Below are 72,089 nucleotides of genomic sequence, written 5' to 3' on the forward strand. Positions count from 1 at the left end.
TCCTTTTCTAAATAAACTATTAACTGAGATTCATGGTGAAAATAATCATCCAAGCTTGATTATATTATAACAAGAGGTGCTGCAGGGCAGCTAGTCCCTGCCCTAAGCTGGAGGAACTCAAACAGGCTGAGGAAGGGTTGAGTTAGCGACTGACGTTACCACTAAAGACCCAATACCCCTAGCAAACATTGACTCAATCACAAATTAGGCCTGCTCATTAGGCCAGTAAAAGAGACCTGGTTCCTGGTCCTGGATAACTAGTGATTCTTTCCAGCCATCGTTAGATTTCTTATTTCCTTGGAGTCAGGGTGACAGAAGACTGAGGCAAGAAGCCTTTGATATATAAGTTTTGACATTGCACTATTTCTGACTTCGACTACCTGCCTAGAAGTTGTTCGGTGCCTCAAACCGGCAGTTCCAATGCCTTTTAAAACCTCTGTCAAGGCCAGTGAAGTTCAGTGGTTCTAGATTCCTGCCTCTCCAGACGGAATGGATTTTTCTGTCCCTAATGTTCCAGATATTTCATGACCTGGACCACACACAGATATGGAAAAACCAGTCTTTGATGTTTTACCACTCTTGCCAGGAAAGGATTCTCTCCGCTGCCACCTGCCACCTCTGAGAGCAAAGAATGGGATGAGGGCAAGACAATAAAAGTGTTGAAGTCTTCAACCTTCCGGAACATAAGACTTCAAAAGCTGCCTTTGAGAGATGCATCTTAAGCAGAATGAATCAAGCCAGCGCCACCTTTGAAAGGAAATCTTCAAATCTGACAATAAAATATAATTAAAATAGTAAAATAATATTACAAGGTTCAATTAGTACCAAAGCACATGAGATATCTGGGATTCAAAACATTTACGTTAAAATCTGTATTTTCTAAGGGAAATTATGTCCATAAATTTTGATGTTTTAAAGATAATATGGACTCGATTTATGCCACTTAAAAGCCCGTGGACAATAACTAACCTGAGTTAACATGGGTTCATCTCGTAAATGGATTATTAGCATCTCGCTTTACGAGACAACGAAATTTAGTCTACTTTAAATAAAATCTTTGATAGGGAACCAAACTATGAACAGGTGTCTCGGAAGACTTTTCATTTTGAAATGCTTTTAAGAGGAATCTTAAAATATTTTTATTACTTCGAATGCTGGACAGTCATAACGGAACCAACCTTATTATAGTCATTATAAAAGTTTGTTAGTATTGGACAACTTATGAGGACCAGCCACTTTCTCTCTCCCTTACCACGGGCATTGCATGCAAGCCATGTGCTTGTGTGTGCCATTATCATACACTCTAGACTCGCCGCATACATTACATGTGTTGGCCTGTGTGAAACATATGTTGGGTAACGTAGGCGTCATAGCGAAACCTGAGATAGCAGATCAATGCTCTGAGGTAGCAGGGAGGTGAGGGACTCATTCTCTGTAGCAGCGAGACTCATTACCTTCAACACTAATAGATCAATGGCACGAGCTTATTTCAGAGGAATCTAGCTTTCCCGAGGGGGACTTGTTGGAGGATCCTGACAAAGAGAGTGAAAGCAAATTAAAAGATGATTCTGGTTATTGCAAGGATGAATCACAAATGTTTTCCATATGGAAGGAGTCACATCTGAGAGCTCTTAAATTTATGGATAAAGAGCTCAAATTGCATCCTGCTTTGGATTTCTTTTGCAGTGCAACAACTGCTATAACCATTGCTAAGCAGGTAAGGCATTATTCAGTTGAATAGTCATCAAACAAAACTTATATTTGTTGCCTTTATGGATTTTGATCTCCAGAAATGATTTTATCATTGATATTGTGTTGTGGCTATCATGACCTTGTCCTTCAAGAGGTTTTCGTTCATTATGTCTTCTAACGACCATCTCAGCAGGATATTCACGAATTCATCGGCCATCGTCTCATAGCCGACACTCTCTTCTCTGTTTTCTTCTATTTTAATGGCTTATGCTCGATACCAATTGTTCTCAGATCATAAAATGTTTATAAAACACCCAACCACTTGCTTGCTTTCAGACAGTTGCCAGCAACAGTAGCAGTAAAACTATAACAAACAACCAAATGACAGTTCAACTAGTGCAACTGAAATAATGAAGCTAGCCTGCGCATAGAATCACTAGTAACAAACAGTGATAAAAATAGTTTACTATGCCACTGGTTCTAGCTTACCTTGCTTACCTTGTCTTCTATGGTGCAGGTGCAGATGAAAGGAGTCACACAACTTCATTCTCCAAAACGTGGTATAGGAACCAGCGCTCTCTCCATTTCTGCCACTCCTCGGTTGCTCCCACTCCTGCCATTGCATGCTTCAGCGAGGTTTTTAGAATGAATTTATCTAGTTTTCTAAAGGTCAGAACTTCAATGCATTAGGACACTTGGAAAAATCCATAGCGGTTGTCGAAGCCATAGCAGTTTTCGACAAAGCCATGGCAGCTGTACATGCAGAGACAGCGGTGATGATTATCTATTATAATATGCTTGTTCTCTATTATACTAAAGAAATGTACAATGATTGACATTTGATTTAATGATAGCATTAGTTGGAAGCTAAATTTTTAAATTTCTAAATGTAAAGAGCAAATATGATATAACCGTATGTTTTTAGCCTCCCCGCCTCGGGAAGAGGCTAAATAAGATGATCAAATGGATTGTTGCTCAAAAAGTTTGGTTATTCGTCATAGTAGCTACTTAATCAGGATGATAAGCTGCTTAATTTAATGCTAAAAACAACATTTCGATTGCTATAGTCCCTGGCCATTGCCAGATAGTAGGGACTAATAAATAAGAGTATGAGAGGTGGGAAATCCTAAGATGGCTTTTCATATCGAGGAAAGATAACATGAATTATGTTTCATGGATTCTAGCATATCCAATTCCCTCACTACCTGATAGGAATGGTGAATGACTTTTCATTAATACTTGTGAAAGTTTATACTCATGATCTTTGGCTATATATTGAGGCTCTCTACAATTTAGTATAGGGTGGATGTGTGAGTGTTAGATGTGAGATGTTAGATGTTAGACGTGAGATGTGTAGGCATTAGATGTGAGATGTGAGATGTGAGATGTTAATTTTGATATGTGAGATATGAGATATTTTTTAAATTTAATGTTTTTATATTGTGATTTTTTTTATTAATAAAATTGCTAACAATTTTTTAGATAAAATATACTATACATATCACATTAAAATATATAACACATAGATAGTACTTGTAAATTAACATCCATTTTACAATATAAATTAAAATAATGATTGCATAAGCATATTTAAATTTAATTAATAAGCTGATAAAAAATTAATATTTACAATATAACAAGATTTTTAATCATGGATATTTACCATGGTTATTATTAACTTCTAAATAGTATTTTTTACAATAGCATGGGCCAATACCCATAAGAGAAAGCTAGAGAGAGGGGGCGAGAGGAGGGAAAAAAAATATAACACCATGGTTTATCAATACGTAGGCCATCTAGGCTTTTGATCATTATGTTATGGATCAAGGCCATTATTTATTTTGTTACAATACCATGGGCCAATAGCATGGCCATTGCCTTATCAATACCACATTTCCAAAAAGCATATAACTTATTTCAAAATAAAAATAATTTACAAATACTTTATTTTAATTTAATTAAATCTAAAAGAAAAAAGGTTATAAATACTTTTGAGGTATATCTAAACCCACCATCCTCAGGACTATTGAAAATATTCCCATAGAGATTAAATCAAGGTATTAATAAATTAAAAATGAGAATAATTTTGTATACAAAAATGTCAAATTTATATAATACAAATAATATTATAAAGAACTAGGATAAATGCATTTTAACCAAAGATCCAAGCAAAGAGAGAAAGAAATGTGACTAAAAATGATAGAGGAAAGAGAGTGCGTGATTATTTTAAGTCTTTTATTATTGTATTTTATTTTACATGATTGATCGAAAATATAGGTTTAATATTTTACAACCAATTATGTTTCTATTATTTTAGATACTTTCTTAAATAAAATATAACGGAGTCATATTCAAGAGAGAGACAGTGAGATGGAGGGGGAAAGAGTCGGCAAGAGAGACATAAAGGTGGGAGAGATATGGAGAGAGAGGAAGGAACAGAGAGAGGAAGGAACAGAGAGAGGAGGGGCTAGAGAGGAGGAGAGAGGGAGGGAGAGAGAGATGACTTTGGAAAGGGGAAGAGAGGGAGGGAAGGAAAAATACATTAAGAGATAGAGGTGGAGAGATAGAGGGAGTGATAAGGGAGAGATGAATATGGAATGAGGGAGAAAGGAGACAAGGGAAGTGAGAAAAAAGGAGAGGATAGATACTGGGAAAGAAGGGGAAGAGAGAGACACGGAGACATAGATATGGAGGGGGGAGAGAGGGGGAGAGCGAGAAGGAGATAGTGATAGAGTTGGAGGGTGGACAGAGAGAGTGTGTGTGATGGGGAGAGATACAAAGGAAGGTGGAAGAGAAAGGGAGATAGAGGAAGGAAAAGAGAGGGGACTTGAGAGAGAGGAGAGAGAGAGGGGGAGAGAGAGATGGAGTTGGAACGGGTAAAGAGAGGGAGGGAAGAGAAAAGACATCAAGAGATAGAGGGGGAGAGAGAGAGGGAGTTACAAGGGAGAGATGAAGATGGAATGAGGAAGAGAGGAGATGAGGGAAGGGAGAAAAAAGGAGAGGATAGATATAGGGAATGAAGGGGAAGAGAGAGACAGGGAGACATAGATATGTAGGGGAGAGAGAGGGGCAAGTGAGAAGGAGAGAGAGAGAGGGAGACATTGACAGAGTTGGAGGGTAGAGAGAGAGTGTGTGTGATTGGGGGAGAGATAGAGGGAGGTGGGAGAGAAAAGGATAGGGAAGAAGGAAGAGAGAGTAGAGAGAGGGGGAGAGAGAGATGGGGTTGGAAGGGGAATAAATACAGAGAGATAGAAAGGTTTAGAGGGAGAGGGAGTGAAAAAGGGAAAATAGAGAGACGGTGAGAGAGAGAGAGAGAGAGAGAGAGAGAGAGAGAGAGTGTATTTTTTGGTGGTGAGAAGGAGAGACAAGGGGAGATAGAGATATATATGGAGAGAGAAGGGGAAGAGAGAGAGAGTGTGTATGCAGGCTTATATAGAGATATAAGGAAGGAAAGATAGAGGGATATAGATAAATATATGGAGGGGGCAAGAGAGAGAGAGAGAGAGAGCGTGACATGTGTTTAGGGGGCTAAGATAGAGAGACAAATAAAGAGAGATGGAGGGATTTATGCATATAGAGAATGAGGGGAGAGGGAATAAGATAAATTTAGAGAAAGGTAGGGAGAGGTGAGGAGAGATAGATGAAGGAGAGGGGGAGAGAGAAGGATAGAGGGAGGGAGATAGACATATAATGGAAGCATAAGAGAGAGGGAAGAAGAAAGAGACACACATGGACAAATACAGACATAGAAGATAGATCTAGAAAGTCATGAATATTTTTGTTTTTCACTAAAATAGATGTATTTATTTCAGTGTAATTATTTATTTCTAATCCTATTTGATCGTTTTCACTAGATGCATTGATTTTAGTGTAAATGTTGATTTTCTAATCCTATTTGATACCTTACACTAGATGCATTGATTTCAATGTATATGTTGGTCTCTACTCCTATTTGATTGTTTACACTAGAGGGATTGGTTTCAGTGTAGATATTGATTTCTAATAGCATTTGATCGCTTACATTAGATGCATTGATTTCAGTGTAGATTTCAATTTCTAATCCTATTTAATACCTTACACTAGATGCATTGATTTCATTGTAGATGTTGATTTCTAGTCCTATTTTATTGCTTGCACTGGATGCAATGGTTTCAGTGTAGATACTGATTTATAATCCTATATGATCACTTGCACAATAAGAATTTATTTCACTGTAGATGTCGATCTCTAGTCCTATTTAATACCTAACACTAAATGTATTGATTTTATTGTAGATGTTGATTTCTACTCCTATTTGATTACTTGCATTGGATATATTGGTTTTAGTGTAGATATTGATTTCTAATCCTATTTAATTGTTTGCAGCAGATGCATTGATTTTATTGTAGATGTTGATTTCTAATCCTATTTGATTTTTTTCATTAGTTGGATTGATTTTAGTGTAGATGTTGATTTCAAATCCTATTTGATTATTTGCACTAGATGCATTGATTTAAGTGTAGATGTTGATTTCTGATTTGATGCAACAAGATATATGATGTGCATTAATTTCAAAGTAATTAGATTAATAGTGTGCATTGGTTTTAGTGTAAGAACGTATCTGCTCCCTCCATATATATCTCTATCTCCCATTGCATTTACTTTATCTCCCTATCTCAACCCCTAAACATACACACTCTCTCTATATCTATCTATCTTTGTCTCTATCCCTCCCTTTTCCGAGAGGCATCAAATCTATCGAGGTGCAAACCTCTTTTTGGAGTGCAAAACTTGAGGAAAGGTTTTCACCTCGAGAGGTTTGATCCCTCTCGACTCTTGATAAATCCACGACTAAGATGGATCTAGGTTGGTTTCAGTCGTGTGTGGTCATACAAAATTTGTTTACAGTTTACAGTTTCAGGAAGAATACATTTTGGGTAAGTAAACATTTTATTTCGAATGAAAATTCAAGTATTTTATTTATGGTTGAATTACTGTAACGCAACAGTCAATTCACATCATGAATAATTCTTATGTGCTTACACTGAGAGAGTGTGTGTATGTTTTGGGGGTGAAATATAGATACAGATGGACAGGGTGGGAGGGAGAGGGAAGAGGAGAGAGGCAAAGATAGGGAAGGAAGAAGAGATATAAATATGGAAAGAGAAGCATTAGAGAGGGAGAGAAGGGGAAGAGAGAGAGGGAGTGGAAAAGGGAGTGGGGGAGAGAGAGAGATAGATATGGAGAGAGAGTGTTTATGTTTGGGTGGTGAGAAAGAGAGATAAAGAAGGAGAGACAATGGGAAATAGAGATATATATAGAGGGGGCAAAGATGTGCATACAATGAAATCAATGCACACTATTAATCTAATTACCTTGAAATTAATGTACATCATATATCTAGTTGCATCAAATAAAAAATCAACATCTACACAGAAATCAATGCATCTAGTGCAAATAATCAAATCGGATTAGAAATAAATATCTACAGTAAAATCAATGTATCTAGTGAAAACAATCAGATAGGATTAGAAATCAACATCTACACTAAAATATATGCATCTACTACAAGTAATCAAATAGGATTAGAAATGAAAATCTACACTGAAACCAATGCATCCAATGAAAGCAATCAAGTAGGAGTAGAAATAAACACGTACACTGAAATCAATGCATCTAGTGTAAGGTATTAAATAGGATTAGAAATTGACAGCTACACTGAAATAAATGCATCTAGTGCAAGTGATCATATAGGATTAGAAATCAATATATACACTGAAACTAATGCATCTAGTGAAAGTAATCAAATAGGAGTAGAAATCAACATCTCCACTAAAATAAATGCATATAGTCTAAGTTATTAAATAGGATTAGAAATCAACATCTAAACTAAAATCAATGCATCTAGTGCAAGCCATAAAATATGATTACAAATCAATATCTTGAGTGAAACCAATGGATCTAGTGCAAGTAACCAAATAGGAGTAGAAATCAACATGTACACTAAAATAAATGCATCTAGTGTAAGGTATTAAATAGGTTTATAAATCGACATCTACACTAAAATCAATGTATCTGGTGCAAGTGATCAAATAGGATTAGAAACCAACAACTACATTGAAATCAATACATCTATTTTAGTGAAAAACTAAAATATTCATGACTTTATAGATCTAACTTTTATGTATGTATTTGTCTCTGTGTCTCTCTTTCTTCTTCCCTCTCTCTTGACCTTCCATTCTGTGTCTATCTCCCTCCTTCTATCCTTCTCTCTCCCCCTCCCTCTCTCCTTCGTCTCTCTCTCCACCTCTCCCTCCCTTTCTCTATATTTCTCTTATTCCCTCTCCCCACTACCATATATATATATATATATAACATAGTTACCAATCAAACGAGAAAATGAATTGGTACCTGTTTTTTGAGGTAGCAAAAAATCACCCGATTTCGAAAAGTGGTGACGCAGAATACACCTTCTTTTTTTTAGCATATTTTTGGTGCTTTAAATTTTCTTATGTATCAAGTATGAACATTTTTTTTAGATGTTAGTGATTTTCATGCTGATTTTGAAAAGTGCCAATGTAACATCAACCGCAATTTTTTAGAGGGTTGATTTTTGACACTTTAAATTTTCTAATGCCTTCTTCTTCCCATAAGATTTTTTTTAAGTGTATCTTTTGTGTTTGTGTGTTTTAATTTTTCTTTTCAATTTTGTTTGTAATGAAATCTTAATTTTTTTCACGTAGTTAAAAAATTTAAAAAAATGGTCAATATTTAAAGTTAGTATTTTCTATATCTTTATGTAATGTTAATTAATATTTCAATGGAAATCAAATAATTGTCACTAAAAGACAATAATTTTAAACATTTGACAAAAAAACACATTTTCTATATAAATATAATGAAAAAATACACATTTTCATATTTTTTGTCAAAAATGACATGTCAAAGAAACGATTTTTATGGGAAAATCGTAACAAAAAAACTTTTAAAAATAGCATTTTTTATGAATTTTGTGTTTAAAAATAATAGTAATCACAGGTTTATAATTAAAAAGAAAATAAAAATAAAAATTATTCACATAAAAAGTAAAGTGAAAATCAGATAATACAAATATTGAACATATAACAACAATAATCAAATGTTCATTCTTCTCATAAAATCTCAAAGTCAAAACATTACAAGTAAAACTAATGAAGATCTCTCAAAATTGAGTTTATTTGAAATCATAACTTAAATGTCATCAAGAATATCATATAATCCATGTTCATCGTCTTCTTCAACTTCATTATTTTCTTCTTCCACAATATTTCTTGCTTGAGTTTCCTTACTTTCCTCTTATAATGGATCTTTGATGTCTGCAAATCTCCCAAAGTGTCATTTTCCAATCATTCCATATAATGGTGGTTGAGGTTCCTTTGCCTTTTTTTCCACACGTGATTCATTAAAATCTCCTTTCCTAAAACCAACTTCTTTCATTGCATTTGAAATAAATTGAAGAACATTAATTCTTTGTTGAATAAAATTGCATTGTAGTGGGTCTCTTTCAATCGCAATGCAATTTCTTCCTTTTTGTAGGCAACATGCTAGCATTGTACCTAATCATCAAGCACCAAAACAATAAGTAAGTAAATTTGTATAAACACATAAAAACAAAAAAATAAAATATTAAAATTCAATTTTATATAATAAAACTTACCTGAACCTAAAAATAAATCCAAAACCCAATATCCTTCATTTGAACATAAATTTATAAGATAGTTAATCAATGTTTGTGTTTTTTAATAAATGTTAACTATCTCTCCTTTTGCATCTTTATCCTCATATGTTAACACTTTTTATGACAACATCATGAACTAGTACTTGGCTACGACCCTTTCCATCTACTTGGTTCAAAAGAATGGACTTATATCTATCATCTTCTGCCCAACATTCAACATGTATGAACTCACAATCACTTGTAATTGGCTGATCTATGGAAGAAATAAGATTTGACTTTTTCCTGTAACACGCCATAGTAAAAGTTCAATCCACTTGTACATCAAAAAAATTACATTAATCAGACATACAATTTCAATGTCTTACCATGTAAGTTGCATCCTTGAGTTTGATTTTCCCTTGAATCTTGTTAATAACATTGAAAATTGTATGTGTGAATGAAATGTTACAAATCTCCAAAGTGGTGATGGTGTGACTTCTTGAAAGCTCGTAACCATTTTATTAAAAGCTTGATAAGTGTAAGGCTCACTATCATATTTAATGTTTGGGAAATTAAAACCATGAGGAATGTTTGCAATAACTAGGGCATATTCCCTTTAGGTATGAGTTTTGCAATGTCTTCACAGTCACCTTGTATTACTTGATATTGGATAGTGTCTAGCCCTTTCCAAATGAAATGAATAAGAGTAGGATCAAGTTCAACATTTCTAAGACGCTGCTTCCTCAGCCTTTCCAACTTAATTTTTTCAACGAAACTTTTGAAAGTATTTGGTACTCCATCCGCATCCTTTTTCAACATATTTAATGAAATAAATATATATAAGTATAAATAATATAATAAAATAAAAAATTATATGAATAAAATGGATGTAAAAATCAACATACCTTTTTGAATGCAAGATAAAAATATTCAAGTGTTGCTATAGAACTTGATTCTGGGTAGTTGAGTACAACATCATTCCAACTCTCTTCATTCAACATTTTAACCATATGTTATTATATTTTCATATAAATCTTATGAATGAATAAATAAAGTAAAAAAAAATTAATATAGTGATATGTATAACAAATAATACCAACAATAATATGTTATATTTAAAAGAAAATTATAATCCAAGAAAAAGTAAAATTAATTCAACAAACTTACTTTTTGAAATTCCGAGCAAATTTCCTCCAATGACAATTCACCTGATTTCACACGACTTAATATTGATTTAACTAGTTTGTCATCTTTCACACCTTGCACTGTTCTCCAAGGTGTGATATTCATATCATCTGGAAGTTGCTTCATTTTAGGACCTGCCTTACCGTTGGTACATATTATGTGTTTAGACCTTTTAACCTTCTGATTTGTTATGGCAATATTCTCCCACATTTTGAAAATGTCATCAATCAATACCCATATCTCCCCTCTTCTAAATGCCAATTGGAAAATGTTATCTATGCCTATTAATAGTTCTGAATTTACTTTTCCACCTTTTTATTTGATTCTATCCTCAATTTGATAACATGTTTCCATACAACATTCCTTTTGAAATCTTAAACTGACCTTTGTCTTATCCCCACCACATTTTTCTAAAAATTCATTATGAATAAATCTGACCCTTTGGATGAAAGTCATAGACATTCTATACTCATTATCTGCATTATGATCCCATGCCAATAACTTTGCCTCTATTTCTATTAAACCAACATAAATGATGCATTTCACTGTTTCAAAAATATAGTTTCCAAGATATTCCTCGATCAATTGTCTTTTGGCCTCTATTGAATGGTTCCCTCCAATTACATAATATCTGTAGTCAAAACATTGTGTCCTATCAAATGCCTCCTTATTGGGAACTTGATTTGGATCAACAAGAACCACATAATCCACCACATGTGCATATGGATTGTACTTGAACAATGTTTTCAAATTATGGACATGTAGGTGATGTGTCTTTCTAATTTGATATTGAGTTTGTCCTTCATCTGAGCTACATAATTGGGTGACATTAAGCTCAAATGTTTTTCCACCATTAATTAATTTATTCTTCCTCAAGTTATTCTGAATGGCATTTTGTTTTGTTTTCATAATGCCATGTTTTAAATTAGCACCTAGTTTTATGATTTCTTTGTTGTCTTTAGAACATTCACTTTGTTCTTCACTTTTGCTTATGATTTTAACATATTCACCAATTCTTTATTTCTTCTTCTTCCTAGTTAACATATCTTCTTCTAGAGAAATAATCTTGTCATCATCAAGTGGAAGAGTGACATCCATGGTCATTTTTATTTTCATTGTTTTATTTATTTTCTCCTTTTCAACAACAGTTCTAACCTCCTCCTCACTAATGGAAACATATTTTTGAGCTTTAGCTTGAGCTACAACTGCCACATCTTCAAAAGAAGGATGTTTACCTTTGTTAGGTTGACCTACCGTATGGATGCTTTGTTGATCCCCTACATGTACCATTGCAGTGTCATGGACTGTTGATTTTTGCTTCATTCTTGTTTCTTGTTCTAACTCCATATGGAAACTGTTGATCACATTCATAATATTTGGTTCCATATAATAAATACCCTCCAACATCATTGAAAGGCTCTCAGCAAAATCCTATCAAAGAAAATACAATATGTCAATGATCAATCATTTATAAAAAAATTAATGATCATTACAATAATACATTACACATAAATATAAATAAGCATACTTACAATGTTATTTGAAATGTTGGATGAGATTTCTTCACACAATGGTGTAGATTCTTCATCTGTGTCATACTTGTTCTTTGAGAGACGATATCTAACATTTTCATGTGACTTGGGCAATTTTGCAAGAACATAAACAGTGTTTGAATTCGACACCAAACATATGTCTCGCTATCATTTCATATAGTTGACCCATGTAAATCATACCACCGTATAGATAGAGATGTGTACTATCATCAGATTCAACATCTTTAACATGCCATGTAAAATTTGTTTTATTTATTTCTCGTGAATTCATCCATTCATAAATAATCTTTGGTGCACTTGAAGGGTGAGTTGATCGACTTTTACGCTATTTCTCAGTTTCGGTATGTTCGGCAGTCTTCAAACGTGTCCACCTGCAACTTTAGATGATGAAATTGTTGTCTTTGTTCCAGACATATTCACAGAGACCTTCCTTGATGCCATCTTCTTAAAAAACACACACACACACACACACACACACACACACACACACACATATATATATATATATATATAATTAAAATATTATATATTAAAGTATTAATTATTAAAATCAGCATATATATTAAATTTTAAATTATTAAAATTAAAAAATTTATATATAAGAAAAAATAAAATTAAATAAATAAATATATATATATATATATATATATATATATATATATATATATATATATCAATTTTAAATTATTAAAATCAATTCAATTAAATTATTAATATATATTATATATATATATATATAAAACAATTAAAAGAATTTTTATATATTTAAAATTTTATATTTTTTTTATTATTTTAAAATTATATATAAAAAAAAAATTATTAAACATATAACAAATAAAATAAATTTATATTAAAAAAAAAAACACAAAATTCTAAATATTTTTTTAAATTAAATTAAAATTATTTTTTTTTTGAATATTTTCAAACATATATATTTTAATTAAAAAAAGGAAATCAATTTAAATTAACAAACGAAATAAGAATAAAAAAAATATTAATAGTGTTTAATAAATATAATTTCAATTAAAAAAACAAAAAATTTAAAAATTACAAATATATAAACAAAAAAATAAATGTATTTTTTTTTCTAATTGAATATTTTTTTTTTCTTCGTGCAATAATTTTAATTCTCCCCAAATGAAATTAAAAAAAAATATATATGTATAGAAAAAAATAACACCCATTTTTCATTTCAAAAGCCTATGAATTAAAAAAAAAATATCTTAATTTTTCTCCTAAAAATCCTACAAATTTGTGTTTTTTTTCCTTTTCATCCCTATAAAAATATTAAAAAAAAGAGTTTTTAATGTTGCTTTTCCAGTAAAAACACAAAATTTCCACAAATTCATCTATAAATAGTCAAGATAGAAATAAAACTAACCTTTAAAATGTGTAAAACTCCCGTTGAATGTGCTATCTATGACAATGCAGCTCCTTCGTGGCTCCTCCGCAAAATTGCTTGAAACTTTTTAACAAGACCCAGAAGACTTGATGTGATGTCATGAATAGAAATGATGAATTTTATCTTATAGCGATGACTGTGGGATTGATTTATCATTTCTTGAATGTGGGATTAAACTTAAAATTAAAAAAAAAAATCATAGTTTTTTTTTGGTCAAGTAAGAGTGGAACCTTCTATTAACCGTTAAAATGAAATACATATGATACACATCTTTCCCATTTGCAAAGACAAGACTGTTACTGGTTTACCACCACAAGACAAGCCCATTGTTGGTTTACCATTAACAGGGTTAACAAAACCTAAGATCAAAAAATATCTCACGAGGGTACATTATCTCACGGGGTTACATCACCCTAATAGTCAAGATACAAGTTCCTTTCTCTTCACCAGTTTCTCAAACAAACTGCGAAGACCATCGGACCTAAAAAAATACCAAAATCGCACCAATAATTCATCTGCAGTCTGCTTCCCAAGCCTGAACCTGAACACACTACCACAACATCGAAAAAAAATTCCCATCCGACGGTCCACAAATCCCACGAGAAAAAGAGTTGCGCGGAGAATAAACACCGTTGAACGAAGACTATTTAATCCAACAATCCATCATGATTTTGACCCGAACACTAGCACACTGTATAACATAAATCCGGACCCGAAAAAGATTAGAGAATCTCAATCTATGAGATTTCGGGTCCGTCCAAGTGGTTAAATCCTGAGCTCTTTCTGGCCTGAAATCCGTTGGATGACTGAGGTCAAAGATCCTGCAAATTGCTTCCATACAACTGGCAAACCAGTTATGCACCGTCTCACGAAACCACCGGACTTCAAAAATAACTAGATTACACTTGAGTAATCTCTGGTCCGCTTCCCCAAGCCCATCCTGAACTCACAATCCCCATCGTTGAAACAAAATTCCCATCCAAAGAGTTGCTCGGAGAACTAGCACCGAGAGATGGTCACCAACTCCTCCGACCCAAAGAGTTGCTCGGAGAACTAGCACCGTCGATCAAAGCCTATTTAATCCAATGGTTAACCATGATTTCGGCCTGAAAACTAGCACAATGGATAGCTAAATTCTGGACCCGAAAAATATTAGAGATCCTAAATCTATAGGAATTTGGGTCTGTCCAAGTGGTTAACACGCGATCTCTTTCCGGCCCGAAATCTATTGGATGACTGAGGCCAAAAGAACCTGCATACCGCGGCCATTCAACTAACAAACATGTTAAGTAGTGTTTAACTCTCGTAGTTCTCTTGAGCACCGTCGGTCCATCCTTTTGATTGCTTGTTCCAGATCTTTCCAGATCATTTCCATTGTTCCTGATTCTCCCATGTTTAGACTAAAATTCGCTATTCATTTTTGAAACCCTCTTGAAGTAGCTCCTCCAGAACAACCCACGACCTCTTTTCTACCAGGAACTGTATAACCACTTCCCTTCTTCAATCTTCTCTTCCTTGAGTTTTGAAGATTTGGAGAGACCGCAGCCCAAGGATTTCCTCTCTTCTCGCCATTCGCTAATCTTCCTCCTTCTCTTTGCTGAAGGTCTGGAAGTGTTCCATATCTTTGGTAGCCTGATAGAGACAATCATCACATAGTTTTCCTGGGGGTATCAACTCCCAAACGTGTCTAATGCCACTTCCATTTCTAATCACTCCTTCATTTGCTAGCCAATCAGCCAACATGTTTGCTTCTCTTTTCACATGGACAAAGTTGACTGTTCTTAAGGTCTGCAGGTGGGTGTGAATGCGGTGAAAGCCCTGCGATAGCCTCCAATGTTTTGACACTTTTTCCGGTTTTGTTTCATTGCACATTTTCTTGGTCGCTTTAATGATCAATTTTGAATCTACTTCAATGATGACATTGTGTGAATTTGAATCCACCAAGATTTCTAGGCATTGCTCTAATGCCATGAGTTCCACCATGTTATTAGTTGCTTTCCCCAAATGACTATAAAAGATCTCCTTTATGCATCCCTACTCATCTCTTGTAACACCCCCAAAACTAGCTAACCCTGGGTTGCCCATGGACGCTCCGTCTATATTGACTTTTAAGAAGCCATGTGGAGGAGGCTTCCAAATGTCCATACTGGCATTTGTTTGGCTCACACCCTTGTTTATACCCTGTGGGACTATTGACTGGAGACCTAACTGTAGTAGTATACAGGCTTCCTGGGGCAGAGGAGGATTCTCTGGAAGTTTCCACAACAAACCTCTGATTGTGTCTTTGAGCTGTCATATAATTTGATCAATTATGTGTTGGGGTGAGCTTGTCTTGCTCTTGAAAATCCTGCCATTGTGATCTTTCCAAACATCCCAGATGACAAAGCCTGGAACTAGAGTTCAAGATTTCTTGACGATCTCGTTGCCTGAGAAGTTTTTCCTCCAATTCTTCAGAGTGTTGGTGATGCTAAGTCTATCCCGATCAGTATGCCCGAAGATTGAGGCCACCCAATCCCATGCGATGGAGGTGAAAGGGCAGAGGTTTAGTAGGTGATTCATCATCTCTTCTTGTAAGCCACATAAAGGGTATTTGGATGGGCCGACAAAACCCATTTTTAGCAGATTCACCCAAGTTAGTATTTTCTTTTTTTGAACAAGCCAAATGAACAACTTTATTTTCATCTAGTGAGGGTTCTGCCAGAGGTTCTTCCATACCTGATCAGGGTTTTGGTCGCTAAACCCTGTGACTATTCTCTTAGCTTCTTTGAGTTTAAAGTTTCCTTCGGTGTTCCTTCCACATCTTAGTTGGTCAGACAAGGAGGACACCAAAATCTTCCTTTGCTCCAAATCCCTAGCAAGAGAATCTGCTTGGGCCTTCAAAGGACTATCTTCATTGTGGCCTAAATCCTTCCAAATTCTCCATTTACCATTGTTGCTTACCTGATCCTAGAAGTCACTTACCATAATTAAACCTTTGTTGTCAATATAATTTTTGAGAGCGGCTAATTCATCTTTGAACAAATTGGGTTCCTGTTGCCAATTATCCTCCCAAAATCATGCCAGGTTTCCAGCTCAGATCTCCCAGAAGCTATGCTGCTAGACAATACCTCTATTCTCTCAAGCCAGATTCCAAATGTGGGAGCCCTTAATGCACCCTGACATTCAAATGTGATCCCTCTCCTGCGATTTTTTTTCACATTTTTGTTTCCAGAGCTTGGCCCATGGGGTTGTCGATTCTTTGAGCCACCTCCACCAAAGTTTCATTCCTGATACTCTGTTGAGGGTTTCAGGGTCATGAAGCCCCAAACCACCATGGGACTTGGGTTTGCATATCTTGTCCCAAGCTACTAGAGCCCATTTCGTTTTCTCTTCCCTTCTCCCCCATAGAAAATCTCTTTGGATGCTTCTGATTTGTTGCAGGAATCCTTTAGGAGTTGGAAGAGCTGAGAACATGAAAAAGGGAATAGCCTGCAAGATAGCTTATGTGAGCACAAGGCGTCCCACCAGATTTCAAGCCCTACATGTCCATTTCCTGATCTTGTCCTAAAGCTTATTCATTATCGGGTCCCACACTCCCTTGCTTAGAGGTTTGTCTGTAAGAGGCATTTCGAGGTACTTGGAAGGTAATTGGTCCCTTTGAAACCCTAGAATTCTTGTGATGTTCCTCTGAATAGCAATGTCAGTGTTAAGGAAGAAAATTTTTGATTTGTTGAGGCTTACCTCTTTGCCAGCCGCCATTGCAAAGTCGTTTAGGATTTGTTTGATCGCTCTGGCTTCCCTGACTATGGGTATAACCTCTAGCATAGGGTTGTCCACAAATTATTGGTGAGTATTTGGCACTCCATCCAGGGTAAGTTTGAGACCCTAGATTCTTCCTTCAACATTTGCTATTTTGATCGCTCTGCCTAGCCCTTCCATCATAAGAACAAAGAGGAAGGGAGAGAGTGGATCCCCTTGTCTGAGACCTCTAGAGGGCATGAAGGTTCCTGAAGGAGCTCCATTAAGCAAGATGGAAAAACTAGCTGTGGATACTAGTGCGAAAACCCATCTTATCTAGTTGTGGTCGAAGCCATAAGCTCTTAGAACTGCCCTTATATAAGACCAACTTAGCTTATCATACGCTTTTGTTAGGTCCAGTTGAATGATCATACCAGCTTGTTTATTACTTTTGAGAGAATGTACCACCTCATGAGCTTAGACGATGTTATTTAGAATCTGTCTTCCTTCCACATAGCCTATTTTCTCCTCTGAGACGAAAGATGGAAGAAGGGGTTTGAGTCTATTGGAGATAACTTTGGAAATAATTTTATACACCACATTACATAAATCTATGGGTCTGAAACCATCTAGAGTCATGGATTTCTCCTATTTTTGGATCAAAGCTATGAAGGAGGCATTAAGAGCCTTCAGAACCAATTTAGATATTCTTGAGTCTTCCACGACCTCAAGGATATCCTATATAATTGTTCTCCAACATGCTTTGAAGAAGTCCACATTGAACCCATTCGGGCGTGGGGCTTTTCCATTTTGCATTTCATTGATCACATCACTAACCTCCACTTTCAACACTGGCCTGTTGAGATTGTGGTTGTCTTCTCTAGTGACCAGTTGAGGGATGTACTTTGTGAAATTACTGATGAACCTAGATCTGTCGACCAGAGGCTCCTCTGCTATGTTTAGGAAGTTTTGAACAAGGTCAGATTCCATTTCTTTGTGAGAGACGAGCTCTATCCCTTGAGAATCCTTGAGTTTTGTGACTCTGTTGTGTACCTTGTGATCTATGGTAGATTTATGAAAGAACTTCGTGTTTCTTTCTCCCTCTCTAATCCATTGCACCCTCAATTTCTGTCTCCAAAAAATCTCCTCTTGCATGCATCTGTCTTCCCATTCTTTCTACAGAGAATCAGTTAGATCTTTTCGCTCCTCAATGAAACCATCTGTGATGATAATCTGATTGATCTCCTGGATTTTTCTCTCAAATTCTTTTTTGGCTTTGAAAATATTACCAAACTCCTTTTTGTTCCAATCTTTAAGCCTGGATTTGATATGTTTAAGTTTTTTCTAGAGCAAGAACATTTTAGTGCCTTCAATGTTTAGATCCTCCCTCCACCATGTGTCAATATTGCTGGTGAATTTAGGGTGAGAGAGCCATGCATTTTCAAAACTAAAAGGTATGTTCCTAGGTGTGCCCATAAAAGTGGCCTCAAGCTGTACAGGCCAATGGTCTGATCCTCCAAAGGGAAGGATAGAAGCTAACATGGCAGGGCCTGACGGAAGAGGTCTTCTGAGATGAGAAATCTATCTAGCTTAGAGGCAACTTGAAAAGCCCCTCTCATCTTATTGTTCCATGTGAAGGTGCCATTTGAAGCTTCAATGTCCATTAACCCCATGTTCATATGATGTTTTGGAAGGCAATGGAATCTCTGCCTAGTTTTCTGATGCCCCCTTTTTTCTCTGTAATGGATCTAATCATATTGGAATCTCCTACAACAATCGAGGGCACATCAGGTTGTTTCACTCTTAGCTCCTCAAGGGAGGTGAGAAACTTGAGCTTGTCTTCTTAATTTTGAGGCCCATAGATGTTTGTGATCATGTAACTCTCCTAATCCCCTATTGGTTGACACACCAGTGAAAGGTAGTTCCTGGATGCTTCAACATCCAGGATTCCAATTTTCTGGGGATCCCAGAGCGTAAGAATCCCTCCCACCAAGTTATTTTATTTGACCTCTAGATACTTGCACTTGATTAACTATTTGTTATGTATTTCTCTGATTTTTTCCATATAACATTTTGTTTCCTTAATAAAAACCATATCCGATTTTTCTTCTTTTATTCTAGTGATGAGATTTATTTGTTTCCTTCTACTTCCTAAACCTCTAATGTTCCAGGTTGTAAGCTTCATTAAGAAATATTTGCAAAGGAATAACTGGTGAGATCTCTCATCTTACCTGAGTTAATCATGAGTTTCGCGCATTCGTTCAGTAGCTCATTCTATCTTTTCCTTCCTGTCTTCCTACCCAGGTTCTTGGGAGATTGTATTTGTGAGTTCTCTACCATTTGACCCCCTTATGCTCCTGGATTTCATGATTTCTTTTGACTCCAGGTCCCTTTTATTGTGATCTCCAGAGGAAGAGTTGTTGAACCCTATTAAAATCCTCCTTTGGCAGGGAATCCACTCCTCTGGTGATACCTTGTTCCAGAAACTTCTCTAGATCTAAATTCTCCCTTTCTAGAATCTTCTGTAGTTCATGATCCTCTGTACCAGCCTAACCTGGGGTCATCTAATGGTCCCTACTAATCTCCATTCTACTTGACAGATCATCTTTTGCTGGTTGTTCTTTGTCATATCTTCCATGATTGCATCCCTTTCCTTCTTAGTGGGAGTGATATTCGATTCCTAGTTTGTTCCTTTGTTTTCAACTTATTCTTCTTCTTCTGGGTTCTTGAAACCATTTGGCTTAGTTGTCGGTCCTCATCAATATTTTTTTGCTACCACTTTCCGCCTTTCCCTTTACCCCTGACCTTGGTGAAACCCTTAGGATTTTTATCTGTGGTGAGTTTATCGTTTCTTTGCATTTTATTTGTTGGGCAGTCTCTGTATAGCTACCCATGTTCATGGAATTTGCAACATCTAAATGGGACATGTTCATAGTCCACCGCCTGCACCCATTCTTCGTCATACACTTCTAAAATGATTGCATCCGACGTGCCCCAGATAAGTCCATTTCCACACATATCCTGGTGAAGGAGGTATATTTTCCTTTTAGAGTCGCATCTAAAATCTTTATAAAATGCCCCAGTTTGTTGCCTATTTTCTTCAGAGACTCCAACAACCAATAATCTAGAGGAAGGAAGTAGAGTCTAATCCATACTGGTATCAATTTGAATGTTAAGCGTTCTGGGACAAAGTTCATCATCCATGGCCGCATGTAGAGGCCTGCGGCAGCGTAGAAATAAGGTCCTCCTTTGAACACTCTATCCTTATCCTCAAGGCTTGTGAATACCACTGTGAAGAAACCCTTGGATCCCAGGTGGAGGGTTATTTCACCCTTGGGTTTCCTGTGGTTCCTTATCCATACATGCAGCGCTTTCTCTGTCGGCCATATCCCCATGAATTTTCATATCACCACATATTCCATCATGTGATCTCTGTGCGCTTGTAGCACTGGGTCACTTAAAATGACCCGAGGAATTATGATTGACTTGGGTTTTCAAACCCCAGTTGTGCTCATGGGAGCAGTTTTCTGATTACTACCCCCTGTCCTCTTCTCCTTACTGGCTTCCTATTGATCCGCTTCCTGTTCATGAGGGCCATTTTTTCCCAACTTTTCTGTGTTAGTAGCCTCTGTTGTCATCTCCATATGTTTCTCAAAATGATGATTTCTCGCATCCTTGCTTCTATCCGCTACTATTTGGCTATAGGAGGGAGTGACACTCCCCCCTACGTGTCTCACTATGGTACACAATGATGCAACCCTAACGCCAACCCTAAATCAGATTGCAGACTGAATCTTTGCTCCACTTGACATAACTACCAATTTCCATAATGAAAAAAAAATCATAGTTAATATTATAGCTTTAGATTAGTTTTCATTCATTATGGGATAAAAAATTTAATAATTATATAATTAATTTACCTACATAGTCAATGCTAAATAATTAAAATAGAAAAATTATTTTGAGTTTCTATCAATATTTTGAATAGAAACTAGGGTGAAATTTTCCAAAACCAAAAGTTTAGTAATATGTTTTCAAGTAAATTATAGATGAAAATTTTGGAGGGAAATATTTAATAACAAATTTTTTTTTTGGGGGGGGGGGAATTTTAGCTAAAGTTTTTGGGGGTAAACTTTGGAGGGAAAATTTACGGCGAAACATTTTGGGGGGGAAACTTTAGAGGGAAATTCTCAATCTCTAAGTTATATATTGTCATTGGGAGAGAGTGCATTTGTATCATTCGATATCTTTTGGTTGAAGGCCATGGATTCTGTTGATAGTGAAGTTTTTCTTTATTTAGCATCGACATCTTTGTCATGCAACAACTCTATTCATTTTGATGAATGTAATAGGAATTCTTTCACTATGAATAGAGAGACAGCTTTTCCTCTTGGTCTTAATCCTAAAGATGATGAGAGCGACATTGATGAAGGGCATAAAAAAGAATTACATGTGAATAGAGAGTCAATTTTCCACTTCCTCTAATCCTAAGGATTATGAGAGCACCACTGATGAAAGGGGGCTGAAGAATTTCTAGAGTCAAATTTTCCACATATTCCTAATCCTAAGGATTTGAGAGTAGAAATGATGAAGGGGGTGTGAAGAATTTCCCGAGTCAAAGTTTCCACTTCCTCATAATCATAAGGATTATGTGAGCACCAATGATGAAGGGTGGGGATAAATAATTTTCAGAGTCAAAGTTTCCACTTCCTCCTAATCCTAAGGATTATGAGAGCACCACTGATGAAGGGGGGGATGAAGAATTTGCAAATTCAAAGTTTCCACATGGTCGTAATCTTAATGATTATAAGAGCATCACTGATAAAGGGGGGAATGAAGAATTTGCAGAGTCAAAGTTTCCACATAATATTAATCCTAAGGATTATGAGAGCAGCACTAATGAAGGGGGTGATGAAGAATTTCCAGAGTCAAAGTTTCCACATATTCCTAATCCTAAGGATTATGAGAGCACCACTGATGAAGGGGAGGGTGAGGATGAAAATTTTCCAGTAAATAGAGATTCAAAGTTTCCACTTAGTCTTAATCCTAAGGATTATGAGAGCACCATTGATGTAGGGGAGTGTTTCCAGGAAAACTAGTGTCTTTTCAATTTGCTAGTCCCACTAGGATTGATAGCTCTCCTAGAAACAAATAATCAAAGCAATTTGTGATTTCCTTTATGTATGATAGATAAGATAGGAGCAAAGGGACCAACCTAGATCTTCTGCTTGACTCCTTGTTTGATTTCTCTCTCCCTTCATAGAGTTTTCACCTCTTCTCCCACTTATCCCACTCAATAAATACCTGTAGAGACAAAGTAACAAAACACCATCAAAGCATCTTGATCTATTATATCATAAACAATGCAGAATCAGAAATACATTGATCATACAATGGCATTCACAAACAACAACATTCACAAATACACGATTGTATGGAGTAGAACCCAAAGAACTTTATTAATAATAGAAGGGAGAATTACAACCCAGCTGTGTGATCCAGCATCATCCTCCTAGCATCAAAGCTCTCTTCACCTCATGAAAAGCAAGATCACCCAACAATACAATGCCTTTTCTCAAAGACAAAATATCAGCACATCCTTACAAATTACAAAATTCCAGCCCCTAGATCTCTTAGATGAGGGATCCATTTATAGATGTTTGCAAGGGTGTGAGCCATCTCTGGGTTCTTGATTAGTGTCATTCCACTTGTTGCTCTTGGTTCCACTTGGATATTTCTTGGATCTCTTACTCACCCCTGGGTGAATTCAGAGAGGCAAGTGTCATAGGCGAAGTTTCTGGAAGATTCCATGAGCATCCACTTAACAAACTATCTCGAACATTTGTCCACCCTCACTCATCACACCCACAGAAGGCCTCTTTAGTATGCATCACACCTAGCTAGTGTGGAAGTCAGTATGCATCACACCCTGACAGTGGAGCCATCAGTATGGTCTGGTTTTGGCTTGTTATGAGTGGATTTTCAAGTGGAACTTTTTGGAAATGATGTAATCAGTTGACCATGATCCTTTAGGGTATGAAACAACACTTTTAGGGGTTAAAAAGCCCTTGGTTTATCGACATATAAGATTGGGGTTGCAGTGCCCAAATACGTTTATAACTGTTGCCCCCTAAAGTGTGTAGTCGTAAATCTTTTGATGTCAAGTGAAATGCTTTATCATGAGGATCCGAGGTATTCTAACTGAAAGGTGACCTATATATGATACAATACAATACATCATCATTATATTATTTTCATGATCTAGCTAAGGCGGGCATTCCCATGCTCATCTTTATAAATTCATTTTCATGTACATCAGATAGATAATCGTCTCCAGTTGTAGACTGGTGATTCTTCATATGAAGAGTCATCTTCCCTGGCTTAGATGACTATCTGTGCGGCTTCTGTATACATTTGATGTCTTTATATTCTTGAATATATCATAGCCCAGATGGATGAAACTAGATCCGAGGTCTTCAAGACTCGTTCAATATTCGCTTGATGTACAAGTCGATCCATGTGAAAAGATGTCCTGAAGTCGAACATGGAAAGACATCACCTGATTACCAGCCAATAATCTAAGCTATTAACAAGCGTGAGAGGAATCATCGATAATGATAATGACCCTCAAGGTACTACAGTACAATTCACATGGTGTGAATATATGATTCGATGTCGAACACCACGCAAAATATTTCGATTGAAGGCCATTGATGTAAACTTGTCGCTGGAAGTGAGAAACTTGCCATTGAGGCATGCAAGCTTCAAAGTACTGAAAGGGTTGTTTCTAAGTCAACTTCTTGGATAACGAGTTAATGTCGACAAGAAGTGACCTGTCATAGGAGGGCCTTAATGTATCCCACATCTATGACATGAAACGAATCGAATGATTTTCTGGAGGTGAAAATGATCGACGATACAAGGTTCAGGAATGGTGGTCATGAAAAATGGAGGTTGAAGGTATTGCAATGGATGAGGCATTGACTAGATGGTGAATTCTCTGAATGACTTCTCTTGAACATATCGCCGACATTGAGATGGATTGGTAGCGTTAACACCAAAACATGGATGGTATGGAGGACCAATGGTGATATGGCCGGTGAATGGAATAACCCAACCCGACTCAATCATGGTGATGGAGGGAAAGTGTCATGTTCAAGAGTGACCTTCTACCATAAAATTATTCAAGTTTTCTTCCCTTTTTCCCCAGTCATTGTTGACCAATACCTCTTTATTTTTGTCAAGCTTGAGGAGGATAACATATCCTTGTTCTATAATTTTCCCTTCAGGCAAACCTGTCACTATGTTTTAGCGAGTCTAACGACAATGAAACTCATTCTTATCTGGGTGGACAAGTTTGTCGCTATTGTTTTAACGAGTTTAACGACAAAGATAACTTGGTCCTTTTCATGTTTAGAGAGTTTGGAAAAGGACGAAAAGAAAACTCCAGTAGTTATTTTTCGTATCATAATCCCTTAAGTTCAAAATATATTAGAATAATACAAAAGGGATGACTTTTCCGATCACTTTAGCAAGCCGAAAAGACAAGTGCTCGAACGTTTTCATGAGATAATCCCTCAGGTCTGAAAATTTTAAAATACACAGGAGGGATGGCACTTCCAATCACTTTAGTGAGCTAGAGAGGCTAATTTCTTGGCAATCTTTTCATACTTAGTGAGTCTGAAAAGGGTTTAAAGTGGACTCGTTTTTTGAGGAACGAGTGGTCTCCAAGGTAGCAATTGGTTCCAAGTAATCTTGGAACTTCTCAAAACATGGTGATGTGAAGAGGGTGGCTAACAAGGCCACTTGTCACAGCTATTCCTAGTAATGGTAAACAATCAAGTGGAAGCGTATGATCGGCCAAACGAATGGAGGTGATGGAGGGAACACAACCAAGGTTCAAAAGGGTAATATAATTGCGATCACAAGGGTTATTTACTGAAGGTGGGTTCATTATTTAATGAGCTTGAAATCTGGGGGAACATATGCTTATTGGTAGGTTTATTTTTTAACGAGCTTGAACCATACGATAACATTGCTCATTGCCTTTTTATGTAGGCTAGAAACGACCAAACTACAAAGCTAAAAAAAACATTAAAAAGCTAAGGAACTACTGAGGTTAGGTAGGATGGTTTCATCAGCAGCTTAGATAAAATCCTTCCTTTGCCTTGTCCGCAGCGCAGACAATGGTGAATGGTGGATTAGACCAATCACCTAACCTAAGAAGTTAAAAAACTAAAAAGCTAAAAATGCTAAAAAGCTAAAAAAATGAAATTGGTCATTTTGTGCTTGCATAAAAAGGTTTTCATGCCCCCAGGCATCAAAAAAGAGAGTCTCCAGGTAACCATATGGAAACTTACTGTGGTTAAGTAGGATGATTTTCTGTCAGTGTTTAGAAAAAACACTTCATGCACTTTGTCCACAGAATAGATGAAGGTGAAAGGTGTCAGAGACCAATCACATAACTCACAGGGAAACTTATTTTTTTGGCTGGGTTTGTCCGCCAAATAGACAAGGGTGCATGCCCCCTAAGCTTTATTTCATTCACCAGACTACTCGCAGTAATTAGGTGGATGAAATGAAGGTTGAAGAGACATTCTTGACGTAAAAGGACCATTTAGAGATGATGTTTGACTTGAAGTTGTGTTTGAACCGGGAAATGAAAGCTGGTCAACAGTGACAATTTTGCCTTCATGCGGGAAAAACATCACTCGAAAGAGTGTTGAAACAATATCTTCCATGTTGTAAACATAGTCACGTCTGAGGAGTAGATTGTAATCTAACGGTCCCTGGACTACCATCACGTTCAAGTGAACGGTTTTCCTTCTCAAAGTTATCGGCAACTTAGGAAGGAGCCCTAACAGTCGAGTGATTCCTTTATTAAAGCCTAAAAAATTTTGTGTAACAGGCATAAGCGATGGAGAACCAAGCACTTTCCAAGTAGTTGAGGAAAGGATACTCACTGAAGCCCCTTCATCTATGATAGTGCCAGACACGACCATTTTGTAAACTTGTACTATGATCTAGAATGGTACATTATAAGGAAGGTGAGATCTTACTATTCGATTCCAATCAAAGGAAGCGATTAGACTGCTTGGAGGGTGTACCGAATAAACGGGTGAAATAACCCCTTAAGTAGTGGGAACTGGGGGATTCTCTTCCTATTGTGAAGGAACAGGTGGATTGCCCCCAAGTTCATCGGACTCTGAAGTGACAAAAAGAATTTGAACAGTATCGTTCTCACTCTCTTTGGGAATGATATCACCTAAAGGTGGACCTTCTAAAGGAAAAAATGGGTCGACTGCCATTTCAACTGTTGACTTTGGTTTGATGTGGACTCAGAAGGTTCACTTTCAATGATAGGTGTTTCGACCAACGGTTCAGTTAAGTCAATCGGATTTTCAGCTAGTAAAGGAATAGAAGAGAGTTTCTTGCATCCAAGTGGAAGTCGTTGCGGTGAATTAGGATGGTTATGCAAGACTCTTCTGGCCTCACCCAAAAAAGGACAACGGGGAAGTATATGGTTCCATTCACATAACACAGATGGAACTTTGAGTTTCCTTTCCTGTCAATGGATTTCACTATCACTAGTTGATGGTGTATTATCAACATGATCAACAGAGGTTGATGACATTGGTCGGTGCGAATGGGAGGGCCATTCTCTCAAGATCGGGGGAATGCATGGAAAATCTCGATGAAAATGGTTTCCTTTGCAAATTACACAAGGATATTGAGGAGATTTAGGTTGTGGATTTTCACCAGATGATTCATGGTTTCCCCTTGCTTAACTGACTTCTTCCTCTTTTCCTTCCCTTTCTTCTTCTTCTCAGTCACCCGATTACTAGCATCACTACTTTCACCAAGCGAAGAGGAAGAAGGGGAGGGAGAAACATACGGGGATGAAGGCAAGGGGTCAATTTTAACATCAACTAGATGCTGATTCGACTGTTGAGGAATCACGTTATTTTGAACCATGGAGGTTGAGAATAGCCATACTGGCAAGCCAATAGTAAGTCTTGAAAGAGACAAAGTGGCCATATGAGGTGCACCAATATTTCCCCAAGATGTAAAAGGGCTAGGAATCTCCTCCAAAGGGATTCCTTGATTGGTGGACTCCATTATCTCAACCTAAGAATAACGAAGGAACAAGGATGTTATTCCAAATTTAAATAAATTTTAATGACGCTTTGACACAACTTTTGCTTTTTCAATTTTTAAGGGTCGAGAAAAAGCTAAAGATGACTCTAGTCCCCTTCGATTTTTAATGAGCTTGAAGTGACAAGTGCTCAGATGGACCTTTTCTTTTAAGAAGTTGAAAATGAACAAAAGTGACTACTTTGGAGATCTAGACAGAGGGATTACCAAACCAATCGTAAAACTGCAAAATACACCTTGGTGATAAATTAAAGAGAAATTACCAATGACTTATGTATGGCAGTCAATCTTCCCGAATGTTGTGTTCAATGCATTGTGATCGATAGGACGGCAGACATGACTTCCTATGGATAAAGTATATAAGCCTATTATGGTCTCCCAATATATACTCGATGGTATGGGGAGCACAAGTCCGTGCTAGCACTTGTCGTATCAAAGAGGAGGAATCACCCAACCTTCGATGAAAACGGTAGTTACTAGATTTTACGATGCCAGAACATGTCTCTAGCCTAGACCTCTAGATATGTTCCGTTAGGTTCCAAAGCGTTGTTAAGTTCATTGAAATTTATTTTAGAGTTAATCTTGTTTAGAAGTTTTCCTTTCAAGGTTCATCGCATGATGTAGATGTAAAATTCCTGAATATGCAATCTAAAATGATAAACAATTGTTTTCTATCTTTTAGCAATTAAAATCCTAGCTACTAAGGAAAGAAGATTACGATTCTTTCAAATATAGAGCAAACAGCACACACTAAATGCACTTTTCCTAAATCATTTTCCACACACAGTCTAAATGAAAATGCAAATGCATGTATTTGTTTTTCGTTCCCTTAATGTGAGAAATGCCAACAAGGGAAAACTAAGTATAGATCTGAAATATTTTCTTCAAAGCGACATTTCGATAATTTCTTTTTCAAAATGAAAGGAAGACCCAAATGACGCTTTTCAATTTCAAATAAAAAATGCTTTCGAAACATAAAATGTTAATAAATTAAATAAAATACACAACAAAACATCTAATCAACTATCCAAGGAAGATACAACGACACTTCTCTTTTTGATACAAAACGACAATTACGACACTTTTTGCACCAAAATGACATATCAATTTACACAAATTTTCGACAAAGGATTGCAAATGATGGACAAATACATAAAAACATTTACTAATCCCAATCGATGGAGGCTGTTCTATGCAATGCAAGGAGGCTTCAGTAATGAGATATTGTGCATAAGCATAAGTAGCGAAACAACTAAAGAGAGCTGAAAACAAGGACAAAAAGCCCAAATTTCAAGGAAAGAAATAGGACTACTCAGTCATCACACCTGTGCTTCACAATAACAGGGATGCATCTCACCTGTTATAGTCAAGAAGTGCAATGCATACTGGCTTCCAGTGACAGACAGTGCGATGGGACAGGGAGTGCAACTAAGGTGGGTTTTGGCTCAAATTTGCAGCTGATTTCAATGAGTTAAGCTGAGATATTATGGATAGTAAGGAACAAAGTACAGGGGTATGACCTTGGGAGGTTATTGAGCTACCAAAAGGGCATTTATAATGCTTGTAAGTCAGATTTTCAAATCATTAACTAAATCGGAGATTGACTGAAGTAGCATTCATCTACTTTGCAATTGCAGAGCAAGAGCAGTTCGAAGGCTATCTGGCTAACTTCAAGCTCCATTTATAGTTTATAAAACAAACAATTAGCAACAAACAAACAAACTATTCGCTCCCTAGCGGACTCGCCATTTTGTTTCCGGGAAAACTAGTGTCTTTTCAATCTGCTAGTCCCACTAGGATTGGCAGCTATCCTAGAAACAAAAAATAAAAGCAATTTCCGATTTCCTTTATGTATGATAGATAAGAGAGGAGCAAAGGGATCAACCTAGATCCTCTGCTTGACTCCTTTCTTGATTTCTCTCTCCCTTGATAGAGTTTGCACCTCTTCTCCTACTTATCCAGCTCAATGAATACCTATAGAGACAAAGTAACAAAACACCATCAAAGCATCTTGATCTATTATATCATAAACAATGCAGAATCAAAAATACATCGATCATACAATGGCATTCACAAACAACAAAATTCACAAATACACGATTGTATGGAGGAAAACCCAAAGAACTTTATTAATAATAGAAGGGAGAATTACAACCCAGCTGTGTGATCCAGCATCATCCTCCCAACATCAAAGCCCTCTTCACCTCATGAAAAGAAAGATCACGCAACAATACAATGACTTTTCTCAAAGACAAACTATCAGCACTTCCTTACAAATTACAAATTCTAGCCCCTAGATCTCTTAGATGAGGGATCCATTTATAGATGTCTGAAAGGGTGTGAGTCATCTCTGGGTTTTTGATTAGTGTTATTCCACTTGTTGTTCTTGGTTCCAGTTGGAGATTTCTTGGATCTCTTACTCATCCCTACGCGAATTCAGAGAGGCAAATGTCCAAGACATTTTTCTAAGTGGATTCTCATGGAATCTTCCAGAAACTTCCAGGAAAGCTAGTGTCTTTTCGATCTGCTAGTTCCACTAGGATTTGCAGTTATCCTAGAAACAAACAATCAAAGCAATTTGTGATTTCTTTTATGTATGATAGATAATAGAGGAGAGAAGGGACCAACCTGGATCTTCTGATTGACTCCTTGCTTGATTTCTCTCTCCCTTGATAGAGTTTGCACCTCTTCTCCTACTTATCCCACTCAATGAATACCTGTAGAGACAAAGTAACAAAACACCATCAAAGCATCTTGATCTATTATATCATAAACAATGCAGAATCAAAAATACATTGATCATACAATGGCATTCACAAACAACAACAATCACAAATAAACAACTGTATGGAGGAAAACCCAAAGAACTTTATTAATAATAGAAGGGAGAATTACAACTGAGCTGTCTGATCCAGCATCATCCTCCCAGCATCAAATCCCTCTTCACCTCATGAAAAGAAAGATCACCCAACAATACAATGCCTTTTCTCAAAGACAAACTATCAACACTTCCTTACAAATTACAAAATTCCAGCCCCTAGATCTCTCAGATGAGGGATCCATTTATAGATGTCTGCAAGGGTGTGAGTCATCTCTGAGTTTTTGATTAGTGTCATTCCACTTGTTGTTCTTGGTTCCAGTTGGAGATTTCTTGGATCTCTTACTCATCCCTGGGCGAATTCAGAGAGGCAAGTGTCATAGGAGAAATTTCTGGAAGATTCCATGAGCATCCACTTAGCAAACTGTCTCGGAAACTTGTCCATCCTCGCTCATTGCACCCCACAGAGGGCCTCTTCAGTATGCATCGCACCTGGCTAATGTGAAAGTCAGTTTCATCGCACCTTGATAGTGGAGTAGTTAGTATGGTCCAGTTTGGCTAGTTTTGAGTGGTTTTTCAAGAGGAACTTTTGGGGAATGATGTAATCAGTTGACCATGATCCTTTAGGGTATGAAACAACACTTTTAGGGATTAAAAATCCCTTGGTTTATCGACATATAAGATTGGGGTTGCAGTGCCCAAATATTTCTATAATAGGGAGGATGAAGAATTTCCATTAAATAGAAATTCGAAGTTTCCACTTGTTCCTAATCCCAAGGATTATGAAGCCACCACTGATGAAGGGGAGGGTGAAGAATTTCGTGCAAATTATAATTCGACTATGAATAGAGAGTCATATTTTCCACTTAGTCATAATCCTAAGGATTATGCGAGCATTAGTGATGAAGGGGAGGATGAAGAGTTTCTTACAAATGATAATTTTAGAGGCACAAATGTCAATAATGCATTTTCTCTAAGTGAGTGTTTCAAAGGTAGTTGTGGTGATGATGAATTGAGTCCTCTTAGGGAGGGTTTCAAAATCAAGGATGAAGATGGTGAATAATTTCATCCGAGTCAGGATTTTAAAAGTGCAGATGTTGGTAGTGAAGAATTTTCTTCATGTGAGGATGGTAATGAATATTTTCCAAACAATGATGGTGATGAATTTTCTAACTATCTTTGTCAGTATAATATTCCTCCTACTAATTATGAAAATGCTTCTACAGATGATAATGAAATGAGGGAGACGTTGCAAGCAAATATTGTATCTAGGAGTAGGAGTAGGCCTTTTCATATCAATCCAAAATATTCCAATTATACAAGGGTTAGGACAAAATATCTCACAAGTATAATTTATGTCGGTGATTTGATTTCAATTGAATGTTGTCGAAAGGATTGCTTGAAACATATGGATTTCATGTTTTCTTTGGAGCAAAGGAAGAAATATTTGTCAATGAATAAAAGCATGAAAATTTCATTTTTAGTGGGTTGGATGCAATCTACACTGGAAAGTTATGATTATCATATTGAGAATGTATTGATCTATAGAAAGGCTTTCAAAATGTTGCATTCAGTTGGTAATTTTCATTTGTCAAGAATCCAAGAAAGACTGGAAAAAGACCCTACATATTATTCAGAACTACATTATAAAAGAGAGGTTGGACCATTAGCAATTACTGCAATGTCATGGATGAAAGACTTCTTTTCAAAGCATGTAGAGTGTATGCCAAATAAAGACACAATACATATTCTATATAATTTCTCAAGACGAGAAATCTACAACTTATACAGAGGATATGTTGAAGGTGCTGAAGGAGTTGGTAATTTTATTACATATTCATATTTTACAAGGATATGGAGGAAAGAATTCAACAATGTTCATATTCCTAAGAAGACAAGGATGGGGATTTGCAGTACATGTGCTTCTCTTAAATAAAAAAAAAAGAGATAAATTTAAAGGGGTAGAAAGAGATATGCATTCATAACATTATTTTTAAAAATTAGATAGTTATCAACTATGAAAATATATTTATTAATAGATTTCTTTTATTTTATGTGCAAAGTCCATTGTCAAAGCACTTGAAGAGCATCACAATCAGCAAACAAGTGAAAGACAAAAATTGTATAGACATAGAAAAAAGTGTTATGATAATCCAAATAAATATTTGGGTTTGATAATTGATGGTATGAAACAAAAGAAAACACTTCTGCCACATTTTGTCCGCACACCAAAAATTTTACAAGAAGAAAATTTTATTCAGCTTCACTTGGTTGGCTGTATGGTCCTTAATGGGAAGATGTTGCCAAGGGTTTACTTCACAGCTCCAAATATTCATAATGATGAAAATATTACCATAACTATAATCCATGATGTACTTTCTCATTGTTCTGGTATTCTTCCTAAAGTTTTGTATTTGCAATTGGACAACACAAGCCGTGAAAATAAAAATCAAGTTCTTTTTGGATATCTAAACATGCTTGTTCAATTGGGAATTTTTAAAAAGGTAAAGGTTGGTTTCCTTCTTGTTGGGCACACTCATGACCATATTGATCATATGTTTAGTCATTTTTCAGTAACATTGAGGAGGAAGAATGTTGGGAGCCTTCCGTCACTAATTGAATGTATTAAGAAAGCATATATTCCAGAGCCTGTTTTTGATGTCCTAGAAGAAACTATTGACATGCGAAGGTTTATTTTTGGATCGAATGGTGAGGAGAAGTGCATTGAAAAACTTAATGACATTAGCTTCCAGCATCAATTTCATATCAAAAAATTGATGGCAAAACACTTATATGGCGCAAGAAGTATTCAACTATTGCAAAATGGGGGTCATCATCAAGTTTAGCATTTTTGAAGTTCATTCCAGATCATCCAATATTTGCATCAAAGATAATATTATTACAATCAATTTCTGAACTCAATAACGGATTAAGGCATAACAGAGAGATAAATTATTCTAAATGTATGGAAGAAATAAAAAAATGTATTAGAGATACATATGACTACTTTGATGTTGTTGATTCAGTTTGGTGGGAGCCTTTTTTCAATGATCAAAGTGATATCAACTCAATATCAGGAAATGATTATACACTTTTTAAGACTCCATTTATTTGGCCTCAAAATATGCCCAATGAACAGGAGGAAAGACACATTGTTGAACAAAAAAATCTCAAGGCATTATTAAATCTCAATAGGAAAAGGAAAGAGAAATCTATATTGGTTCTAGAAGATCATGTGCACAACGTGAAGCCATGGAATACCTTTACAAGGGTTTTGTGCAGGATGTTAAGGAGGTTTGCACGATAGTAGTATTAGCCGATGGAGATCCACTTGGCTATCCATTTTGGGTTGCGAAGGTTATAAAAGTCATTAAAGAAAATGAAGATATTACAGTTGTTGAGGTACATTGGTATGCCACAAATACCCACCCATTCAATGGTGTGTACAAGCCAGAGATGGTAGTTGATAAACAAATTCATAGAAAGAGAAAAAGAAAGGGTACAAATATAAATCATCGCCTCACAAACCTATTGAAATTGAAGGATGTTGACATACTTGTTTATAAATTCAATTTAACAAAGAGAGGAAATCTCCGCTTCAAGACCATATATCTTTTGAAGCAGTTGATTCCAGAAGGAACAATGTTGAGGTGAGAGTCTATTGAACCTAGTCGTAGATCTAGAGGATTTTTGAAACCTAAAATGGTGGGCATGCATGTTGACTCATATGGGGCTCTAGTTGATGAAAGAGAAGAATATGGGTCATGTTCATTTGCATCCAGTCATTCATCTAAAGATGTAGATTCTAATGGTGTGCCAGATCCTATGAATGATTTTGAATAAATGTCTAAGACATTTTATGTAAATGAAGTTTACATGGTAACTTGAAATAAATATTTTGACTTCCATATAATCTTACACGAAGTTATGAGCCATTTCTATGTTTGTTGGATTTAATGTTTTAATTAAAAGAAATTCATGTCTTTAGAGATGTTTGCATGGTAACTTGAAATGCATATTTTTGACTTCCATAGGATCTTACATGAATTTATGCGTCATTTCTACGTTTTTTGGATTATATGCTTTAATATATGTGCTATTCAATCTACAAAAGTTAATATTTTCATTAAAAGTAGATAAATATTAGAAATTAATGTTGATTTCTAAAATTATATAGTGATATTGCGAGTATATTATTTATTGTTATCATTTGGTATAAGGTAGTTTTAAAATTCTTGAAATTTTAATTCCTCATTAAAAAGAACACTTCATTTTGATGGTTGACTTTTAGGTTTTTCTTACAATAGGATAAGTTGTCTTAGGCTAAAATTTGAAAAGAGATATAGCTTTAGCCATTGAAATACAAATTACTCTTGGAATAATGAATCTTTCATTTACTTGTTCATTTCTAAAAATTGTTTTAGTCATATAATTTGTCCATAATTTCATGGTTGAAATGTGTTACACACTGAAGGTTTTTAAATACAAGGTTGAAAATTTGTCAAAATGTTAAGGTGTTTCTAAATTATGATATTTTATCTTTAATGCTATGGTTGAAAAAAGTTACAATTTCAAGGTTTTTTAGAGTCAAGATATTTTATCTTTACCAACATGGACGGAAATAGTTGGAATTATCAGGATTTGAGACATGTTATTTTATCTTTAACATCATGTCCGAGAATTGTTGGAATTTTACAAATTTTAAAAGTATGGATATTTTATCTTTAACGCCGTTGCTAAAAAGTACTCTTGGAATAATGAATATTTCATCTACTTGTTCATTTTTAAAAATTGTTTTAGTCATATAATTTGTCCATAATTTCATGGTTGAAATGTGTTACAAACTAAAGGTTTTTAATTACAAGGTTGAAAATTTGTCAAACTGTTAAGGTGTTTCTGAATTATGATATTTTATCTTTAATGCTATGGCTGAAAATAATTACAATTTCAAGGTTTTTTAGAATCAAGATATTTTATCTTTAACAACATGGATGGAAATAGTTGCAATTATCAAGATTTGAGACATGATATTTTATCTTTAACATCATGTCTGAGAATTGTTGGAATTTTACAGCTTTTCAAAGTGAGATATTTTATCTTTAACTCCATTGCTAAAAAATGTCAAAATTGTAACCCAATTTTTTTTGTTATTCCAGAATAAACACTTTTTTTAAGGGTGTTTTTTTCATGAATTTTTCAAAACAAAAATGGTTTTTACTTTCATTTTAAAAAAAATGTTGAAAATTTACCCTAAAAAAACATCGTTCTCGCATAAACAATTTTCATTTTTGGGTTGTTGTTTCATGTTTTTTTGGGGTTTTTGGGCTCGAGTACCCATTTTGAGGTAATAGTTCCCTTTTGATCAGTAACTATATATATATATATATATATATATATATATATATATATATATATATATATATATATATATATATATATTCCTCCCTCCATATCTTCTTATTTCTCTCTCTCTCTCTCTCCCCCTCTCTCTCCTCTCTCTCAATTCCCCTCCCTTTTCCTTTCATGATTATTTTAAGTTTTTTATTACTGTATTTTCTTTGATATGATTGATCCAAAATATAAGTTAAATATTTTACAACCAATTATGTTTTTTCTTTAATTATATACTTTCTTAAATAAAATAAAATGGGATCATATTTAAGAGAAAGAGAGAGAGAGAGATGGAGTGGAAATAGAGTGGGGGAGAGAGACACAGAGGGGATAGAGACACGGAGAGAGAGGAAGGAAGATAGAGGGGAGGGGAGATAGAGGAGGAGAGAGGGAGGGAGAGAGATGGATTTGGAGGGAAAGAGAAGGAGGGAAGAACAAAGCCATTGTGAGATAGAGGTGGAGAGAGAGAGCGAGTGATAAGGGAGAGATGAAGATGGAATGAGGAAGAGAGGAGAAGAGGGAAGGGAGAGAAGAGGAGAGGATAGAGATAGGGAAAGAAGGGGAAGAAAGAGACAGTGATACATAGTTATGGAGAGGGGAGAGTGGTAGAGTGAGAAGGAGAGAGAGAGGGAGATAGTGACAGAGTTGGATGGTGGAGAGAGATTGTTTGTGAGATGGGGGGGAGAGAAAAAGGGATGTGGGAGAGAAAGGGAGAGAGACGAAGGAAAATAGAGGGGACTTGAGAGGGAGAAGAGAGAGAGTGGGAGAGAGAGATGGAGTTGGAAGGGGAAAAGAGAGGGAAGGAAGAACAAATACATTGAGAGATAGAGGTGGAGAGAGAGAGCGAGTGATAAGGGAGAGATGAGTATAGAATGAGGAAGAGAGGAGATGAGGGAAGGGAGATAAAAGGAGAGGATATAGATAGGTACAAAAAAGGGGAAGAGAGAGATAGAGAGACATATATATGGTGGGGGGAGAGAGGGGCAGAGAAATAAGGAGATAGAGAAAGGGAGATAGTGACATAGTTGGAGGGTGAGGAGAGAGAGAGAGTGCATGATGGCGAGGAGATGGAGGTGGGAGAGAAAGGGAGAGAGAGGGAGGAAGAGATAGAGGACTTGAGAGGGAGAATATAGAGGAGGGGAGAGAGAGATGGACTTGAAAGGGGAAGAAATACATAGAGAGAGAAAGGTGGATAGGGAGAAGGACTGACATGGGAGAGGTAGAGAGACAGTGAGGTAGAGGGATGGGAGAGAGAGAGAGAGAGAGAGAGAGAGAGAGAGAGAGAGAGAGAGAAGGAAGGAGGGAGGGAGAGGGTGATATATAGATATGGAGAGAGAGTGTGTGTTTTTTGGGGGTGAGAAGAAGAGGCAAGGGGATATTGAGATATAGATGGGGGGGGAGAGAGGGAGGAAGAGAGATAATATGAGAGAGAGAGAGAGAGAGAGAGAGAGAGAGAGAGAGAGAGAGAGTATGTTTGGGAGCTAAGATAGAGATATGGATGGAGAGAGAGAGAGATGGGGGGAGAGAGAGAGAGGGGGGTGGGAGATAAAGAAGGAGACAGAGAGGGAGATAGATATAGAATGGAAGGTTGAGAGAGAGGGAAGAAGAAAGAGACACACAAAGACAATTACATACATATAAGTTAGATCTAGAAAGTCATGAATATTTTGGTTTTACACTCAAATATATGTATTTATTTCAATGTAGTATTTGATTTCTAATAGTATTTGATCGCTTGCACTAGATGCATTGAATTCAATGTAGATATCGATTTCTAATCCTATTTAATACCTTACACTAGATGCATATATTTTAGTGTAGATGTTGATTTCTAGTCCTATTTGATTGCTTGCACTAGATGCATTGGTTTCTGTGTAGATATTGATTTCTAATCTTATTTGATCGCTTGCACTAGATGCATTTATTTTAGTGTACATGTTGATTTATAATCCTATTTAATACGTTACACTATACGCATTTATTTCATTGTAGATGTTGATTTCTACTCCCATTTGATTGCTTCTTCTAGATGCATTGGTTTCATTGAAGATATTGATTTCTAATCCTATATTATCACTTGCACTAGATGCATTTTTTTCAATGTATATTTTGATTTATAATCATATTTAATACCTTACACTAGATGCATTGATTTCATTGTAGATTTTGGTTTCTACCCCTATTTGATTGTTTGCACTGGATGCACTATTTTCCATGTAAATATTGATTTCTAATCCTATTTGATTGCTTGTATTAGATGCATTGATTTTAGTGTAGTTGTTGATTTCTAGTGCTATTTTATTGTTTCCATTATATGCATTTATTTTAATGTAGATGTTTATTTCTAATCCTATTTGATTTTTTGTATTAGAAGCATTGATTTCAGTGTAGATATTGATTTCTAATTTGATGCAACTAGATGTATTATGTACATTAATTTCAAATTAATTAGATTAATAGTGTGAATTTATTTTAGTGTAAGCACATCTCTGCCCCCTCCATCTATATCTCTATCTCCCATTGTCTCTACTTATTTATCTCTCTATCTCACCCGCCCAAACATACACACTCTCTGTCCATATCTATCTATCTATCTCTCTCTCTTCTACCTATCTTTTCCACTCCCTCTCTCTCTTCCCCTTCTCTCTCTCTCTAACACTTCTCTCTCCATATCTATATCTTTTCCTCCCTCCTTATATTTGGTTCTCTCTTCTTCCGTCTCTCCCCCCCTCCATCTATATCTCTATTTCACCCCCAAAACATACACACTCTCTCAGTGTAATCAAACAAACATTATTAATGAGTTGAATTGACTTGTGTTATAGTAATTCAACCATAAATACAATACTTGAATTTCAATTTTAAATAAAATGTTCACCTACCTGAAATGTCCTCTTCCTGAAACTGTAAACTATTTGTAATTGGCTACATTCTTATTATTCCCATTTTCCGTCATTCAACATTGTTATTCACTTTTCATTCAAATGCAATAATAGAAAATAACTAAAAGGTGTGACAATAAGAATAGTAGAAGAAAATAGTTTCAGGTTGATCGCAATGAAAATTGTTTGTAATTGACTATATTCTTATTATTCACATTTTCTATCATTCAACATTGTTACATTTTCACTTTGCACTTAAAATTTTTATTTCATCATTTTTTCATCATTCAAGTTACTAACATTCACTCTCATCTCAAAAAATTTGAGGTAACTAAGCAAAGTTAAAATTAAATTGACCAAAATAATCTTAGACATATTTAGCATATTTAAAATTAACAAAATAATTATATGTTCAACAAATTTTGTAAGATCGCACACGACTGAAACTAGACTAGATCCACCTTAACCCCAGATCTATCACAAGCTGAGAGGGATCAAATCTCTTGAGGCTAAAACCTTTCCTCAAGTTTTGCACTGAAAAAAGAGTTTCTCACCTCGAGATATTTGATCCCTCTCAACGCCTGATAGATCCAGGGTTAAGATGGATCTAGGATGGTCTATTGTAAAATTTGGAGTTCACTCGTTAATCACATATAGACAATGTTGAAACTATTAAAAGATATCAAGTTCTATGAAACAAATCAAAATGTGGTGTTACAAAGAAATAAATTGAATTCCTAGGTTTCATTTTACCATCAAGTCAAAAAGAGTTATTGTCATGACTAATTACTGAAACCTTAAAATCATCACATTATTATGTGGATTATGAATCCATAACCTATGTAGAGATCATTGTTCCACTGATAACCCTATTGAATAAGTGTGCTTAATATGGTATGATGTAGCAAAAGTTTTTTTTCAGAGGATGAAAACCCTGATGATGTCCACTCCTACACTAGCTACCCCAAACTTCACAAAGAAATTTTTTCTTGAATGTGATGCTTCAGCGTCAAGAATAGGAATTGTATTTATGTAGGAGAGTCTTCTCATTACCTTCAAAATTAAAACAAGAAAGCAAATAAAATCAACATATGATAAAGAGAGACTAGAAATCATTCATGCCTTGGAAAAATATAAATAATACCTACTGAGAACTAAATTATTTCACCTAATGGGAACTAAATCCTTTGGATTGAATTGTTTCATCAAGTGATAACCATATTAATGATGAACACACTCATACCATTCATAGAAAATAGAAATACGAAAGTGGTGAGCAAATATTTTGAAAGATATGTAAGGAAAATTGTGAATGACCACCAATTATAGTGGGACAAATGGTCACACATTATAGAATAGTGATACAACACTACCCACCACGTTTTAGCAAAAATGACTTAGTTTAGAACTTTATGATATTGATATTCAACATTATTGATACAAGAGAAATCTATTATCAATTACAAAGAACCTATTTTAAAAAGCTACTTATATACTTTTGATGATATACTTCATATCCTATAGAAACATCTTGAGCAAGAAAGGAATCAAATAAGACAATATGCCAATGTGAAAAGAGTTGATTGTAGGAGATTAGGTGTTTGTTTGACTTCAACGATACAAGAGAAACTTACTTAAAAACTACAAGAAACATAATCTTGTGCTCAAATTTTATGATCGTTAAAAATTAAATGTGAATAGACCAAGTAGTCCCATTAGGGGAATTTTGAAGTAAAAAATGGGCTTCAAAATGAAAAATGTACTAGGAAAATAAACTTTAAAATAACCAATAGGATTCAAGATGATGATGCCATCCCCAAAGGAGAATACTTTTGGAGGGAAAATAAGAAAAAAATTAGTCATATCGTTTACATATCTCCTTGTAGGTTTACTCAAATTTCAAGTGTTTACAATTGTTGGATAAAGATTCAGATTATGCATCTAAGTACCCACTTTGCATACTTTTGAGTAGACAAACACTAAGAAAAATCCAAAATATATGAAAAATGTGTTCAAATAATTTTTTTCATGGATTTTGATTTTTATTGGTGTGGATCTACTCAAAAGTATGCATATGCAGAGCAAGTACTCATTGGATACAAAATTTGATTCCACATATAGTGAGTGTACACACTTGAAATTTGAGTAAACCTATAAGTAAATAAGTCAAATATACAATAAAAAATGTAGGTTTATTTCTTTCATTTTAGAAATTCATAACTTGTATTTTATTATTTTTACTATAATTTTAGTTTTTTCCTTAGGAGGCCCATTTTAGATGTCAAAATTCCTCTAATGACATGATGCATATTCCAAACAAGGGGAAGTTGGAAAACATATTTCACGTTTTCTACCTAAAGGAAAAATTGGGTCCAATAATTCCTATACAAATATAATTATCCCTCTTGGATATAAAAGTGAGATTAGTATTAGAATCAGAAGGAATCTTAGAAGTTAAAGCCCAAAATTTTCATCCACAAGACATTTATGAATACCTTATTAAGTGGACAGACATCAAATGTTGAAACTACCTAAGAGAGTGAAGAAGTCAAATGATGACACTTATCCTTACCCATGCTTTCAGGTCAAAGAATCTTAGGAGGAGATGAATAGTAGCCTACTTGATAACATATATGTTAGTGCATGAGACAAAATATGGGTGTTACACATAATTAATGAACAATTACAAATTACCAACTTTGTATGAAAATATGCACCTCATAATAATATATGTATCAATAATAAATATTGCAACATCTATCTTACCACTTTTGGATTAATCAATATAACTTTTATATAATATTGTATATCTATGGTTGGTTCCTATAAATAATCCCTCAAATCAAACTAGAAAATGCATTGAATTTATTATTATATTAATAATCAATCTCGATATTGAATTTTGGCATTTAATTCAAACATTTTTTATGGGTTGTTTTAGAGGGAAATATGTCAACACTAGAAGTCTCCAACCATTAATTTTTATATAATATATAACAACCTATCTACCATAATCACCTTAGAGGGGGCGTTGCCTATGTAATGCCTTACATTTTATGCTTTTATTATATTGGATTTTGTAAATGATGCAAATATGTGTGCATGGATTTGTAGTGCAAAGCGCAAAGTGAAGGCTCAACTAGTGAATGGATAGACATGTATAATGTAAACATACATATATGGAACCAATCTAGATTAAAAATATGTAAATATTATTACTTAAATATAATATTCAATGTTGCAAGACGATTTTGGAGAGTCAAAGAGGGACCATGAATCCAACTAAGAGGAAGCAAAAAGAGGGCTTATGGGAAAATAAATCCTTTATTTATCGGTTTCAATAGTAAATCCCTTTTTGTTTCCACCATGTTCGTTAAATGAAGTCATATACCTCCTTTGACTTATTTTTGGGTCCTTTGTTTTTGGGAACATAATTTTGAAATATTTTGACTGGGTTTGACTAGAAAGCAGTTGTGTAGAATACCATCGAAGAAAAGGAAAGGAATAACCAAAGAATAGTTAGATGTCGCATATGACGAGAAAGGTGCAAAAGAGAAGAAGGAAGAAGAAGTTAAGGCGGAGCTCACATAAATTTCCAGCAAAATATAAGTGCGCAAAAATAAGTTGAGGTCGAGTTTATAGAAGTCATCGAAGAGGAATAGGTGTCATATCAAAGGTGACAATAGGAAGATTAGGTGCACATGATTGGAAGGAAAGTCTATAAAATCTAAATGGACGAGAGAAAAAGAAAAGACAGAGAACCCTATGCCAGGATGCTTCCACAACATCAATTGAGACGTGTTTTGTGCATTTTCCTCTTTCTTAGCTTTAGAATGTAATGTGATTAATGTTCTGGCTGTAATGGAAAAACTACAATGATGTACCAATGATATTATCTATTAATAAAAGTGGAGTTGCAGAAATGTCCTATGTCCATGAAATGTGATGAAGTCAATGGGCCCTTTAAAATTTTCTATTGTATGAGATATGGATGCTCTCTGTTTTTCCTAGTCATGTTGTGAATCTATATTTTTTGTATGATGATTTTCTATTAATGGGGACTTTTGTTATGAATGTGTGAACCAAATTATCTGTTGAATTACTCATTGATTCCTTTTTGTGATTCCTTACCTTTCTGAGTCTCGACATGCCTAAGGTGAGATTCTTTGCTTTCTTATTAAGTAAGGTGAAAATGTCGGTGTAATGCTAGGTTACAACAGATCCCTTTGTCGGCGCCCTATTCCTGAACATGGGGTATTCTTCTGTTAATATTTCAAGCCAAAAAATGGTTCCATTCTTGGAACCCGAAGTTTTTTGAAGGGGTCTAGACCATGGCACCGAGGATTCTTAAGGGAGATATTCAAGATTGGTGACATGAGGATGTGGATCGCTTTGCTTTCTAGCAAGCACAGTCATGCCAAAAGAGTATGAAGTGGGTGAAGGAAGAAGTTTTTTACTCTAATCCTATCAGTGACCATTATGAAATATTTTGGTGTAAGTTCCTTGAAGATGTTTATAATTGGTTGCAGAGGCTACACATAAAAGGGGGAGTTGGAAATCAGCGTATATCCCCTCGTTCCTCGACCATTGCTGATAGAATAGCTAAGATACATAACTGACAAGAGCAATCGGTTTATTGGTACAGGAAAATCTAGAGAGCTATATCATCGAGTTTACCACCAAAGACCATATGTCCTTCTTCCAAGAAGAATATATGATTAAATCAGGGTTACGGGGAAGGTTATTAAAGGATATCCCCCTCTAGGTTAAATTTTTTATGGTAGAAAAGAACCTACTATGGTTCCAAAATTGGATGATGGCTTCTTATACTCTAAGTATTCAGAATAGGATATGGGGGAGAAATGCTACCTAGTTGCGGGAGATGAAAACGTTGACACAATGAATACAGGTGACTTGTTGAGGGCTCAATATTTGAGAGTAAAAAAGAGTGAATATATCATTGATGAATGGTGGGAGAAAATTTTACAAGAGATCTGAAGGAAACATAAATAACTACACCAAATAGGAGCGGTGTTGAGTAGTCACAGAAAGTGAAGAGTAGTGGTAGGGCGAGTCCTGGCCAAATAGGAGGGGGCAGAACCAGTGTTGCAGAATAGTTGGAGGGAAGAAACAAATATTTCCATGTACTAGAAGGGATAGAGACACTAGATGTATTTCGGCCTACAATCCGAGTAGCAAGGTAGGACAACTCTCCTAATGATGACATTCATTTTGTGATGAGGAGACTGCTCTCCGAAGATGATGTGTCTCTTGAAAGCAACAATTAATTTCCTAGTAGCATAGGTAGAACCTCCCCTGACCTTCCCCTAGCACCTAATCAAGACCCTACTCATTGTCTTTCAAAGTTAGTTAAATTCATAAAGCTTTGAAAAGTATATAGTACCTACACAACCAATACTTCTCATGGTAGTGGTAGTATTTTTCACTCAGGGTCTCTAGGATCTTTGTAACCTGGTTCTAAAGGATTCATACTTGCATCACCCAATGAATCAAGAATGGATGGTAGTGGGTTCATTCACTGAGTATCGTGAGTTCTCAAATGAGGCAATGAAGATGTTGAGCAACATTGATACTTGTGCAAAGACATATACACAACAAGGAAAATACTTTCTAGCAGAGGTTATAACGAAGGTTTTTAGTTTTATACAATTGGAAAAAAATGTCAATAAAACATCCGCTAAAACATATGTTTGTGATATCAGAGATTATAATGGAACTTCATCACAACTAAAAAAATCTCGGTGATTGGAGGTTTTAACATATAATTTTTTTGTGGTGTGTTTCATGGAAGAAGTAGCACTGGTGCGCTATATATATAAATTCACTGGTCCACATAGATAAATAAAAGTTTTGAGGAATTGAATAAAAATAACACCGATGCTAATATATAAAAAAATCCCTGGGGCGTTCTTATAAGGAACGACACTGTGGCATGCAAAAAATAATTGCAGTCCTAATGCTTTTGTTTAAACTTGCAACATCGATGTGTGTTTTTTGTGTAAATGCATTGGTGCATTAGTTATATAAAAGGATTGATGTTGTTATTTTTCTTAATGCACCGGGGCTGAAAATAATATTTTGTAGGACCAGGGTGTTATTTCTACGAAAGCACTGGTGCGTTAAGAATTACAATGGACGAGGGCTTCAATTGTAAACAATGCTAATGTTTGAAGAAATAAACACCTCGGTGTTTTCACTTTCTGAAAAGGCATCGATCATGCAAAAAGATGTCATCACGGTGATTTTATATAACATAACGTATCGGTGCATTTTTATGTTATGGACGCACCAATTTTTTGTATGACATTTTCTCTTTTTTGGAATCATGGACCTATGACAATGAAATTATTGTAATTGTTTAAATTCGTTATTCATCCAAAAATTGACATATATCTTATAATAGTATTAATATAAATTAAAATTTGATTAGTGCATTTGTATATGATGTTTGGATTAATTTGTTATATTATTAGATTTCACATCTCTTCATTATAATATTTAATCATCCATATATTTAATCAATGATGTAACATTTCACATCGAATTTGAATAACATAAGAATAAATTAAAATGTATTTTATTATATATCAATAAAAGGCTCTTTTTCATACAAAGTAGGATTGTTATTGGTAATCCCCTGTCTTTCAATTGGGACACTATGTTCATTACATTAAACAAAATGTTTGATTTTCACAGACAATTATTTCAAAAATTACAATAGGTTGCATTAATATCCAAATAGATCATCATTCTTCACTGGAATTGTTGTCAGCTCTCGAGCTACTTCCATGACTTGGGTTATTTTGAGGAATGTTTTGTTGATTGCATCGATTAGTTTTGTCTTCTTGATTTTGATCCATCTGCAAACATAAAAATAAAGCGTAATGAGCATATCTACATTAGTGAGAATAATGTAAATTGAAATAAATAATATACGTCAATGTAAATCAAATAGAAATGTGCCATAGCAAGAAGTGACTTATAAACTTTGCACATGGTTTCAAAACCAAGTCTCATGCCTTGTTGCAACAAGTCTTCTATTGGAGTAGTTCCATATTTTGTTTCCTACAAGTTTTAAACCCCATTATAAATCATATATTTAATATAAGGGACTTTTTTGTTCTATTTATTATAAAGTCAGAGAAGTAAAATAGCATACATACTTACAAATTCCGCAATTAAGTTTTTATATGCCAACATATACTCACAACCCATTTTTAACCCAATTTCAATCAATTCCTCTCATTGTTATAGACATATTTGGGCACTTCAACCCAAGTCTTATATGTCGATAAAATAGGGTTATAAAGCCCCTAAAAAAGTTGTTTCGTACCCTAAAAGAACATGGTCATCTGATTACATCATTCCCCAAAAGTTCCACCTGAAAAACCATCCAGAAATGGCCTAAACTGAACCATACTGAGTGGTACACTGGCCAGGTGCGATGCATACTGAGTGGTACACTGCTCAGGTGTGATGCATACTGATTAGGCCTTCTATAGGGTGTGATGGGCGAGGATGGACAAATGTCCGAGACAGTTTTCTAAGTGGAGGCTCATGGAATCTTCTAGAAACTTCTCCTATGACACTTGCCCCTCTGAATTCACCCAAAGATGAGTAAGAGATCTAAACTTCAGTTATCTCTTCTCTTGTGGAACCAAATGTGACAAGTGGAATGACACTAATAAAAACCCAAAGATGACTCACACCCTTGCACACATCTATAAATGGATCCCTCATCTAAGAGATCTGGAGGCCGAAAGATTGTGAATTACAAGGGAGTGCTGATAGTTTTTATTTGAGGAAAGAGCATTGTATTCTTGGTGTGATCTTGCTATTTCATGAGGTGAAGAGGGCTTGAGGCTGGGAGGATGATGCTAGATCAGACAACTGGGTTGTAATTCTCCCTTCTATTTAATAAAGTTCTTCCAGTTTTCCTCCATATGATTATGCAATTGTGAATGTTATCATTTCTGAATTCTATTGTATGTTCATTATATATCTCACTTTGTAATGCTTATGATATAATAGATCAAGATTCTTTGATGGTTCTTTGCTACTGTGTTTCTAAAGGTACTCTCCAAGCGGGATAAGTATAGGGAGGAGTTGCAAGCTCTGTGCAAGGGGAGAGAGATCAAGCAAGGGATTAAGTGAAAGTTCTAGGTTGGTTCCATTATCTTTCTCTTATCTATTATACATAAAAGAAATCGTGAATTGCTTTAAACTGTTGTTTCTAGGGTAGTTGCCAAACCTAGAGGGCTAGTCGCTCGAAAAGACACTAGTTTCCCCATAAACAAATTGGAAACTCCACTAGGGATAGAAAAGATGTTTGTTTGTTGTTATTGTTTGTTTCATAAACTATAGACAGAGCCTGAAGTCAACCAGGTAGCCTTTGAACTGCTTTTGCTCTGCAATTGCATAGTAGATGAATGTTGCTTTAGTCAATCTCTGGTTTAGTTTATGAATTAAACATTTGACTTACAAGCATTCTTGATGCCCTTTTGGTAGCTCAATAACCTCTCAAGACATTCTTCTATACTTTTCTCTTTACTGTCCATCAAAGCTTAGCTTTACTCACTGAAAACAATTGCATATTTGAACCAAAACCCACTTTAGTTGCGCTCCTTAGCTCATCGCATTGTCAGTCGCTATCAACTAGTATGCATCGCACTTCACGATTCTGAAAAGTGCAATGCACCCCTATTTCTATGAAGCCCAGGTGTGATGACTGACTAAACCTATTTCCATTCTTGAAATTTGGGGGTTTTGTCCTTGTTTTCAACTCTGTTTAGTTGTTTTTTGCTGCTTATGAACAGTACCTCATTACTGAAGCCTACTTGCATCACATAGAACAACCTCCATTGATTAGGATTAATAAATTCTTTTATGTATTTGTCCATCATTTACAATCCTTTGTCGAAAATTTGCTTAAATCGATTTGTTGTTTTGGTACAAAAAGTGTCGTAACTGTCATTTTGTGTCGAAAAGAGAAGTGTCGTGGAGTCTCCCTTCCCTGGATAATCGATTGAAATTTTTGTCATGTATTTGATTTGATTTATTGATATTTGAAGTTTCAAAAGCATTTTCTATTCAAAATTGAAAAGTGTCATTTAGTCTTCCTTTCTATTTTCAAAAACAAATTGTCGAAAATGTCGCCTTGAAAGAAATATTTCGGATCTTTGATGCATTTAGTTCTGTTTTTTGGCATTTTTCACATCAAGGAGAATGAAAAAAAATACATGAATTTGCATTTGAATTTATTTTGTGTGCAAAAAATTATTTAGGAAAATGCACTAGTGTGTGCTCTTTTCTCTTTGTTTGAAAGAATTGTAATCTTCTTTCCCTAGTAGCTAAGATTTTCACTGGTCAAAATAAACAAAGATTGTTTATCATTATAGATTGCATTTTAGGAATTTCAAAATCATCATCACGCGGTGAACCATTGAAAGGCAAAATTTAAACAAGATCAACTTTAAAATAAATCTCAATGAACTTAACAACGCTTTGGAACTTAATGCAACACATCTAGAGGTCTAGGCTAGAGATGTGTTCCATCGTCGTAAAATCTAGTAACTATCATTTTCATTGAAGGTTGGGTGATTCCTCCTCCTTGATACGACAAGTACTAGCATGGACTTGTGCTCCCCTTACTGTCACGTATATATTGGGATACTACAATACGCTTATATCCTTTATCCATAGGAGGCTGAGTTTGCTGCCTTATTGATTCCAATGCACTGAACACAGCATTCGGGAAGATTGACTGTCGTACTTAAGTCCTTGGTAATTTCTCTTTAATTTATCACCAAGATGTATTTTGTAGTTTTGCGATTGGTTTGGTAATCCCTCTATCTAGATTTCCAGAGTACTCACTTTCGTTCCTTTTTTACTCTTTAAAAGAAAAGGTCCATCTGAGCACTTGTCACTTTAGGCTCGTTAAAAATTGAAGGGGAATAGAGTCATCTCTTAGCTTTTTATTGACTCTTAAAAACTGAAAAAGAAAAGTTGTGTCAAAGCGTCATTAAAATTAATAGAATACAAAATAACATCCTTGTTCCTTAGCTGATCTTAGGTTGAGATATATGGAGTCCACCAGTCAAGGAATCCCCCTCGAGGGGAATCCTAGTCCTTTTACTTCTTGGGGTAATATTGGTGCTCCTCATATGGCCACATTGTCCCTTCTGGGACTTACCATTGGCCTGCCAGTATGGCTATTCTCAACCTCTATGGTTCAAAATACTGTTATTCCTCAGCAATCAAATCAGCATCCAATTGATACCGAAGTTGACCCTTCGCCTTCTTCTTCATTTGTTTCTCCCTCCCCTTCTTCCTCTTCGCTTGGTGAAAGTAGTGATGCTAGTAACCTGGTGGCTAAGAAGAAGAAGAAAGGGAAGGAGAAGAAGAAGAAGCAAATTCAGCAAGGGGGAAACCATGCTTCATCTGGTGAAAATCCACACATTAAAGCTCCTAAACCCAAACTTCCATGCATAATTCATAGAGGAGACCATTTTCATTGAGAATATCCTTGCTTTCCTCAGATCTTGAGAGAATGGTCCCCTTGTTCTCACCAACCGGTATCATCAACCTCTGGTGATCATGTTGGTAATACACCATCAACTAGTGATAGTGAAGTTAACGAACAAAAAGGAAAGGTCAAAGTTCCATGTAGGTTATGTGAAGGTAATCATTCCCTTCATCAATGTCCTTTTTTGGATGAAGCCAAAAGAGTATTGGATAACCATCCTGCTTCACCGCAGCAACTTCCACCTGGTTACCAGAAACTCTCCCCAAGTCCTTTACTAGTTGAAAAATTGACTGACTTAAATCAACCGTCGGTCGAAACCACTCTTTCTGAAAGTGAAACTTATGAGTCTATACCAGACCAAAGTCAACAGGTCAAGGTGATAGTTGACCCGGTTTTGCCTTCATAAAATCATACCCTTCCCGAAGAGAGTAAGACCAATACTGTTCAAATTCTTTTTGCTACTTCAGAGTCCGATGAACTTGGGGGCAATCCACCCATTCCTTCACAATAGGAGGAAAATACTCTAGCTCTTGAAACTCAAAGGGTTAATTCAATTGTTTTTTCGGTACCCCCTCCAAGCAGTCTAGTCACTTCCTTTGATTGGAATCAACTAGCAAGATCCCACCTTCCCTGTTATGTACCTTTCCGAATCATAGTACAAGTTTACAAAATGATCGTATCGGGCACTATCATAGATGAAGGGGCATTAGTGAGTATCCTTTCCTCAACTTCTTGGAAATCACTTGGTTCGCCATCCCTTATGCCTGTTACACGTAATCTGTTAGGCTCTAACAAAGGAACCAATCGACTGTTAGGGTTCATTCCTATGTTACCTATCACTTTGGGAAGGAAAACCATTCATATGAATGTGATGGTAGTCCCAATACCATTAGATTATAATCTACTCCTTGGACGTGACTATGTTTATAACATGAAAGCTATTGTTTCAACACTCTTCTGAGTGATGTGTTTCCCACATTAAGGCAAAATTATCACCATTGACCAGCTTTCATTTCCCAGTTCAAGAATAACTCCAAGTCAATCATCATCCCTAAATGGTCCTTTTATATCAATGGTGTCTCTCCAACCTTCATTCCGTCCACATAATTTCCATGAGTAATCTAGTAAATGTAACGAAACCCAGCTGAAGAGATAAGTTTCCCTATAAAGATAAGTTTCCCTATAGGTTATGTGATTGGTCTGACACACCATTCACCTTTGTCTATTCTGCAGACGAAGCCAAGGAAGTGTTTTGTCTATTCTGCAAACGAAACCATCTTGCATAACCATAGTAAGTTTCCATATAGCTACTGGAGACTCTCCTTTTCACCATGCTAGGGGCATGCAAATTTTTCATTTTTTTTTTTCAATTTTCATTTTCTAGCTTTTTAGCTTTGTCATTTCCTATTTTTTTTGGCTTTGTTGTTTCTAGCTTTTTAGTTTTGAGCTTACCTAGAAATAGAAACTAGTTCAAGCATATCTTTCCATTTTAAGCTTGTAAAAAAATGAGACTGAAACCAAGCATTGTTCCCCCAGGATTCAATCTTGTTAAAAAAAGAACCTTCGAGTAAATACATTTTGTGATTGTCATTCTATTAGCCTTTTGAGCCTTGGTTGTGTACCTCCCATCATTTCCATTCTTTTGGCTGATCATACGCTTCCACCTGGTTGCTTACCATTTTGAGGAACAGTCGCAATGAGTGGTATTATTAGTCAACCTCTTCACTTCACTATGTTTTGATAAGTTCCAAGCTTAACGAGAACCAGTTGCTGCCCTAGACACCACTCGTTCCTCAAAAAATGAGCCTTCTTTAAACCCTTTTAGCCTCGTTAAATATGAAACGATTGTCGAGAAATTGGCCTTTCCAGCTCGTTAAAGTGATTTGAAGTGCCATCCCTCCTATATATTTTAATATTTTTCAGACCTAAGGGATTATCTCACGAAAAAGTTCGAGTGCTTGTCTTTTTCGGCTTGTTAAAGTGATCGAAAAGTCATCCCTTTTGTACTATTTTAATCTTTTTTCGGATCGAAGGGATTATTCTACGAAAAATAACCTCTAGAGTTTCCTTTTCATCCCTTTTCAAACTCTCTAGACATGAAAAGGACCGAGTTATCCTTGTCATTAAACTCGTTAAAACAATAGCGACAAACTTGTCCACCCAGACAAGAACGAGTTTCACTGTTGCTAGACTCGTTAAAACATAATGACAGGTTTGCTCGAAGGGAAATTATAGAATAAGCATATGTTATCCTCCTCAATCTTGATAAAAATAAAAAGGTATTAGTCAGTAACGACTGGGGAAAAAGGGAAGAAAACTTGAAAACTTTATGGTAGCTAGTCGCTTTTGAACATAACACTGTCACTTCATCTCTGTGATTGAGTTGGGTTGGGTTATTCCGTTCATCGGTCGTCTCACCATTGATCTTTCACACCATCCATATTTTGGGGTTAATGCTACCAATTAATCTTAGTGTCGCCAATATGTTCAATAGAATTCATTCAGTCGAGAATTCACCATCTAGTTAATGTCTCATCCACTCCAATACCTTCAACCTCCATTTTTCATGACTGCCATTCTAGAACCTTGTGTTGTCGATCGTTTTCACCTTCAGAAAAGCATTTGCTTCATTTCGTGTCGTTGATGTGGGATACATTAAGTCCCTCCTATGATGAGTCACTTCTTGTCAACATCAGCTCATTATACAGGAAGTTGACTTAGAAACAACCCTTTTAATACTTTGAAGCTTGCATGCCTCAATGGCAAGTTTCTCACTTCCGACGACAGGTTGACATCAATGGCCTTCGACTGAAAGATTTTGCGTGGTGTTCGACATCAGACCATATATTTACACCACGTGAATTGTACTATACTACCTTGAGGGTCATTATCATTATCAGTGATTCCTCTCACGTCTGTTAACAACTCACATTATTGGCTGGTAATTAGGCAATGTCTTTCCATTTTCAACTTTAGAAAATCTCTTCACATGGATTGACTTATACGTCGGGAAAAGATTGAATGAGTTTGAAGACCCCGGATCTAGTTTCATCCATCTGGTCTGCGATATATTCAGGGATATAAAAACATCAAATGTACAAGGACACTGCACAGATGGTCATCTGGACAAAGGATGATGACTCTACACCTGAAGAATCACCAGTCTGCATTTGCAGACAACTATCTGGTCTATGTACATGAAATGAATTTATAAAGTTGAGCATGGGAATGCCTGCCTCAGATAGATCATGATAAAATTATATTATGATGATGTATTGTATTACATCTTATACAAGTAACCTTCCAGTTCGAAACCTCGGATCCTCACGATAAAGCATTTCATCCGACATCAAGATTTATGACTTCATTCTTTAAGGGGAAACTGTTATAGACATATTTAAGCACTTCAACTAAAATATTATATGTCAATAAACTAGGGCTCATAAGCCCCTAAAATATTTGTTTCATACCCTAAAAGAACATGGTCATTTAATGACATCATTCCCCAAAAGTTCCACCTAAAAAACCACCCAGAAATGGCCTAAACTGAACCATACTAAGTGGTACACTAGCCAGGTGCCATGCATACTGAGTGGTACACTACTTAGGTACGATGCATACTGATTAGGCCTTATATAGGGTGCGATGGGCGAGGATGGACAAATGTCTGAGACGGTTTGCTAAGTGAAGGCTCATGGAATATTCTAGAAACTTCTCTTATGACACTTGCCTCTCTGAATTCACCCAAAGATGAATAAGAGATCTAAACTTCAGTTATCTCTTCCCTTGTGGAACCAAATGTAACAAGTGGAATGACACTAATCAAAACCCAGAGATGACTCACACCCTTTCGTACATCTATAATGGATCCCTCATCTAAGAGATCCAGAGGATGGAAGATTTTGAATTGCAAGGGAGTGTTGATAGTTTGTATTTGAGGAAAGAGCATTGTATTATTGGTGTGATCTTGCTATTTCATGAGGTGAAGAGGGCTTGAGGCTAGGAGGATGATGCTGGATTAGACAACTAGGTTGTAATTCTCCCTTCTATTTAATAAAGTTCTTCGAGTTTCCTTCCATATGATTGTGCAATTGTGAATGTTATCATTTGTGAATGCTATTGTATGTTCATTATATATATGATTTTGTAAGGCTTATGATATAATAGATCAATATTATTTGATGGTTCTTTGCTACTGGGTTTCTATAGGTACTCTCCAAGCAGGATAAGTACAGGGAGGAGTTGCAAGCTTTGTCAAAGGGGAAAGATATCAAGCAAGGGATTAAGCAGAAGTTCTGGGTTGGTTCCATTGTCTTTCTCTTATCTATTATACATAAAAGAAATCATGAATTGCTTTAAATAGTTGTTTCTAGGGTAGCTGCCAAACCTAGAGGGCTAGTGACTCGAAAAGACACTGGTTTTCTCAGAAACAACAGTTTAAAGCAATTCACGATTTCTTCTATGTATAATAGATAAGAGAAAGACAATGGAACCAACCTGGAACTTCCGCTTAATCCCTTGCTTGATCTTTCTCCCCTTTGACAGAGCTTGTAACTCCTCCCCGTACTTATCCTGCTTGGAGAGTACCTGTAGAAATACAGTAGCAAAGAACCATCAAAGCATATTGATCTATTATATCATAAGCATTACAGAATTAGATATAGAATGAACATACAATAGCATTCACAAATGATAACATTCACAATTGCACAATCATATGGAAGAAAAATCGAAGAACTTTATTAAACAGAAGGGAGAATTAAAATCCAGTTGTGTGATCTAGCATCATCCTCCCAACGTCAAGCCCTATTCACCTCATGAAATAGCAAGGTCACCCCAACAATACAATGCTCTTTCCTCAAATACAAACTATCAACACTCCCTTGCAATTCACAATCTTCCAGCCTCTGGATCTCTTAGATGAGGGATCCATTTATAGATGTGTGCAAGGGTGTGAGTCATCTCTGGGTTTTGATTAGTGTCATTCCACTTGTTACATTTGGTTGCACAAGATAAGGGATAACTGAATTTTAGATCTCTTACTCATCTTTGGGTGAATTCAGAGAGGCAAGTGTCATAGGATAAGTTTCTAGAAGATTCCATGAGCCTCCACTTAGCAAACCGTCTCGAACATTTGTCCATCCTTTCCCATCGCACCCTATAGAAGGCCTAATTAGTATGCATCACACCTAAGCAGTGTACCACTCAGTATGCATCGCATCTGGCCAATGTACCACTCAGTATGGTTCAGTTTAGGCCATTTTTGGATGGTTTTTCAGGTGGAACTTTTGGGGAATGATGTAATCAGATGACCATGTTCTTATAGGGTATGAAACAACTCTTTTAGGGGCTTATGAGCCCTATTTTATCGACATATAAGATTGGGGTTGAAGTGCACAAATATGTCTATAACACTCATGGCTCTTCTTTGGATGTTAGCACCTATTTCAAGACATTCAAGGATGGTTGTTTTAAAACAACTTAAAATATAAAAAAATTAAACCTTGACTATGTTATAAGGAAATATTAACGATTAGTCACAAACTTTGAAATCAACCCTTTTCTTCCTTGTTGTCCTATTTTATGTGTTGAATGAGTTCCATTTTGTTTTCTTTTCTGCAAGAAAATACTTGAAAATTAATATTTAAAGCTAAATTATTTTTTTATATCTACAAATTCAATCATGATTATATACATTTTAAGCACGTTGTTATTGAGATGGATCCTTCTATGATGCAATTATGTTCATTTATTCGAACATCTCCTTGTACACTTTTCTGGACATTCCTACTGGCATGTTTCACGTATCAGCTCATTGGTCATTTGGGTTTTTCATAATCTTTCTGGAAAAAGTCATAAACTAATTTTATATTGATATATTAAAACTAAATATAAAAAAATTGATATTAATAAATAATGGTTTGTATTAATATATACATAAAATTCTAGAAAATCATTTTAATTAGGAATATTACCTTTTGAATGATTATCTTTTGTTGTATTTTTTTTGTTATTACAAGTCTGGCATGTCTCATTGACCATTTCTCTGGAAAATATAATTTGGTTCTTATAATAATTGGATTTATTTTTGTATTGTAAGTGGAAAGTACATCTATACATTCATTCCACTAGATCCCTTATAGTTTTGTAAAAAAAAATCCCCCTTTCATTAAGCTCCAAAACAACTCGAGATGAGCTAAGGACCAATCCATCATCATTTACATGTTCTATAATTTTTCTTTTCTTAGAACGACATTGATATTTTCCTTTGTTGTTTTTCCCTGTAGAAAATTAAACATATATGAATTAATAGATTGTTTGAAACATGTTATCTAATGTTCTTAAGTATATTATTAATGAAAATTAAAAAAAAAAGAATAGTATTTTTTTATTCACCTCATTCATCATTCTATAATTTTTCTATCAGGATTTTACACTCTTCAACACTTAGATTAGAAATAAACTTATCGACCTTCTTCATTTTGTTAGGTCCCTCTACTACTAGTGTAACCCCTTATTTCTATTAGTGCAACCCCCTTATTATAGTGTTGTGTCCATGTAGTCCCCATATTGTTATTATTGTGCGTCATAGAATCACACTGTTATTATTATTATGCCCTTACATTATTATTGTTATGCCGGCTCTGATCATATTATAGACTAGATATCATTTTTTTAGATTCAACTACTTTAAGTAAGTCATTCATCTATGACCATTTCCATGAGACGTAGTCGTAACTAACTAATTTCTCATGATTTTTGAATAGTCAACTGAACATTCATTGCATTGGGTGATCCTCACAGGGGCGAAGAAGTGGGATTGAAACTAGTGAAATAAATCACATAGCATCAATCATCATTTCTGAGGCTTGTACCTGGTAACCAAGAATTCCTGGGAGGTCACCCATCCCAGATTGCCTCTAGCTCAAGCGCGCTTAACTATGGAGCTTTCCCCACAATCAAGCCCACTTAGCTTACTACCCCATTTGCAAAACCTTAGCAAGTAATGTGCCTCATGAACCATTCAGTAGAGTTCCCTTCACTCTTTTGAATTAAGTATTGGGGGTTTTCACAGTGCATTATATTAGATATCATTTTTTGGGATTCAACTGCATTAAGTAAGTCATTCATCTATGACCACTTCCATGAGAGGTAGTCGTAACTAACTAATTTCTCATGATTTTTAAATAATCCACTTAACACTCATTGCATCAGGTGATGCTCACATGGGTGAAGAAGTGGGATTGTAACTAGCAAAATAAATCACATAACGTCAATCATCACTTCTGGGGCTTACACCTGGTAACCAGGACTTCCTGAGAGGTCACCCATCCCTATATATAAAAAGGAGGTATTGTCATTTGTATCATGAAGAATTGTTCATTTGTGTAATTTAAAGGAGGTTTCCCCCTCGAAGAGGATGATTTCTAAGGTGTTGATCTATCTTTTCTATCTTTTTGTGAGCTGGTTTCATAACATTTGGTATTAGAGCTTTGGATTGTAGGGTTTCACTGCTCCAAATAGGTCATCGTGGACGTTTCCCTGTAAATTTTGTTCGGCGACGTTTCAGAAGCTAAAAACAAAACCCATTTGAGCCAAGATCTCACTGAACCTCCAGTCCAAATTTTAGATCTTCTTACGCTATATGTTTGAAGACATGATATGAGGAAGTTAGGGTTTTTGCAAGCTCTAGAATTCCATCTCAAACAAGTCATTGTGGAATTTTTGCTATAATTTGTTTTCTACAAAGGTTTAGATTCTGAAATTAAAACCCATTTGATCCAAAATCGTGGTGAAGCTCGGGCTCGAGGCTCAGATCCTATTTCAATATATATTTGGGGATACAGTCCAAGACATTTATGGTGTTTGCAATATCATGAATTACATCCCAAACGGGTGACCTTGGGAAAGGTTTCATAACTTTCCTTGTGAGCATCAGATTGAAGTTTCATAAGCACGTATAGAAAGAACACGGCCTGTATATTTCTGTGTATCAGTTTCAGGTCCGAAGGTCGAAATAGTGACACGTGGAATTCGTACAATTTCACTCTTCTGAAAAGGTATATAATCAGGTCATCTTGGGAGGTTGGGCATAAATCTTTCATGGAGAATCCAATTTCGATCAGATTGGTGGCATTGGAAAAAGGACACAGAGGGCTATTGCAAGTTGTAAGTTCGGAACTGGGAGATCCAAAATTACAGAGTTACAATCATTTCAAGGTCGAGCTCATAAAATCAAGAAAAGGTGATATGAGGAAGTTTGATGGCAAGGATCCGGTAAATTGGATACAACATATGGAGAAATATTTTGATCTACATGAGGTGCAACTCTTACAAAAGGTATGTATTACATATTTATATTTAGAACTGTGTCAATTTTTATGGTATGAAGCGATTTGTTCTCGTAAATGACTTGTCAGGTGGTCAACTTTCACGGAGGAAATGATAGCACATTATGAGGATACAAAGAGAAACACCTTCTTTAGCCAATTGATAAATTTCAAACAAAAGGGTTCAATAGAAGAGCACATTTAGGGCTTCCAAAAATTGAAAATAAGGGTAAACGATATTCCATAGAAGCAAAGGATTGATGTCTTCATAGGGACTTTAAAGGATAACATTCAACATGAGGTTCGTCTTTTGGAACCTGATTCATTGGAGAAGGCATTCAAGTTGGAAAGAAAAATTGAAAGTGGAATTATGGAAACAAGGAATCCCACCACTCACAACTATAAATATGGAAGTTTTTTCACTCCTAGCCTTCCACAACCTACAATGTTTACACCACAACAATTGGAACAAAAAAGAGAAAAAGGGATTTGTTACATTTGTGATAGCACATACACTAAAGGTCATAAGTGTGCTGAGAAGAAATTAGTTTACATAGATTGTGAAGAGGAGGAAGAAAAAGATCAAGACACATCAAAAGAAGAGGATATACACCCGGAACCAACCCCAGAGAAAGAATAAATGAATCCAACCATATCTTGTAATGCATTGGTTGGAATTACCACTTCTCAAACTATCAAGATAGAAAGACATATCAAGAAGAAAAAGGTAATAGTGTTGATTGATTCGGGTAGTACCCATAATTTTATTCATTGTAAGATAGCAAATGAATTGAATTGCTTCCTATATCCAGAACCAGAGTTTTAAGTGATGGTTGCAAGTGGAGGAACCATAAATTGCTCTGGAAAGTGCCATAATATCAAGCTATTGATGGGAGAATATGTATTGAATAGCCAAATGATTTCCATTCCAATGGGTGGGGCTGATGTTGTACTAGGAGTCCATTGGCTACAATCCTTGGGTACAATAGCTTTTAATTTTCAAGAACTTTTCATGATTTTTTTGGAAGGAAAGGAAGTTGAATTAAGGGGTATCACAAGGAAACTGAGAAATATAATCATCTCTAATGGAATGACAAAGCTTCTAAAGAAAAAAAAACGAGGCGTAATTACACAATTATGTTCGCTAGAGGTTCCCACATCGAAATCATCTATTTCTCCAGATCTCCAAAAAGTCTTGGAAAATCATTCCAAGGTATTTGAGACTCCCAAAGACCTCCCACCTACTCGTGATCATGATCATTCTATTCATTTGATTCCATGAATTGTTCTTCCAAACATCAGGCCTTATAAATATCCATATGCCCAAAAGAGTGAAATTGAATGTATGGTTGCAGAAATGCTAGAGGCTGGTATAATTCAACCTAGTCAAAGTTCTTTCTCTACTACAGTAGTATTGATGCACAAGAAGGATGGGTCATGGTGCATGTTTCTGTATTATAGAGAGCTCAACAAACTCACTATTAAAGATAAATTTCCCATTCATGTAATTGATGAATTATTGGATGAATTGCATGGATTAATTTACTTCACCAAGTTGGATCTTCATTCAAGTTATCATTAAATAAGAATGAAGACTCAAGACATTCTGAAAACAACATTATTGAAGAAATATGCATTTTCATGGACTGCAGAAGAAATGAAGGCCTTTGAACATCTTAAAGAGGCAATGTGCCAAGCACCGGTCTTAGCTACGCCAGACTTCACAAAAAACTTTATTGTGGAATACGATGCATCAGGAAATGGAATTCGTGATGTTTTGACACAAGAAGAAAGACCCATTTCTTTCAAAAGTCATCTAATCAAAGGAAAGTATTTACACAAAGCTATTTATGAGAAGGAAATGTTGGCAATACTACATGCACTTAAGAAATGCCAACCTTACATAATGAGAAGATCCTAGTTCAAATAATATTGCCAGAACTTGACAAGGAAGGAAAAATCATATTGGAACCTATAGAAGTCACAGAAACAAGAATCTGATAGCTACGAAATCAATCAATTTCAGAGTATCTCATCAAGTGGAAGAACTTACCCGCTGAAAATTCCACATGGGAGGACAATAATTTTATACAGAAGCATCTAGAACTACTGAAGCGTTGAGGACAACACTTTTTGAAGGATATGGGCATGTTAGGTCCCTATACTACTAGTGTAACCCCTTATTGTTATTAGTGCAACCCCTTTATTATATTGTTGTGCCCATGTAGTCCCCATATTATTATTATTGTACCCCATATAAGCCCACTATTGTTATTATTGTGCCCTTACATTATTATTTTTATGTTGACTCTGATTATATTATGACCCCTTAGACTTCTATATATACAAAGGAGGCCTTGTCATTTGTATCATTGAAGAATTGTTCATTTGTGTAATGTAAAGGAGGTTGCCCCCTCGAAAAGGCTGATTTCTAAGGTGTTGATATATCTTTTCTATCTTTTTGTGAGCTGGTTTCATAACACATTTTGTGTCTCTTCATGACACACACTAACCAATACATATTTGTTAAACTTACATATAGTTCAAACATATTAATTTTGTAAAGAATTTACAAAGAACTTGCCTTCTCTATTCTTTTCGATGTGTTATCATTATGTCAATAAATATTTTTGTTACTTGACACCTTCTCGAACATTTTTATCAATATACAACGTGTATGATGCACTACAAAATTCATTAAATATATCTTATAAATAAATCAAATAATGTTCTGTCAAAAAGGGCTCTCGTAACCAATGTGTTTATCTGAATAAACACACTAGTGTGTTTATTCCATTAAATGTACTAGGTGTTTAATTGTTTGAAAACATGAGGGAAAATGATTTTTTTAAAATAATCTTAAATTATGACAGTGTGATTTGTAATGATAAGTGTGTCAAAATGATTTAATGGTGTTATTTTGTAGAGTTTCATTGATGCATTATATTACACTAGGAGCAACGATGAACAAACTGAACATAACCGATAGAGTTACAGTATATTCGTGCATTTTATTACACAAATCGCACAAGTGTGTTATATTACACAAGGCACACCATGGAACATATATATGTTTAAAAAGAAATGGACAAGGCCTACAGGGTTTGGATCTAATTCAATAAGTGATTCCCCTACTTTACATGTCAAATTCCCTATATATAGTAATTACACAAACCCACTTAATCTAAAATGCTTAAAACAAAAAACGCTAATTGTGAAGTGGTAGAGGAAGTTAAACCCTAAGGTGAAATTTTGTAGGAACAAGAATAAAGATTGTAAAACTTTTTACTAGTAAAATCAATACTAATTTTTTTATTATACAAAGTTTGAAAAAACAAATCTTGAATTGTGAATAAATCTAACAGAAATTGTAAAAGAAAATTTAGCAATAAAATTTAAAAATTTTCCTATCCTAGGTTTTGAGTGAATCACCATACTTTTGAAATTATGATCTTTCTGTGGTTCAAAAATATTTTTCTACTCCACAGTGTTCCCAATATGTCTCTCTTGCAAATAATCTATCTTTTAATTAAACCTTAACAAAAATTGTAATTTTTTTTATTGGTGAAATCAAAACTAAAATTTAAAATTTTATTATGCATGGTTTTGAGTGCATGACCATACCTTTCAGCTTTTGATCTTTTGAATAGGTATTCCGCTCCAAAGTATTTTGTTGTTGCACAATGCTCCTCGTACGTCTCTCTTGCAAATCACTCCCTTGAAAATTTGGGAAAACTAATGAAATAGTGAATAAATCTTTACTATTTAAAAGAATTTATGAAATTAGATTTTGAAAAATCACTTGTCACTCCTTTTTTAATTTTAAAAAAAAAAAAAAACACGTTTTATTTCAATTTATCTGAACATTGGTGCGGTCAATAGTCAAGGGCGCCAGTGTGTTTATAAGAAATATGCACCAACATTGATGGTGCACCAAATTTTTTCAACACACCAACATGAGACAATTCTTTTTTTATTTTCGAAATCCTGAAACTGTGTGATTAATTTTTTTAATGCAACAGTGCAGTTTGTATTTAAAAGCATCAGTGTTGTAATTGCTATAAGAGCACTAAGATGGTTGAATTCATTTTTATTTTCTAAAATCCAGAAACAGGAGCTTACGAGTTTTGTTTTGTTTTGAAACGCATTAGTGTGTTTTGTACAAGAGCACTGGTATGATAACATATTTTTTTTTAGAATGCAGAAAACTGGTTCGAGTATTATTTGAACGCTCGAGTTCATATACTATTTAAATGAATCGGTGTGATTTTTTCTAATAAGAACACTGATAGGGTTTAAAAGCTATATGAAAATTTATTTTGACATAAAATGGCATATTAATCTCAAATTATCCTTTAGGATGCATCCACATGAATTATAGTAGTTCATAATATACATTTTCCACTTAAAGTCACCTTATTCTTGAAAAATGGTTTGAAAACTATATTGAAATTCAGATTGTGGTTATATGGTTTTTGAGATTAATTTTAGATATGCACACAAAATTTTATTTAAGAAATTTCTCAAATGCAAGGACAAAATCTCAATAATATCAAATGGCCAATTCTTCAAATTCCAACTCATTCCATATTGTTGATCAAAGTCCTTCACAGAGTTCTCCCTTTCCATCTCTAGTAAGTTCATATTTTATTTATATTTTTATTATCTAATTGAATTTATTTATTTTTAATCTATTTCAATTTGAATAAAAATGTATCCAAATTTGCAGGATCTTGATTCATAATTGAGTTCAAATGTAGAAAATATTCCTCCATTTCAAAACGTTAGAAGCTCTTATGAGAAGTAGTATATCACAAGAAGTTGGTAGATGAAAATTGATAGTATCTTCACCCTGCCAATTGGAACATGGCATCTTCTAACCGCAATTCTGGATCAATGATGGTAATGATTGTTTGGTATAATGTAATTTCAACAAACTAACTGCATTGACTTTCTTACTAATATCATTGATATTGTACTAATGAGGTTCAATATTTTTTTAAATTAGGATTCTAGTAATGATGGTTGAACCACCTACCATCTTTCAGTGCACCCCACTACATTGTCAACTCAAGAGAAGGCTACATTAAGAGCAAGACTCAGAGAGGAAGCATATAAAGAATGGTTGGATCAACCACCTATTCAATTCCCACTATGTCTAGATTCACCAATTAGTAATGATTACAACAATAGTATTTCTTTGTAACAAGTTGGAAATAGAGGCAATCAAATTAAGATGAGTATGGATGATTACTTACGGGATACAACTTCCATGAAGGAAATGTTATTAGATTCATTTCACAGTGATGAGCTAGGGGATTATGGTCATATCACTAATACCTTATTCGAAAGCCTGAAATATGCTTCTACCACCCCTCTCTTTGGACCTAGAGGCAAGTCAAAGTCTACTCAGCTGGGGACAACAATGTTGTTGTACAACTTGAAATAAAATTTTGACATGTTGAATGCATGTTTCTTGGAAATATTGAGGTAATTCACATACATGATCAATCAAGTTCCTTATATTTTGAGAAATCTTGTCACATAATCAACATTAAAAATGGTCGATATTACGAATGTTAAATATTGGAATTGTACAATTATATTCCCCACCAACTGTAGGTTATTCAAAGATAAGGTTTTTCTGAGTGGTAGTATCTTGCCAAGTACCTGCAAAGAGGCAAAGAAGTTGAAAATGTTGGGTGTTGAGTACATATCATATCATGCATGTCTGAATGATTGTATTCTATATAGAGGAGAATATGCAGACAAAGATATATGTCCAAAATGTGGTCATGACAGATACCGTATTTCAAAAAAATAGGTAAATCACATTGTACTACTCATGATATATTGAGGCACATTCCTATAATCCCAAGGATTTAATGACTCTTTCGTTGTAAAGAAATAGCTATGTTGCAGGGATGGCATACCTCACATACAAGTGAGTCACGAGTTATGTGAATCCCAACAAATTCAATAACCATGAAGCTTATAGAGGATACATGGCCTGAAAAATTCAAGGATGAAGTACAAAGTCTACAACTCAGCATATCCATGGACAGAATCAACCCATATTCCCTCCAAAACATTAACTATTCTATTTGGCATGTAGTAGTGATCAATAAAAATATCCCCTCGTGGTTGTCTGTGAAGAATGCACACCTTATGTTCGCTCTCATAGTCCCTGGTAGAAGACAAGTGAAGAACATGTATGTCTACTTACAACCATTGGTAGATGAATTGAAGAAATTATGGGAAGGGATACATGTGTACAATGTATCAAGACCCATCGCAACAGAGAGAAATTTTACATTGTATGGCATATGTGCTTACACCATACATGATTTTCCAGGCTTAGGAGTTTGCTCAGGTAAATTACATTTTTATTGATTAGTTTATATATGTAACAATATTGTTTTTCATATTAATTTAATTCGCCACAATTGTTATGATCTTCATGGTCACTAATGTGTCGTCCTGTATACAATAATTTCACTGGGCTTGTAACAAAAGGGTATCATGGATGTAAATGTTGTGGACCTTCTCTGAAGACTTGGTGGCCCAACCACCTATGAATGTCAGTGTATGACTTATCTAGGGTATCCTCCCAGAAGAACGCCCTTACAAAAGAGAACCATCTGCTTTCAATGGTAATCTAGAGACAACCCAAAGGCCCACAATAATGACACTAGTTGCATGGCTTAGAGAATATGAGAGGAAGAAGGAGAAGGAATTTGAAAAAATATTCAATTCAAATGGGAAGTCTATGTTCAATGATCTAAAATTCTTTGACTCCTATGTTGATAAATTTCCCATTGGGATGAGAAGGAAATTTGTCTTTTATGAGCTCCCATAGTGGGAGCATATTAAGATTATCAACTTACTAGATGCCACACATATATTAAAAAATGTTTTGTCCTCTTTATGGATGAAGATATCATCAAATTAAAGTGACACATTAGCTATTATGAGAGGTATTATTTCTTTGAAAACTATAAAGAAACATTGGCCAAGATAAGAAACTAGAGGAGAGGCTAGTCCCTCTTGGTCTTTCAAAGAAGGTGATGTCCCATGGATTTTAAATAAATATGATATTTATTTGGCAAAGGAAGTTATAATGATTGTGAGGATGCCTTCTTTATAAGATTCTTCACTAGTATGCTTTCTCATATTGGAATCCTATTTGTCGGGGTTGAAATTGCATGACAATTTGAACCTTCTAAGAGTACATATGTCAAAAACATGAGCTTATTTTTTTTTTTAATTTTAATGTAATGGGATATTTTATAATTAATTTTTTGTATAATGTACTATTTATTATGCAGTGTTATTAGGTCCCTATAATATTAGTGATTCGCCCATTACTATTGTTATTGTTGTGCCCCTATTGTCCCCATATTGTTATTATTGTGCCCCATAGAAGCCCAATATTGTTATTGTTGTGCCCTTATATTATTATTGGTATGTCGACTTTGATTATATTGTGACCCTTTAGAATCCTATATATAGAAAGGAGGCTTTGTCATTTGTATCATCCAATAATTGTTCATTTGTGTAATGTAAAGAAGGTTTCCCCCTCGAAGAAGTTGATTTCTAAGGCGTTGATCTTTCTTTTCTCTCTCTTTGTGAGCTAGTTTCATAACATTTGGTATCAGAGCTTTGGATTCTAGGGTTTCGCTGCTCCAAAAAGGTCATCGTGGAATTTTTGTTATTATATTTTTTCTTCGACATTCCAGAAGCTTAAAAAAACCCATTTGAGCCGAACTAGTTCTGAACCTCGAGTCAGAACTTCAGATTTTGTCTCACTATAGTTTTGGAGATATGATTTGCTGAAGTTAGGGTGTTTGCAGACTCTCGAATTACATTCCAAATAGGTGACCTTGGGAAAATTGTTATAACTTTCTCTCTGAGCATCAGATTGTAATTTCATAAGAAGTTACAAAAAGAGGACAAACTTTAGTTTTTTGTGTATATTTTTGAGATCCGAAGGTCGCAAAAGTGACACGTAGCACATCATACAAGTTTTCTCTACTGAAAAATTATATAATCAATCATCTTGGGAGATTGGGCATAAATATTTCTTGGAGAATCAAATTTTGATCAAACTGGTGGCATTGGAAAGAGGACTCATAGGGCTACAGCAGGAAGAAATTTAAGACCTTGGAGATCTACAATTACAAAGATAAAACAAATTCAATATCGAGCTCCTACAAAGCGAAAAAAGGTGTGTAGTCTTTTTAAAACTTTTCATAAGTTAGGGTTGAAAAAATAGTTTGAAGTTCAAAGGGAATAGTGAAGCATAATTATCATTAATTGATGCCCTAAAGAAAGAAAATGGAAACACCTAGTAAGAAACCTGAAAGCTCTAGCATGACTCATGAAGAAGAGGAGAAATGCGACATGATATATCAAAATTACGAGACCAAGTGCAACAAATTTCACTCTCACAAAAGGTAACAAAAGCTAATATTGATGGTTTAAAGAAACGTGTGGAAGCTAAGATGAATGGCGCGGAAGCTAAGATGAATGGCGTGCAAGTTAAGATGGATGGTGTGGAAGATAAGATGCATGGTGTGGAAGCGAAGATGGATGGAATGGATGCTAAGATGGATGGTAGAGGACAAAAGCTGAAAGGAGACATGGAAGATTTGAAGATAGATTTGACTAAGTTGCTACAAGAAATTCTTACTAATGGTGAAAGGGTAGTAAAGGAAACTCATGATGAGAACAAAAGAAATGTTAATCATGATTTCATAGATTCTAATGTTGGATTGAAGACCCACCATGTTCCAAAGATTGATATGAGGAAGTTTGATGGTAAAGATCCCGTAACATGGATATTGCAGATGGAGCAATATTTCAATCTCCATAATGTGCAAAACACACAAAAGGTACGCATTGCAACTTTCTATTTGGAACCAAATCAGATTGTATTGTATTGATGGATTTTCTCTCGTAAAAAAATTGTCACTTGGGCACTTTTTACGGAAGAAATGGTAGCACATTATGGGGATACAAAAAGCAACACTTTTTTTTAGCCAATTGATAAACCTAAAACAAAAGGGTTAAATGATGGAGCACATTGAGGACTCCCAAAAATTGAATATAAGGGTCAAATATATTCCAAAGGACCATAGGATTGATGTGTTCATAGGGACTTCAAAGGATAACATCCAACATGAGGTTCGCCTTTGGGAACCTAACTCATTGGAGAAGGCATTCAGGTTGGCAAGAAAAATGGAAAGAAAAATTATGGCAACAAGGAAGCCTACCACTCACAACTATAAGGATGGGAGTGTTGTTTCCCCTAGCCTTCCATAACCTACAAGGTTTACACCCCAACAATTGGAAGAAAAAAGAGAAAAAGGGCTTTGTTACAGTTGCGATAGAAAATACACTAAAGGTCATAAGTGTGCTGAGAAGAAATTATTTTACATAGATTGTGAAAAGGAGGAAGAAAAGGAACAAGAAATGTTAAAAGAAGAAGATGTACACCAGGAACAAACCCTGGAGAAAGAAGAAATGAATCTGACCATATCTTTTAATGCATTGGCCGGAATTACCACTCCTCAAATTGTCAAGATAGAAGGACATATCAAGGAGAAAAAGGTAATAGTGTTTATTGATTCGGGTAGTACCCATAATTTTACTAATTGTAAGATAGCCAAGGAATTGAATTTCTTCCTATATCCAACACCAGAAAGTGCCATAATATCAATGGGTGGTGATGATGTTGTACTAGGAGTCTAATGGCTACAATCCTTGGGTGCAATAGCTTTTAATTTTCAAGAAATGTTCATGAAATTTTCTTCAGAAGGAAAGGGTTAGCAGGTATCTCAGGGAAACCATGAAATATAATCAGTTCTAATGGAATGGCAAAGATTCTAAAGAAATAACAACGAGGTAATTGCACAATTATGTTCGCTAAAGGTTCCCACATCGAAATCATCTATTTCTCTAGATCTCCAAAAAGTCTTGGACAATCATTCCAATGTATTTGAGACTCCCAAAGGTCTCCCACCTATTCATGATCATGATCATGCTATTCATTTGATTCCAGGAAGTGTTCCTCCAAACATCAATCCTTACAGATATCCCTATGCCCAAAAGATTGAAATTGAACGTATGGTTTCAGAAATGCTAGAGGCTGGTATAATTCAAGCTAGTCAAAGTTCTTTCTCTGCTCCAATAGTATTGGTGCACAAGAAGGATGGATCGTGGTGCATGTGTCTAGATTATAGGGACCTCAACAAGCTCACTATTAAATATAAAATTCACATTCCTCTCATTGATGAACTATTGGATGAATTGCATGGATCAATTTACTTCACCAAGTTGGATCTTTGTTCAGAATATCATAAAATTAGAATGAATACTGAATACATTCTGAAAACAACATTTAGAAATCATGAGGGTCATTATGAATTTTTGATCATGCATTTTAGCCTTACCAATGCCCTTCTACATTTCAAGGTTTGATGAATTCCATTTTCAAACCCTTCCTTAGAAAATTTGTGTTAGTATTTTTTGATGATATACTAATATATAGCAAGTCTTGGAAGGATGATGTTCAACATGTTGATGGGGTGCTCAAACTATTGGAGGAGAAACAATTATATGAAAAAAGCTCCAAATGTTTCTTTGGAGTACAAGAGGTGGAATATCTGGGTCATATTGTATCTCATGAAGGTGTTAAGGTAGACCCTAGCAAAACTAAATCCATTAAGGAATGGAAAATCCCCACATCCATAAAGCATTTGTGAGGATTTCTGGAGTTGACAAGGTATTATCACAAGTTTGTTAAGAATTATGGGAGAATAGGAGCACCTCTAACAACATTGTTGAAGAAAGATGCATTTTTATGGACTTCATAAGCAAAAAACGCCTTTGAACATCATAAAGAGGTAATGTGCCAAGCACCGGTCTTAGCTACGCTGAACTTCACAAAAACCTTTATTGTGGAATGTGATGCCTCGGGAAATGGAATTGGTGTTGTTTTAATACAAGAAGAAAGACCCATTGCTTTCGAAAGTCGTCCAATCAAAGGAAAGTATTTACACAAAGATATTTATGGGAAGGAAATGCTGGAAATACTACATGCACTTAAGAGATGGCGACTATACCTAATGGGAAGACACTTCAAGGTAAAAACAAATCATGATATTCTTAAATACTTTTTAGAACAAATATTATCTTCAGAAGAGTAGCAAAAATGGGTCACAAATATGTTGGGTTATGACTTTGAAATCATATACAAAAAAGGGAAGCAAAATGTTGGCAGATGCACTCTCAAGAAAGGATGAGGATGTGGAAGCATTGGTTTGTGCCATTTCTATTATCTAACCAAATTGGATAAACGAAGTAAGGGATGAATGGAATAATGATGAAAAGGTGGGGGTACTCATTCAAAAGTTAAAAAAAGATTCCAATACATCTGATACAGTTAGCTGGAAAAATGATTCGTTATGGTACAAAGATCACTTCTACCTATGTCAAAATTCCCAACTCAAACAAAAGATTCTTATGGAATTGCAAACCTCTCCCTTAGGAGGGCACTCGGGTTTTTAAAAACTTACCACAGGGTTAAGAAGAAATTTTTTGGGATGGCCTTAAATCTGATATTCAAAAGTTTATGGCAAAATGTTTGGTTTTCCAACAAAATAAAGTTGAAACAATTAAGACCCCGGGTCTATTACAACCTTTATCCATTCCAAGTCAACGTTGAGAGGAGGTTTCAATGGATATTATCACAGGTTTACCCAAGTCTGAAGGAAAGAGTGTCCCCATGGTAGTAGTTGACATACTTACCAAGTATGCACACATTTGTGCAATATCTCATCCATTTAAAGTCAGTATAATTTCTACTGCATTTATGGAAACAATTCAAAAGCCACATGGAAACCCAAAGATTATTGTAAGCGACAGAGATCACATTTTCACTGGAAATTTTTGGACATAATTATTTTCTTGTCTTGGTACTCAATTAGTTCATAGCTCATCTTATCATCCTCAATCTAATGGGAAAACTGAGATAGTAAACAAATGTTTGGAAGGATATCTTCATTTCTTTGTATCTGATAAACAAAGAAAATGGGTCAAATGGTTTCCTTTGGCTGAATGGTGGTATAACACTTCCTTCCATACTATAGCAAAACTGACCCCATTTATGACACTTTATGGATATCACCCACCATCCATCACATCATATTTAAGAGAAAATTCTAAGGTTCAAGCAGTGGAAGATCACATCAATCATCAACAACAAGTTCTCCAACTCTTAAAGGATAATCTAACTTTGGCACATAATAGAATGAAACAACAGGTAGATCAACATCGTAGCGAAAGAGATTTTGATATAGGTGACTTGGTATTTCTACAACTACAAAAATATATAAACAAATGTCCCTCAAGCAAGCTAAGAAGGATAATAAATTATCACCAAAGTATTATGGTATGTACAAGTTGTCGCAAAATATTGGTACTATGGCATACAAATTGGAGCTTCCTGTAGCTTCCTGAGTGCTCCCAGTTTTCCATGTTTCATGCTTAAAGAGGGTTATTAAGGAAAATTTTAAGGATGGAAATTTATCTCAAAGTTTAGAAACCTTAGCGAATCTTACTAGTCCCTAATGTGAAAAATATAAAAATTTTGGTGATATATTTGTAAAAATATTCAAATTTATAATGACTTTTTATATAGTCTCTATAAAATTTTGGCGATCTTTAAGGTAAAATAAATGTATACTATAAAAAATTGGTGAATAATTTTTATAAAAGATGGAAATTGGTAAATCCTCTTTTTGGAAAAAGCATGGAAAATTAGCCCACTTGCAAATATTAGCCCCTAAACTTTTCCATGAAGGTTCTTGGTGACAAGTTCCCAGTTCAAACAATACTGCCAGAACTTGACGAGAAAGGAAATATCATATTGGAACCTGAAGCAGCCACATAAGCAACAACTCAAAAGCTGCAAAATCGATCAATTTTGGAGTATCTTGTCAAGTGGAAGAACTTACCTGTTGAAGATTCTACATGGGAGGATGAGAATTTTATACAGAATCATCCAGAACTACTCAAGCATTTAGGACAACACTTTTTTTAAGGAGAGGGGCATGTTATGTCTCTATAATACTAGTGATTCCCTCATTACTATTTTCATTATAGCCCTTATTCCTATTGTTGTGCCCCTATTGTCCCCATATTGTTATTATTGTACCCCATAGAAGCCCACTATTGTTATTGTTGTGCCCTTATATTATTATTGTTATGTCGGCTTTGATTATATTGTGACCCCTTAGACTCCTATGTATAGAAAGGAGGTTTTTTCATTTGTATCATCCAAGAATTGTTCATTTGTGTAATGTAAAGGAGGTTTCCCCTTCAAAGAGCCTGATTTATAAGGCGTTTCTATTTCTTTTCTATCTTTTTGTGAGTTGGTTTCATAACAAATGTCATATCCTTTGCTCATGCATGGGTGTGTGAACCATGACTTACCCCAAGACCTACGATGTGCCATATCTAAATTATCTACATTTGTACATTGGATCACATCAAAGGAGATTCATATGGCTAGCATTCAGTAGTGGTTTCAAGAGATAGTTTAGATTGTTTGGATGTTTGAGAAGGAACTGTCAGTGAGTTTCATGGACTTGCAAGTTCATCTTATAATTCACCTAGTAGATGAGGTTGAATTAATTGGGCTGGTTTCTTGTCATTGGATTTTCTTCTTAGAGTGGTACATGGAGAAATTGAAAGGTTTTGTTTGACAAAGGGAAAAGCCCGAGGGGTCTATGGCAGAGGAGTCTATATCATATGAGTCTTTCTATTATTCCAGTCAGTATATCAAGCAGATCAATAACACACCAGGTGTGGGGATTTGGTACAATGAAAGGGATGAAGACAAAAGGGAAGGGGAGCTTATCGAAATGAATAGAAAGAGGTGCATGATGAAGAGTAAATGTAGGATTATAATTTGTCAAATTACTACATAGTAACTATTCACACTACACTTTATATTAATGCATATTTTGAACTCATCCGTAATATGTGTGTGTGTGTGTGTGTGTGTGTGTGTGTGTGTGTGTTTGTTTGTTTTATTTCATCGACAAATTCAAAAATTGAAGCCATGAACAAATGTGTTCCTTACAATATGGAAGCGACACAACCATGGGTCATATCATATGAAAAAAGAGGAGGAAATGAAACAGTGACAGGAAATAATTCAAATGGTTGAATGATAGAATCATGCCTTATCTTGATCATTTAAAAGAAAATATGCTAATTACATGCCCTAATAGTTAGGTTGGTGATCAATTCAGAGAGAAATACAGTGCATCTAGTCATTACTCACATGTTGAAGAGGATGCACTAAAAATAGATATTGGGTGCAGCAAATTGATAATTATAATATCTTTCTATATAGTTTTAACTTCATACTGCACATTTGAATCATACCATCTATATATTTTTATATTTTTAATTATGTTAAGGTTATTAGACACATGACACTGTGATTTTTTCATTTTTTAGAGGTGCATTTGTTCCCATATATGTCGGCATATGGACATCATTTTTGCATGAAGGATGTCTATGATGGATGCATTACAAAATACTATGGAGTGGAAGTCGACTTCTACCAATCTAATCGTGTTAGCCACCACAATCAAAACCTAATGCAGGGGATGTTAGGTTACTTCATAAAGATACAAGAGATCATTCAAGTGGACTTCTCTTCATTCCA

This window comes from Pinus tabuliformis, chromosome 9 (assembly GCF_031772625.1).
Source record: "Pinus tabuliformis cultivar Carrire ecotype Pingquan chromosome 9, CPIR1, whole genome shotgun sequence".
In the NCBI taxonomy this organism is placed as follows: domain Eukaryota; kingdom Viridiplantae; phylum Streptophyta; class Pinopsida; order Pinales; family Pinaceae; genus Pinus; species Pinus tabuliformis.